At 39.9% G+C, this 71,827-nt stretch overlaps 1 protein-coding gene and 1 long non-coding RNA gene across 9 annotated transcripts; one reads left to right on the top strand and one right to left on the bottom strand.

Annotated features, from left to right (window-relative positions):
- Positions 1-2,956: 2,956 nt before the first annotated feature.
- On the top strand, positions 2,957-52,034 carry GPAM (glycerol-3-phosphate acyltransferase, mitochondrial). 6 transcript variants are annotated; one of them, XM_071563685.1, is made up of 22 exons: positions 2,957-3,012; positions 7,827-7,900; positions 21,898-22,028; positions 24,014-24,136; positions 26,858-26,931; positions 29,789-29,902; positions 31,109-31,258; positions 32,091-32,187; positions 33,163-33,299; positions 34,570-34,669; positions 35,355-35,567; positions 35,964-36,077; positions 38,066-38,151; positions 39,176-39,291; positions 40,088-40,158; positions 41,268-41,532; positions 42,027-42,169; positions 43,452-43,529; positions 46,218-46,358; positions 47,167-47,356; positions 47,466-47,524; positions 48,675-52,034. In XM_071563685.1, the coding sequence occupies exons 3-22, from the start codon at positions 21,927-21,929 to the stop codon at positions 48,789-48,791; spliced, it is 2,490 nt and encodes an 829-aa protein (XP_071419786.1). In that variant the 5' UTR covers positions 2,957-3,012; positions 7,827-7,900; positions 21,898-21,926; the 3' UTR covers positions 48,792-52,034. The 6 variants fall into 6 exon arrangements, with proteins under 6 accessions (XP_071419786.1, XP_071419784.1, XP_071419785.1 ...); XM_071563683.1 differs by lacking the exons at positions 2,957-3,012; positions 7,827-7,900 and adding exons at positions 19,197-19,293; positions 20,290-20,521; XM_071563684.1 differs by lacking the exons at positions 2,957-3,012; positions 7,827-7,900 and adding exons at positions 20,028-20,123; positions 20,287-20,521.
- LOC139675704 (uncharacterized) lies at positions 50,862-55,842 on the bottom strand. 3 transcript variants are annotated; one of them, XR_011698522.1, is made up of 3 exons: positions 55,732-55,842; positions 53,467-53,547; positions 50,862-52,426 (listed from the first exon to the last, which is right to left on the bottom strand). It is a non-coding gene; the product is annotated as an uncharacterized lncRNA (long non-coding RNA). The 3 variants fall into 3 exon arrangements; XR_011698521.1 differs by having other exon boundaries at positions 50,862-52,466; XR_011698523.1 differs by lacking the exon at positions 50,862-52,426 and adding an exon at positions 53,354-53,375.
- Positions 55,843-71,827: the final 15,985 nt, after the last annotated feature.

Raw genomic sequence — 71,827 nt, forward strand, 5'->3', positions numbered from 1 at the left:
GGTAATAGCTTTTTCTCCTTGGCCAGTATGCTCTTTTTTTTTTTTAACTTACCTGGCCATTCTATGCAAAACTTCCTTAAGTCAAAGTGGACTTGGCATCTAAATGCCCTTGAAAAAAATTGATCTAAATTATTTAGATGGTTAACTCATATTTTTCAAAAGAAGCTATTTAGGAATCTAAATCTAGTGATTTTCAGGATTGACAAACTGATGGGCTTCTTTCCACTGCTATCAGTACTGGAAGCTTCTTTGTCTATATTTGCTAAATAACTCTGTTGCAGTTTGAGTTTCATGCAGAACAGCTTTTTATAACATAACTCCTATCTTTCACTAAGTACCTTTTCCAATGAAGCTACTTTGCCTGCAGTGGGACTACAATGAGGTTGTTGAGGCCATCGTGTATTGTTTAGATTGGTCCTCATCCTGCAAGTACAGAGACCCTCCATCACTTCTGAGGGCAACAGAGTTATTGCCCTGAAAATATGGGCAGAAAGGAGATAATGCTCCATTCTGTCAGGAGAGCATACCTTTAGGATATATCCTTATTTCCATAAGGTTCATTATTTCAACTTTTCAACCAAAATCTGCAGAGAATGAATGTGGAAATATTGCAGTGCTTTTCAGAATTGGAAGTCTGAAAATTGATCAGTTGTGCTTACAAATCTGGAAACATTTCTTTTTTGGGAAAGTTTTCTGTCTCACAGAATTCTCTGAAGGAGAAGTCTTTTCTACCAAGAATTATATAGACTGAAATCTCTACTTAAGAAGGATGGAGAAAAACATCTACTTACTCATTATGTTTCCTTTTAAAGGCTGTTCCTTAAGAAATTGAATATGTCTGAGTGTGTGAGTGAAATTGTGTTTGAATAGAAAGGACAGTTAATACAGAATTGGAAATTTGTGTATGAGAAAGTGAGAATGCAAAAAATAGGGAATTGTGGTTTCAGTACACACATATATACAATCCTAAGGAAAACAGCCATAAAATTCGGGAAATATTTAATCAGTGCTTTGGCCATACCTTTGGCTCAAGCTTGGTAAATATGTGACTACTTAAGATAAGGATGCCAGAACAGAAACATTTTTAACAGGCTACTGACTTATTTTAAATGGGCCTTGTAGCTTCACGAGTCTCTTAGATACAATGTTAATAAATTTCTTGGGTATAATGGCATCACTTTTTGTTGAAATATTTCACTTTTTGTTGAAGACCAAACTGTCTTTTAGCTAAGAAATCTTTTGATTGCAATTTAATTTAATTTCTACTAGTCAGATACCCTTCAGGAGCTTGTTATACTCACTCTTGGTGGAATTTCTGTTGCTGTAGTGATGATGTTTTTCAAACATAGGTTTGGAAAAAAATAATCTAAGGTTATCATTAATATATAATTATTATAATGAATTATGATAACTCTAGTTTGCCTTCCTGTGATACTGTGTACATATCTACAATGAGATAAGAGTCTTTAAGTAGCATTTACAATAATTGTATTAATTAGAGAGGTGTTAGGGTAGTATTACTACCTTACAGCCCTTGTACTGACTATTTTAATAGTCCATGTGCAAGGACAATATTTCTTCTTACTGTGGTGAATAAAAGCTATCACAGTTTCCTGGGAAGGGGATGGCTTCAGAGTGTTCCTGTGGCTGTAGAGCAGAGGATTGCAAGTTCAGTCATCCAAAGAGACCAGTTTCAGGGCATGGCAGCCTTTATTTTCATGTGCAGACATGCTGAATGTGAAAGAGGTTTCTGAGAAACTGGAAGAAATTCAGTAGATAAAAAATAATTTGCATGTACTGGCCAGGTACTGAAGCTGTGTAAGTGCCCAGGTAAGACTGTACTTGTGCTTTGCAATTATAGTTTTCTCATTTTGCTTTCTACAGTGTGTTTATCTTTTAGTACTCATTCACCTTAATAGTGTTAACTGCATCCATTTAGACAGAAATTAAAATGAGGATTCCTCTTGTTTTTCTATTATTATTGGTAAGTTCTTTTTGTTACTGGAATGGAGGGTCTGGGTACATATCTACATAAAAATACATTATCATTTTGGAAGATGGAATGCACCCATTTTTTGTTCATTTCACTCTTACTGATGATGTGAAAAGACTGTAGAATTAGCATCAACATTACAGTTGGTTGAATGGTCATGATGAGACTTCAGTCACAGTTAAAACAGAATCTGTTGCATGAAAGGCCATGCATAGGAAATTACAGAGCCTTAGTGAAGGACTTGAGTGATACATATACACATAAAGAATTAGTGTGCCAAAGAAAGCTGGAGAATTCTGGAGTGGTCTGGTAAGCTCCAAGGCAGAATTGAATTCAACAGTTGTGTGCAGATCCTGATAACTCAGGAAATACTACTTTAAAAACTGTACAAAAGGATTATGGTTTCCTTTAATCATTGTAGAAGGCTTTGAGAGGCAGAGGTGAAGGAGAGAGAGGGCAGGCTGATCAGTCCAGGCACTAATTAGGGCCAAGGTCTCTTTAGGTTTCGGAAGTTAATGAGTTTCTAAATAGCTGATAGTAGCCGATAGGGAGCGGAAGAATACTCAGCGTCTGCATCCTGCCTTTATTCCTGCCCTAAAGTGAGAGATACCTTTAGGAGCAGGACGATGTTTTCTGGTCAAAAGTCTTCTACTAAGAAATAGCTGCTTCTTATGTGAAAACCTTTTTCTCACACAACGTGAGGGGAAATTTAAATATATTTTTAGCCTCCTGAGATTTGGGCTGATTTACATGAGTATTCCTTCAACCTTACTGCAGTGCTCAGGATAGGGCTTGACTGATTTTAGCTGTTTTGGTCTCTCTGCCCCCTACCTTTGGCCGTGCTTCTGTAAGTGTCTGGCATAACTGCTCTTGTTTGCACTTCTCCCCCATCTTTGTATGCCAGATAGCTTTTGCCATCCATCTTCCTGACCTTGGTGGGTAAACATTGCGCTAACACAGCTTGTGCACAGCATTCATTTGATTTGGGAAACATCGAAAGGCAAAAGAAGTTCAAGCAGGTAAGTGAATGAGAAAAAAAGATATAAGATGGGAGGCCTAATGAGCACAAAGCAGTGAGGGGATATGCTCTTAGGACAAAGCAGAAAGGGGTGTATTGGCACTTCTTCAGAGTGTGCATGATGCTGTATAGACATGTTATCCTGAACCAAGACAGAGGTGCCTGTGTGCGTTTGGTTGTGGGTGCAATACAGCCATTAGCTAAGCACAGTGAGGATTTGCTCGCTCAGGTTCTCAGCTTTGAAAGGGTCTGGTCTTCCTGAACTGCTTGCACAGTGGACCTGACTTCATCAATTTTTTTCCTCACAGGACTCTCTGCTACTCGTGTCTAATAAGTTTTAGTAACATGCATGGGCTAAATGAAATATTTTATCTGCTCTAAGAGTCCCTTTCATTTTTACCACCTTACCGCTTGGTGGATCTGCACCAGGAAAGAGCAGGGCATTTCTTTCCAGTTTGAAATACTTGTCATTCCTGTGGTAGCTCATTTCTGAGTCACACCTTTCCTAACCACTGTAAAAGTAACACTAATATAGCAACAAGTAATTAAAATACCCCCAGAGTCTATTTGGCTCACACTACAATTGAGTCTCATTCCACAGGTGTAATTAACTAGGCAGTGGTGGGAAGCCTCCCCTGTGCTAAATTTCTATTCCGTGTGTTGTTCTTACAAAGAGTAATAAAAAGCAAGGATCAGAACTGAGACATTTCTTGACTGAATATCAGGGAGGCCAGGAATTCTCCTGTGATGTGGTGGCAGGTATTGTGCTGTTCCTGTTGTAACAACCCATAGTGTATCTTAAGTCTTATGATCTTAACACTGAAGGCATTAAGTGTTTCCAAAAGAAATTGCCAGCCACCTACTTTTTGAAAAAAATTAATTATCTCCCACCTGTAAAACAGGTGGCTTTTTACATGATTCTAGTTGTTTTGTCTTAGATGTAATGGCCTAAAGATACTGCTTTACTTACGTCATGTTCATCATTCTCTAGTAACTGCTTTTGGTTAATAATCTTTGGCTCAGGGCTCTGGTTAGTGAACAATACACCTCCCGGCCAACACCTATACAAACTGATTATCTGAACAGGATATAGCTGACTGTACAGGCAAAATTTCATGAACTTCTATATTGTTCCCTTTAAACTGGCACATGAAAGGGAATTGGCAATGACTCATCTGCTATTTGCAGATTATTACTATCCCGAAGCTGGTGCCAAGGAAACTGATTTATTGTCTGTTATTACTTTGTTATTAATTGCATTATGCAATACATCAGTTGCACACATAAATACATTGTGTAGTCCATGGATAGGAATAAATCCTGTTATGTTCAAGTATGTACATGCTTGGTCCTAGCCCTGGCACTGGGAAGCAGAAGTATTGTGTTGGCTCTTTGGATTTTTCATATCCTGCCTTTATTTTTTTCCATTTTTCATGCCTTTTTGGTTTCGTTTTGTTTCATTTGGCTGCTTCATTTTTGATCCCATCTTTGAAAAAATTACTTTAATTACTTGAACAGAACATTTTGGACTTTATTCTGAAATTCACAGTGCTCCCTGAGGGTGTCTTACGTATTTTTGAGCTCTGGGTGTTTTTGGCATTGCATAAACTTTTGGGAGGACATAACTTCCCTTTAAGTTTCCCACCAGGATTCAGCAGCTAAGGTATGTTTGTTTGGTTGGGTTTTATATTGGGTGAGTTCTGTTAGGTGTAGAAGACAGAATGACTCTGTGGCATTATGTAGAACATATTCCTGTTTCTTGCATCTCCTTGTCTTCAGACTGAAAGCACTTGGGGAAATTTGGGGTTGAACAAAGTCTCTTTCCAGGTCTGTGTGTCCAGTTCAGTAAGGACTGCTGCACTGCCTTGGATCTCTCTTGAGGCTCATTCCTGATTTGTGCAATGGTTTCTGTAAAACAACTTTCTGATCCAGTTTGAGACCTCTTGTGATCAATTCCCACTGGTGGATTCATCAGTCCTCAGCCAGCGCTGGTAGGGTCAGTCATTTAGCAGCATATTCTGCCAGCTGTGGTCTTGCAATGATTGAGATCTTCGGCTTCTTGTTAACTTAAGGACAGTAAAAGACATCATTCCATGGAACTCTCTCCCCCCCCCCCCCCATCCCCCAATCTCTAGAGGCTTTTCTCATTTCTACTGTCACTGTCTGTCTGGGATGTATTTAAGCAGTGCTGTGGGGACAGCAAACAGGTCTTGGGCACAGGCCAGCTGTGTGATCATAGACACGGAATATCACCCTGTGCCTTTGGCTGCTCTTCAGCATCTGCCTTGTATTTTTAGCTTCCAGTCTCCTTACTGAGAGAATTGTCTCTTTTTAATATATTTGTAGCTCAGTGGATAGATTAGCCATTCTGCTCACTCCTCCTCTAGTCTCTAGTAGAAAGTAAATATTCAAAATTGATTCTTTGATTTTGATTAAGGAAGAATTGTGTTTCTTAACATTACCTGACAAAGCATCTCTGTTTAAGGGAATTTGCTTGAACTGGCATCCCAGCTTGGATGTCTTTGTCACACAACAAGGTGCTTCAGATCATTAATTTCCTGCAGTCCAAGCTTGTATTTATTCCTGTCCCATATCAATCCTTTTACTTGGCATAGCAGAGCATACCATGCAACCCACAAGTGCCGAGCATATTTAATCGTACATCAGCAGTTGACCTATAATTAGCTCCATCACAGCAAGATCCTTGGAGATCCTCAACAGGAGGATAATATCTAATCAAGGGCAGAAGCAACCCTGCAGGAAAGATGGGAGCCCAGCTGCAAAGTTCTGCTGGAGTAGATTTGAGCTTATTAAACCTTTTGATGATCAGTTGGAAGTTGTTTATAGTTTCATATTTCAAAGTCCTGGTTATGGCATCCTTAAACTGTAACAATGGGTAAATACAAATATCTCAGGCGTTCATATCAATCTTGTTAATCTAGATAAACTCTTAATTTATGTGCTTTAATATTGGACTGTCAAGGCTTGTCATCTGGGATAGGGTTTACCATCACTAGGAATCAGTGGTTCATCTGTATTTAGACTACTCATCTTAAACAAATTTTATATTCAGTGCAGAGAAACTGGGTCCTTCAGAGCCTGTTATGAGCCATGCATCAGGATGCTTGAGAAGCCTACTTTGGGATCAGAAGGACTGTGCCCAAGAAATTAATGTTCCTTTCCCGAGGAGAGACAGATATAGATATCTAAGCTTAGCTGGATGAAGCTCACCCAGTGTGCTGGTCCTTCAATCTAGTTCATCTTTTCCTTACTGTATCAGTAAATTCTCAGTATTAGCAGGACTTTGCAGAACTTGGGACAATTTTTCTAGGTTGTAGGAGACACAGAGAAGCAGACAGAAAATCAGGTTGTGGCAAATAATTTATATAACTTGTTCTGACATGTAAATCCACTCCAATTTTGTGTTATTAATGCTTTTTTTCCCAAAAAACCTCCAAATTATAATCCCTTTTGACTGTACTAGGGCACAACCTGCTACCTTGTAGAGCTTGTAGGTCTCGCAGATGCCCAGGGGAACAGAACCACAGCTCCTCTTGGGCTAGACCTGGAGTTACAATATTGTGGTCACAACACATGCAATATTGTCAGAGATGGTTAACTCCTCTAAATTAAGAACCCAAAATGGTTTTCTTTGTTGCTATTTCAGACCTTCCCACCTGATTAACACCAAATCTGTTTTCACTCATCTGAGTATCTACTAGATACATCTTAAATCAGCAACTGGATTTTCCCACGTATTAGTATATGATAATATTATTCTTAAAGGGATATATTTAAGAAGACTAAAAACTGAATCTCATGATTTGGATTGATCTGTACCTATGCCTCTATATACCCTCCCCACTCCACAAATGACAAAACTGCATCAGGATCACTTTTATTACTTGAAAACAAAAAAGAAATGTATTTAAGAAATAGACATATGTAGAGAAGAAAATAAAGGTCAAGAATATAGGAATTAAATCAAATCGACTAAACTGATACATATTTGGAAGAGTATAAAAAATCGAAAAGAAAATATTCTATATTGAAAATTTAAAGGAAAGACAAATTCCAGTTAGAAGTTTACTACTTAACACGAAATGAAATCAAATAGCAGATGGTAATAAAGTGAAAATATTCAGCTTTCACTCTTAAAGTTTAATGTGTTCAGAAGTTTAGCAAAATTAATTCTAACTGCGTGGTAGGACCTTAAGTCAGAAAACACAAAAAACAGGTTAAAGAATATTTTAAAGGCCAGGTTGGATGGTGTTCTGAACAACCTGGCCTAGTGAAGGATGTTCCTGCCCACAGCAGGGGGGTTGGAACTTGATGCTTCTTAAGATCCTTTCCAACCCAGGCCATTTTATATTTCTATGATAATTACCAAGCATAAGCAAAACCTGCTCTAGGGTATTTAAGGAATTAGCAAAAGCAGGCACTGAATTGTTATTTATCTGTGGCAAATGTTGCAGAAAATGAAAAGACACAACATGTTTCAGATTTCTCATCGTCATTCATCCCTAGATTTCCATCTCCACCAAACAGTGAACTTGCTTTTTCCTTCCCCTTGTTCATGCACAGGTTTCTTTCTTACTGTCTTTTATGGTCATTACATCTTGAATCTTACTCTTTCCAAAATGAATATCTGGGGGTTGAAATGGAAAGTTTGATGGTGTGTGGTGAACACTTACACATGCTGATGTAAAAATGTGTGAACTCCTTGGTTGTTTCCCGCTGTAAAGGCTGCACAGGTGAGGACATAAGTGTGTGTTAATTAAGTGTCAGTGGATCATATATTTCTCTCTCTTGCAGGACTTAGCGTTCATCAGTCTTAAGAGCATCTCCAAATAATAGATAATTATCCTTCCCAACATCCTACCACATTCGTAAGTATTTTTACATTTTACAGATAAAGATAATTATAAAAATATTAATAATTTCTGACTGTATGGTATCATATCGCAATCATAAAGGATTCCATAAAGAGCATTATTCCTCCACTTTTGGCAAAGCTCATGTGTAGAGTTTGTGGACTAAGGGGCATACAATGTGTTACTCAGCCAGCAATGGGTACCTCTACAGAAATTACCGGATGCCACCCAGCCATCAACTTCAGCTGACATCACTCATAGCAGATGTTAACATGCCTCTGTCCCATGCAGAATCTCACTGCTGGCATCAGTAAATTAATAAGATCCTATTAATATATTTATATTTTGGGGATTCTTCATGCATGTAAACAAGAATGCTTCCAAGGCAGTTTCAGGTATAATGCTGCCTTAAAGCATGGTCTGACAGTCAAACTTTGACAACCTAAAGGCAGGAGTAGGTTAACAACATCTTCGTCTAATAGAACTTAATTTTATGACCATATGGATAATGGGGGAAATATAGTCTTACTCAGCACTCTGTGATTAAAATGATTGACTGAAATAGACATTTAGAAGCCTTGTTATGAAATATATTTATCCTGACAATCACAGCTAAAGAGCATTAAATGTGCATTGAAAGAAACTGCTATAAGTCATTTTGGCCATTGGTTCATATCCAATAAAACCTCCAAGATAGAATTCCTTGACTATTTTAACAGAAATGGTTGAGAAACACCTGGATACTTTGGGAATGGGGTTAGGTGTTGATTTATATAGAAAGAATTGATAAACACCTACTCATTGAGAGCATGTGAGGCTTGTGCAATGATCTGTTCTGCTTCAAACTTCTGACCTGGGGTAACATGTGTAATGAGTCCACCCTATTTGAGTGCTGTAAGAATAGCCATATGTCATATATTCTGGCATCACAGTAATGGGAGCTGTGTAAATACCTCGGCAGGATAGATAGAATAGCAGGGGACAGAGATCACTTCTGGCACTTCTCCTGGGTGCTTCCCCTCTACATATGAATCATGCCCTATGCAGGCAGATTTTATTTAGGTCCCTGTTCATGACCATATATTTGGCAGAACTGCTTGGCTATGGTAAGACTGGTTATTTTGTTGCATTTTTTGCATTAAAAAAAAAAAAGAAAATAGAATTAGAGTTGTCCAAACAGTGCAGGGTGGGAAATAAATGGTTGTCAGGTATCCTAGAATATAGCAATATGTGGAGCAGAGCAGCTTGAATTCTTTCAGAATCACTGTCTATTTTACAGTTACCTTTTTATGTGTTATTTTATTGTTATTTTTTTAATTGAGGATGAGACATCCGTGATTAAAAACAAATCAGTGGAATGATGTACCTCTTAGTTATAGCAATACAATTAGGATGTTTTAGATGTCAGACAATTCTGGAATAACCAGTACAAGGAGATATTTAAAGAAATTAAGAGACAAAGGTCAGAAGACAGTAAATAAATGCTTCATCACATTTCCCAGACTTTTCTGTACTCACAGATCCTTAATTTGTATGCAGAGGTGTTAACTGTGTATATAGAGATAAAATGGCAGTTTGCCAATAGGAGGCAAGGAATGAAACTAGCTTATATGACAATACACTAATTGCCAAACTGTAGGTGGTAGAAACCACATTGGAAACCTGTTTCATTAGGGAAATAATGATGTTCCTGGCCAACACAACCATAAGCATTTTGAAGCGTGGCTGAATTGGATGTAACTTGTAGCAAAATGCTACAAGGTTGAGGAAAACACCTTGTTCAAGAAAAGAATGACTTGATGATTAATCCCATTGACACTACTGTGGTCTAAAGGGCTTTGACAAATGCAGTGTAGTTTTAATTGGGGAATTGATACAAATATATTCTGGTAAATTGAATACAAACAAACAGGATTATTATTTTTTTTACCTGGGAATTTAAATGAGAGAAAAAGTATGTTATCAGTATTTATTTTTCTTTTTTTCACTCCCAGAAAACAAAATTAAACCTTAATCTGAATAATCACATATAGGATGTACTTTTTAAAGCTGCAATTTGACCTCATTCTCCACAAAGTCAGTTTTCATTTTGGGGCTCTCTCTCCCCCATGTTTATGTTCTCCCTCAGCAGCAGTAAACAATGCAATTCCTCACAAGCAGTAGGATATGAGTCTCTGAGTACAGCTCCACATACGTTTCTTCTAATGGCTCTGCTATTTTGCACAGCTCCTGCCCCACCCTCAGTAATTCCCTCCCACCCTTCTGCTGCCCTATGTTTGTACCAGTGTCACGCTTTTGGTGATGACTTACTTTTCAGGTGGATCATTTCCCCCATCCAGCTCACTGCACACCTCCCTCATGAGGGGTGCATTTTGACACTAGGCTATTTTAACCAAAAAATCCCAAAGGAAGGGTGTGTTTTCTTTCCGTTGAGAGAGGAGGGAAAATAAATGGAAAAGGGGAATCAGGAGGGGTCAGGTCTTTGGGTCTTAAACTTGGTCTTTGGGCTTTGCTGGGTAGGCTTTTCAGTGGCTGAATGCATTTATTTCAGTATTTCCAGGTGATTGTGTTTGGAGAGATGGAAGCCTAAAATAGAATAGTCAACAAGGTCAATAAAATGCCTCCTTAGACTAGTGGGTTAGGAGTTGGATAGGTGAGTTCCTCAGCTGTGAAAAAGGTAAAAAACAGCATTTCTGTCGCCCTGAACGCAGCCCAACTCCATCTGCCTTAGTCATTCAGTATTACTATTTTATTGCTGTTTGAATATATTTGATTCAAATGCGTTACCTCTTAATCCATTGTGAACATCTCAGTCAAGGAAGCAAACAATGCCACAGATTGAAAAAAGAAGCCCTGTGTCTTTTTCCAGGCCTGATCTTGTTTAAAATATTTGAGTGTTGCCTAAAGGTGTCATTTAGTTAAACTGTGATAAACTACAAATATTTCAAAAAGTATTTCTTTATGTCTTGTGCATCTTGGCTGAGGAAAAAAATCTGGTTTGTTATACTAGTAAAAATTTGGAGTAATTACAATTTCTGCTTCCTATGGGATCAGAATCTGTCTCATATAATACTTTATATAGCACTTTAACTTCTGCAATATGAAGTGGGGTCTTGGAATGCTCCTTTTAAAAAAAAAAAGAAATTTATCAAGAAACTACATCAACTTTTGAAAATATTCTGAAGGTAGTACAAAGGTAATTGGATATAATTTCTTGAATTTAAAACAGATACATCTATAGGCATGACTGCCTGAATTTAGACATATCCTGTAACCTAATTTAACACCTCAGATAAAAATATTGCCTGAATTAACAGTTTTCATTAAAGGACACTAATAAAATTTGTGCACTGAGAAATGGAGTGTATTCTTCACCTGTACTAAATTTGAGAAAGCAGCAGTCTCCTGGTGTCATGAAGAGGCACTCAGACATCAAACTCTAAGCATCTGAACAGCAAGTGAAAAATGGGATGACAGGAGGAGGGAGGCCCAAGTAACCTCAGTGCACAAAATATCTGTTTGCTAATGACCTGTTTGTTTTAGACCTAAAGTTTATTATTGCAGTCAGTAAAGATATGAGTTGAATTGCACACACATTTTGTGGCAGTGTTGGTCAATTTTTGTGTTAAAAGTTTTGAAGGATAAAAAGTTTACAATGAAATCCACTTTGTGAGGTAAGGTTACCAGCAACTGAAATACAGAGCATCTCTTGAAATAGATTTAGCAGAAAAAAATGTTTTCTGCAGGTAGAATTTGCTTTCTGGCACTGCTTTGATGATTACTCAAGATCCTGTCTGTGCCATGGATTTTCATCTGCCAGTGGTGTTTGCATTAAGTTGTGTAACTACTTAATGCCTGTTACGTAAGGATGCATAGATTGCAGCTCCATGAGGTATCCTGCACAAGCCACAACTGATAATGTAAGCGTGGTTTCAAAGGTTACTCTCAGTTGAATTAATTTTACATTAATTAAATCCTCGTGTATAAGTCCAATCATTGATTAAGGCAGAAACATACATTATAAGTTCAAATAGGACTCAGAAAGTGGGTAGCTATGGATCTCCTGTAATACAGTGTGCAAGTTTTGTGATATTCACACCAGTGTGATGCAGCTTTCCTGGTCAGGGTGGAAGATTTGCCATTGGCTTTGCTATGGTATGATTTTACCCTGAGGATCTCAGGCTATATGACCTAAAATACAAATAACACATAGATAGAGAAGACATCACAGGATCATATATCAACATTCACAAGAGGGTTTTTAATTTATTTTATAATACATTTACTGTTTCAGACCTTTTTTAAATTTCAATTAGACTAAGTCAGGATCTGTACTGAGGAAAAAGAGTTCAAAGATGTCTTGCATGTTGCACTAAATAGAGTTTAGGCTGGAATGGATGAAATGAAAAAGACTGGAGTTGAGAAAGGAATCTCAGTTTAGCAAAAATGAAACAAGTTTTTAAATCTGAATCAGAAGGATTACAGACACAGGTGCAATTTGAAATGTTGTTAGCTGTAACAACACTTATCTCCTTTCCTTCTCTAACATTAATTAAAAACCTTTCAAAGTGATTAATTTAGATTCCCATAGCAAACCCCACAAGTTAGATTGAAGGCATTTCTTCACTGGAGGGCTCCACCAGCACATATTTTTTTTCTAGTGTGCTCCTTTGAGTATGCACACCTTGCTTTCTATGGAGCCTCTTTAAATTTCGAATATCAACTGACCACAGGAATATCATACACATCTATGGTCAGGAAACATCTTGCCTAGAGTTCCCAGAATAACAGGAAAAGCAGACAAGCAAAGAGAGTGGATCATGCTACTGACCACAAAATTGCAAAATGGCATAGGGACTTTTTGTGCATTGTTCTGCTTCCAAATTTTCCAAGTACAAATGTGGTTGATTTTTTCTCTAAATCTGCCTGACCAGGGTTTTACGAGATTTAATGAGGCCCAGATTAGAAAATAAATTCAAAATATATTGGCACTCACTTTGAGGACAGATCAGAAGCAGATAAGATAGTGTGCTAGTGCTTGAAATATGAGTTAAAATATAGTAACCAAGATATTTTTAGCAACAAGTATTGCTTGTGTAAACAATCTATGAAATTTTGCTCCGTGTTTCATCATACTAGGTGGGATTACTGATGGTACCTCCTGGCCCATTCATGCTAATGATCTACCAGAGGGGTTTAAACTGCATGAAGAATTGTCAAAAATGTCAGGATGATGCCATGATGTAGGTTGGCCTTGGGGCTGATATTTGTCCCATAACCCTCTTGGAAGGCTGTTCCAGAAATTAGTTCTTGAGTGCATAGGAGCTTTCTCCAGTTTCCAATCTGGCTGGTGCTTCCCAACTGTTTTTTATTCATTAATCTAATCAGCACATTTTAAACTTGTGTCATGTAAGGAATACTAAATACTAACTGTCCACAAAAACATACTTGAGAAATGTCACAGGTGAAAACGCACAGAAAGTTCTGTTCTGAAAAAAGCTGGTGGGGAAACACAACTCAGCTTGATGGCGGAGCTCAGTTTGATTTCAGAGATGCTGCAGGAGCACAGACAGAAAACGAGAAGAGAACTTTTTGCAAGGAACAGCCTGAGGCAGATGCATGCCTGGTATATTCTGACCACTAAAGCAGATTTCTGAATGGACATTCAAAGTGCATTGGCCTGCTCATTAGTTTTTACATTTCACAACATAAACATAATAGTTATAATTTGACATTCATAGTTTATATTATCATAAATACAATTATAATTTTTACAAACTGGGAAAGGGATGAATTTAGGCTAGATATCAGGAAACAGTTGTTTTCTGATGATCATGTAATTCTCCTGAAGCAATGACTGGTCATGTGTGAAACACCAAGTTAGTAAAATGCTCTGTTATTTTTTAAAGGGGAAAGGAGAGAGCTGCAAAAAATATCAGCTCTTAAAAATATCACTCTCAAGGCCTCTGCCATTTCAGGTGAATATCCTGGAATAACTACACAATTTCATAGTTTAGGGTATAAAAATAAAAAGATTTGTGCTCTCATGAAGGTATAAGATGCTTGGGAAAGTATTAGGTTATGCTTCAAGCAGTGAAAACAAAACCCCTATGTAAGATTTTATCATGTTATGGGTTGAATATCTGTTATTTAGTAATGGTAAAAGTGTGCTTTAGCTGGATCATTTGGTATCATTTTGCTCAAATGATCACCCATAATTTTTGATATCTAGCACTGCATTACAATTGTTGGCTGGGTCTTAGGATTCAAATAAGGACATTTTTGTGCAGTTCCAGATGCAAGAGACACTTAAGTGGGAGTGGGAAAAATGCTTTTGTTTGGGAAACACACTGTGGGAAAATTGCTCAATGTGATTTGAATGTCAGAATTGGAATGTAACAAGTGATGCAGCCAGATTAGTGGAAAGAGAAGGCCAAGAGCTAAAAACTGCCTTTTGTCAGGGTTCTCGGTTAGTTTGAAACAAAATTTACTTTTTGTTGATTGTGTTCACAGATAAAATTTTAATACATAAAGTTAATTTTCTCTACATATGGTAAAGTCTGGACAACTTGTACTTTTTAGTGAGACAGACTTACAAAAAGGAAATATATCTAGACATCTATGGGGAGTTTTAGTTTCTGTATACTTTTTGCAAAGCCCAAATCAGCAAATCCATTTGGGCTGCTTGAGTAAACAGTGGGGCAGGGAGTGCCTTTTGAAGATGCCTCTCTGTTCATCTACAGAAGGGATAATCATGTAAGGGATTGGAAAATACTGGGAATGTAAAGCCTTCATTGGAATATATGGCAGTCTGCATCAGGATGATTGCATCAGATCAGAAAAGATGCCCAGACACTTTCCTAACTCTCTAAAGGTGTTTGCAAAAGACATCTCCAAAATTCTGAGAACATTTCCCAACCAGCAGGTCTTGTGTCTTTCATGTTAAAGGCATTAAGACTCTTCCAGTGTCCCACACATCAGTTGCAAATACTTGAAAATGAGGTGAGGGGTGGGACACCATGTGATTCAACACCTGCATCATGCAATCTGATGTGAAGATTCTTGTGCACTGATTGAAAGATCTGTCCGTGGTGCCAACTTTCCGTATCTACAGTGCTTTCAATTACAAGATGTGACAAGTCCTTTTAAACCCAACAGCTGCAGAGTACAGCAAACCTGAGCAGTGAAAACTGCCTCCTTTTGAGATACTGATGAAACACTTGCCTAGCACCTCCTATAAATTAAGGGTTGTGTTATTCTGAAGGATGAGTCACAGCAAATTTGGTAAGATCATGATTTTGTGATGTTTTTATGGGATGCCATTTTTTTCAAAACTGTCCATAATGCCCTTAGCTCTCAGATTTCTTTATTTCTGTTCCTTGGTTTCTTGTTTGGAGGGGTAGAGAGCAGTTCTGGATTCCTGGAGAGGGAACTAGATGAGAAGAAAGTCTTTGTCTTCTGCAGGGAAGTTGCCAACAAGTAGAAGTTCATTGAGCATGACATGAAATAGTCATTAGTGAAACTGGAAATAGATGCAAATGTAAAACTAGATTTATCCTTCACACAACCAGAGTCTCCCACACATACCGATTTTTTAATGGTTTACAAATGGATAATACTGTTGTTAATCCAACAGTATTTAAAGCCTATATACAGTAAATTAGTTGTTTCATCTGTTGTTTTTCTGAAAAAAATCAACTCTCAGATAAAATGCCAGCTTTGAAATGCCCTCAATAAAGAAAAGTGGAGATCTGAAATAACCACCCTAACAACATGTACCACTTGCTCCCAGCAGGCAGGGGGAAGCTTGCATTGTTATGGCAGATAATTGCACAAGTACCGAGTACGGGAGAATCGTGTTCCAGCTTCTGTCATTCAGTATCCCTAAATTGAAAATGCTGGCAAATTCCTTTGCATAGTTAGGATTTTCTGATTTATACAAGTATGTGTGTAATTTCTTGATGGATACATGGTGCTAAGTTTGGAAGTGTAAAAGTTGATTATACTGGTTTTAACCCAGTTAGTTATACTAGTTCTTTTGGTTGGAACAAAAGCCTTTTTCGTACTAATGTGAGAAACGAGTTCAAGGGAAAAGCTAGGGCTGAAATGCCCTTATCTTTTCAAAATTACGGAAACATAATATGCTATATTACATAGGAGAGAGTCACTGTACTTTTAGTAGATTCTGCATTTGTTTTCAAGATAAGAGAGATGAAATAGAAGTGAAAAAATAATTTGTTTTGAAAGGAGATATAAAATATAAACCATTTCTACATATAAACTTATCAGTTTATTTCGTGGTCACTTGCCACTCTCAGATGCTCTTAATATATTGTATTCAAAAAGTAATACTGCTGACACTGAGTTCTGCCACTGCCAAATTGCATATTTGTTATTGTTCATAGTCATGTGAGGTCGAGTTCGGTCATTGCAAACAAAGGACCTTTGTCTGGATCTTTACTCCCTCTTCGCAAAGTTTTTGGTTTCCTAACTTTTGTAGCACTCCCTGGCCTGAAAGTTTCTTTTTAAAGAGGATGCTGTGTACTCTTTTGTAAACATGTCTCCATTACTAAAAGTGACATCATGGGAATCTCTGGAAATGAGCTCGGAGAACAGACCCAGGGTAGAAGGGATAAAAGCAGTCCCTTTGTCCCTTCTCCCTCCTCCTCCCCACAGCATTGTCTAGCACACAGGTACTTTGTTGAACTCCGCTGGAAGCTTCATGAGGAATTTAAACATGGGAAGGACTAATCATTATTTTAGGAAAAAAGAGCCCTGCCAGCTTTCTCATCTGCAGGCTGCTATGCACAAATGTGGTCAGCAGCTTATTCACACACAGCCAGGGTTCTGCTCATTTGCCATCAGATGCAAATTACCTCCCTGGACTCACTGGCACAGTAAACACTTTGGTTTAAGAAGTTTAAATGGACAGAATTCAAAACTCAGGCATGCTCCCACTCCTATGGAGATCAGTGGCAAGCCTCCCATTGACTTCAATGGAAGCAGGATAGAGTCTCCCTTTTCTGGATGTGAAACCCAGCGGTATTTGAGCTTTTTGGAGCACATGCAGCTCTGAAAGTCTGTTCCTTTGAGGCATTCCAAAATTTTTCCCATTTGCTTGATTCCATGGGAACACAACATCACCACCAAGCTTTCAATACTGAAATGAAATTTTACTACTAAGCCTGGGGATTTGTACAAGTGTAAAAAAAAATCTTGCTAAGCTGCAATTCCCATTGGACTAATTCAGGATCTTTTTCAAATGAGTGACAAAATTATCTCCGGATTTATTTTACAATGAGCCAAGAATTTTCTAAGGTTAGAAAAACAAGGAAACTTCTCTATAATCATACCAGAAACATTTTTTTATTATTATGTAGAATCACTATGAGTAAAACTGCATCTATTTGTTGTTCTTTTCAAAACAATCTGGAGAGTAGCCTAAGCAGTTTTCTCATAAATGACACTAAAATCAAACTTTAGAGACTGCATAAAATTATGACAAAACCATAGAGGCTTTTCTTCTGATTTTTCTATTACTTATATATCATGAAAATAACTGGTTTATGACCAGAAGAAATATACCAGTGTAAAAGTATGCAAGAAAAAAACTTGTCCAAAACTCTAGATTCGTTACCATCTCTTATAATCAGTTTTCATGTAATCCAGCTTTGTAATCATCTCCAGTGTGATTTCTGAGATGAGTCAAGCTCTGACTTCCTCCTGTTGCACACAGAGAGACCCGTGCTGGAAGCAATGATCAGGATGTGGGCTGCAGCATTATATTGGAACTTTGACTACTTCTGATCTGCTCCTTATACAAACAGCGTTACAGCAATACATGATATAACACTTCATCTCACTTTTCTGAGTGGAGTTCAGAGCTTCCCCTTCTGATGCTTCCACACCTAGGTCAAACACCATGCAACTCTGAGTGTGAGATGTGGCCCTGCTGTGGGTCACAGAATAGAGACAGGTGTTTCCTTCTCTGGTCTGCACCAAGGCAATGAGATGCTTGTTGTGCCAGCAAAGCTGAGGATGTAATAACTGAGATCACAGATCTGACAGTAGCGCTGTGACCGTTAGTGAAACCCTTATGTACTTCCTTTCCATACTGACAGACTCCTAGCTCGGCTCTGATTAGTGAAGCAGCTACAAATCCTCTTAGCTGAAGCAGACCCACTGGAACACAAAATCTCCCCCCTCTTTCTCACCTGACCTTCAACAAATCACTTCAAGAAAAAGTTGATATCAAGTCAAAAGCTTTGTTATAAAGCTGGACAGTTATGGGCTTGTATTTCAAAGTGGCCACAGATTCTGGCTATCTTGTTCCTTTTCAAGACCAAAACCTGTAAGTGGGTGTTTGGCACAATTCACCAACTTTCCTTCAGAACCGAAAGAACTTTTTTAATCAATTTGAAATTCTTGCTCCAGATTATGAGAAAACTGGACAAAAACTTTAGTATGTGAATGTGCTCTAAGAATTAGAGATTTTTCTTTATACAAAATGTGATGCCCTACAAAACAGTGCTTTGCTATACACCAACACTGCACTGTTTATTATGCACAAATACAAACTTCATATGATTTACACATTTCACTCACTCACATCTTATTGTATTTTTTTTATTTGAAAAGTAGGTGTCTTGTATTTCAAATTTCACCTTGCAAAAAGTATCTTTTCTTGCTAGAGGAGGAAAATTCAGATTCAAAATCCCTTCTGAACCATAAAATGCAGAATGCTGGTTGTAAACTAGGAGCTCTAATATACTCCAGTGGAGGCACTGAGCTGTAGAGAGTAGGGCAATTCATGTGTGCATGTAGCAGCTGGGTTTTTGACTATCACATGCACTTTCTGTAATGCGTGAAAGGCATTTTAAATTCCTACTTCATGATTCTCCTTTGTAATATATCCAAAATGACATGTAGAAAGAAGACCTTAAGGAGAATACCTCCTTGGGTGACTTAAATTTGTAAGCAGAGTATAATTATTAGCATAAAATGATGTCTTGTATTTTGCCCCTTTATTCCTGTGTTGCACCGGTGTGAATTAACTGCAACACTCGGACATTTTAAAAAGAAATGCAGGCACTGGCCTTGCCGCTCGGCTGTAATTCAAGCCACAGAGAAACGGTCTTTAAATAGCCCAAGAATGCCAAAGCCAAAAGATACTCTCGCCTGTATTTGGTTATGTGCAGCAATCTCAATCAACATTTACTTTGCGCTCAGTAAAAGGCAACCTGGCACAGCCGCAAGGCCGGAGGGGCAAATCGATACCTGTCCCGAAATTTCTGCAATTGTTCTCAGCGGCAACTCCGAGCCACCGCAAACCGACTTAAAAAACCATTTCGCATCGCTTTCCCAGCGCTCCCTTGCTGCGGCAGCTCGGATTTGGGGCAACACCCGCCGTGAGTCGCCGCTCTCGCGGGGCAGGGTGGCAGCGGCTGTGGAGCGATGCCCCAAGCGGGGCCGGGCACGGCGGGCGGTGCGGGAGTACCGCGGCGGAGGGTGCCGATGGCAGAGGCACGGCGGGCGGTGCAGGGACACCCGGCGGGTGCGGGGGCAGCGGCGGGGCCGTGTAGGGCGCAGGGGCACCGCGGCGGGCGGTGCGGGGGCGCAGGGGCACGGCGGGCGGTGCGGGAGGGCAGGGGCACGGCGGGCGGTGCGGCGGCGGGGCCGTGCAGGGGCGCAGGGGCACCGCGGCGGGCGGTGCGGGGGCGCAGGGGCACCGCGGCGGGCGGTGCGGGGGCGCAGGGGCACCGCGGCGGGCGGTGCGGGGGCGCAGGGGCACGGCGGTGACCGGTGCGGGGGCGCAGGGGCACGGCGGTGACCGGTGCGGGGGCGCAGGGGCACGGCGGTGACCGGTGCGGGGGTGCAGGGGCACGGCGGCGTCGGGTGCGGGAGGGCAGAGGCACGGCGGACGGTGCAGGGGCACCGCGGCGAGGCCGTGCGGCCGGCGGGGCTCGGCTCCGGCGGGGAAGGGCGCTCAGGAAGTCGCGTCAGGCCCGGGGGCGGAGGTAGCGGCGAAGCCCGCGGTGCTGGGCCGGGGGCGGTGCGGGGCGGTGCGGATGGTGCGAGCGGGGCCGGTGGTGAAGAGCAGGACCGGGGCGGTGCGGAGCGGGCGGAGAGAGGCGGTGCTGCCCCCGGCGGCGGGGCGGGGCAGCGCGGCGGCTGCCGCGTGGCGGGAGGGGCGGTGCGGCCGCGGGGAGCGCGGAGGGGCCGAGCGGCGGTGCGGGAGGTGCGGACGGTGCGGAGGACAGAGGGGGGCCGAGCGGAGGCCGCGGGGAGCCCCGGCCGGGGCTGCGGGGTGCTGTGCCGGCGGTGGCCGGGAAGGTGCGGGGCGGCCCCGGGGCAGGCGCTGCGCACCCGCACCGCGCTCAGCGCCGCGGTTTTATTTATAGCAGGGCTAGGGAGCGGCGGGGCTGGAGGCTGGAGCGCTGTGGAGTCCTGCGGAGTCCTGCCGAACTGAGAGCCCTGCTGGAACCCCGCTGAGCCCAGAGCCGTTCGGGAGCCCCGCCGATCCCTGCCGTCCCTGCCGTCCCGGAGCGCGGTGCATCGCGCGGGATGGCGGTGCCCCGCAGCTGAGTGGCGCCGGTCCGCAGCGGAGAGCGGCGCGGGGTGCGGGGTGGCTCACAGGTATGTCTGCGGAGGCTGCTGCTGCTCACACAGGCTTTTAATTGCGTATTGTTTTTGGAACTTCGTCTTTTATGTGTGCCGGTGCAGCCAAGGTCACCTTGAGCACGAGGACGGCGCATTCCGCTCCCACCGTTCACGCTTTTTTTGGGTGTTTTTTGCGAGGGTTAGATGCTAGTTTGCCTGAGCAATAATTACAAAAGAAAGTCACTTTGACTATAAGAGCCAGCAAAGACAAAGGGATGGCTTCAGTACTTAGACTGTGCTAGGGTAAGTGTGTGCATGGCTGTGCTGGCTCAAACTCCAGTCTGTATTGAGAACTCTCTTAGTGGAGGTGTCACTGGATGGGTTTGTGGCAGCTTGGAGGGGGTACTAAGAAGGACAAAAACCTTGGACGAAGGTATTAGGCCTGGCTGTTGCAGATGTGAACATACAGAGTGGGATCAGTTTTATTCCTGATGGCTCATTGCTTGGCCAGGACAGAAGTTTCTTTGCAGTGACAGATGGAAGAGGAGGTATTGCCACATTACAGTTTCTCTAGGTGAAAACGTTGGGATTCTTATTTCAGTTGTTCTCCTTAACAGCAGTTTAATTTGTAGTCGTTTGAACAGGTACTGTACAAACACTAAGTTCTTCTAATATGTTTGACTTTCCTTTTTTCTTTGGCAAAGGGAGAATTACTTGCTGTGCTCATTATATGAACTATAAAAGCTCCATTTCAGAATAATGATGCAAGCTTACACTTCTTTACTGCTTTTTAATCCCACAACCCTGTAATGTCACTTATGTCAGCTGCGTGTTCAGTTTTAGGGGTGTGCTTTTTTATAGAACACTCCTTCTCCAAGGAGTTTGCAAACTGGTTTGACTACAGCTAGACCAGACACATAAAATATACGGTGAGACAGCATTGGGAGAGAACATTAATGACATTTTTGTAGGTCATAGGTATCCTTGAGAAGCAAATCATGAAAGAGTGAGGTCATGGAGTGCAAGAGAATAGTAAACCTGTGAAAGTGGCTGAAATGTGTATCCTTGTGGCTGCATAGTTTAAACCATGCAGTGAAGAACAGTGGAAAGTTATAAAGGGTCTGTAGTGACCTGTAATGGGAAGAAGAGCAGGGAGAGAGAAGCATGCTGGAAGCTGATTGGTGTGCTGTGTTTATAAGTCAAATATGCTGGGTTTTTTTAGCATATCAAAGTTATGATGATTTTTAGCTGAAATGAAACTTCTTTAGAAGTGAACTCTGAAGGATGAAAAAAATACCAGTTCGCTTATTTATTACTAGACACCCATCACTGAAATTACATGTCAGTTTCTCTGTGTGTGTGTATATATATATCTATACACACACACACACAGGTATGTTACTATTTTGCAGTTTCTGATCTTCAGTTCAACTCCTGTGTCATGGATGAAACTGCTTTGTCCCTTGGAACAATAGATGTTTCCTATTTGTCTGCCTCAGCAGACTGCAGCATCAGTAGATGTAAGCATTCCAGTGAAGAATGGGTAAGTAAAAATTGTCATTGTTACTGTCCATATTTATCTTATTATTTCTTCAGGTTGAAGGTGGGCATTTTTATTCTTGTGAAGAACCTCTCATGCATGATACAGTTTGGTTTTAATGTAGCTTGATATGTAAGGAGGAACCAGCAGTTCTGTGCCAAAGACTAATGTTGCTAGAAAAGAAAAACCCTATCAAACCCTACTGATAGTCTTAAAACCTTCTGGTGTGATGTTGCTGATCATTATACATAGCAGTAAATGTACAGAATCCCATTCTGGTGTAGCCCAAAGTCACACAGTAAGTCAAATAATAAGCTTGTTGTTCCTACGTGATGTGGTTTAAAAGGTACAGGTGAAAAGGAGCATGAAGTGGAAGATGCAGTGTCATGTAGCCATTGAAGCTGGTGCTTTTCATGCAATACAGGAGGCAGAAAAAATTGGTGGATATAAATAAGGAACCTATTAAAAGTCTGTGTCCTCTGTTGAGTGAGTCTTGGGACTTGGAGGAGACCAAGGGGTCAGTGAGCAGAGCAGGCTGGGTGGAGCCAGAAGAGCCACAAGGGGACTGGGCTGGTGCCGGTTGTTTTAGCAGTATAGGTCAGGAGGAATTAGCCATGGATTTGGAGAGGAGGAGTTTGAACTTGATACAGCAGAAGAATTGGAGACATGGTCAGAGTTGAGGGAAAAGACGGATGTCCTGGCAGCTGGGTTTTCTATCTAGCTGGAACTAAGTGACATCAGACAGCCAGCTGCAGTAACTAAGAGATCTGTGAGAAAGTGGGATAAGGGCAGGCAAGACAAAAAGTATAGGGAACAGGTTTTCTAACAAAGTACTGGTGAGTTCAGTCAGGGGTTGGAGGCAAGCAGAAGGAGGACACTATTGTTACACGGTCAGTTTAATTTGGAGTTAGCATTACAGAGGGTGAGAGAGGAGGGATTATAGCAGGCTTAGCATCTTTATGCTTGTTTGTTTCAGGTTGAAGATTTAGCTTTGAAATATTTGCCAATTCATGACTCTTGCAAAATGTGATATTTGCACAATTTAGTTTTTAGGCATCTACAGCATTGCTTTTGACTTCTTGGTTGTTTCTCACTAGGCTGAGTATGTATTTGTGCTTTCTACCTCTGATGCTGGTTTAAGGTCTTGGTTGTACCCTGCTGCTCTTCCACTTAAATGTGCTATTTTAAACATTGTGGGTTTGATTTGGTTTATATCTGTAACTTTCCTTTTAATACTGGAAGAAACTGCTCTTTTAATAAAATGTATGGTTTAGAAATGGCAATCCAGTGCTCATTCTCAGGCAAGCAGTAATTCAGCAGACTTCAGTGGGAAGAATCAATGTCTTTGAAAATAGACTAAACTACAATTTTTACATTATGTGCTAACATAGAGAAAGGGTTCTGTGAATACATCTTCAGATTTTTTGGTTCTGTAATCTTCAGATAAGACAGTGTAACACTGGAGAAGGCACAGGTGTTCCTTACCACATGAAAAAAAAAGGTGCCTACAGCGTCCACAGAGTTCATGTTTTGGATGCATTGAGTCTTCTTGCACTTTTACAGATGTGATGTTCAATTGAAGCTTAAAATACATTGCTTAAATTACAAGCACATTCACTTTATTAAGAATATAGCTTACTATTAATTTCTTTCACTTTTCTCAACTGGCAGTTTCCTTGATGTTTCCTAATTAGAGTTACTATTTCTTTTAAAATTTTGTGTATCGGCACGTGCTGCAGTGCTTAGATGCATCAGTACAACTCTGAGATTTTGCTTTTCTTTTTTAAAGCCACATCATCTAGAGATAATATAGTTTATTTTAGAAAATCTTGGAAAAATTTGTGCTTTCTGTAATCGAAGGCTAATTATGTGTGTGTGTATGTGTGTGTGTGTGTGTGTGTTTGGCAACTCTTCTTACTCGAACTTTTCCCATACAGAGTAAAACTTAACACTTCTACATATTTATGCAGTAATGTTTTGTTGTGCAGGGAGAGTGTAACTCTCGTCCCACTCTCTTCCGATCTGCCACTTTAAAATGGAAGGAGGCTCTGCTGAGCAGGAAAAGGCCATTTGTGGGACGATGTTGCTATGTATGCACTCCCCAGAGCCGGGTAAGCAGATTATGAACTGGATTATGTTTGACAATAATGCATAGTTGCAGCATAATGAAGTTGCAGTACTTTCCTTACTTTCAGAATTTAGGTCACAATGTTTTTACTTCATAAAGTTTTTCACTGTTGTTTGTGGTTATATTCTCTTTGTCATGGAATTAATGGTTGACACAGACCTGTTGTGACACTTAATCTCCCACCTTTCAGTGTGAACATACTCCTTTCACAAAACTCTCCAGCTCCTCAGGATTATCATTATGAAATGATATGGAAAAACTACCAGTTTTCTACACCTGGCTGATTTCTTGCTTCTCTGCCCAGCCTGGAAACAAGGAGTGCCAGTTGCAATAGTGGGGATATTTGTCTGCTGGGAACAGTGTCAAGATGGTGGCTCTAGAGAGGTTGCACAAGCTGATTTAAAATGTAAACTGTATTGAACTGCATTGGGCATGCTTTCTGTAAGCTGAAGATGCAAAATGCTGATAAATGGCATACTATAGTTTGCAATCAGCTCCTAATGTAATTTGACTGTGTGTACACCCCAGGCTTTAAATTGCACTGTTACACCTGCATTGAGCTCCATTATTGGCTGCAGTAGAGTGGAAATTTGCTTATCCGTTTGACCAAGGGGAAGTTATTTCACTCAATTCCTCTGCCAGAACAGAAAATTCCAGCAATGATATACCAGTGTGACGTAGGAATCCAAATGTACTGTGAAGGCTACATAAGATACAGGCAACAAAACAAGCAACTAGATAAGCTGAGGCTACTTCTAACAGACAAGTCAAGTGTTTTGAGATCTGAAAAGGTGTGTATAAATCCTTCAACTTAGGGCTTTAGACATTTAGTAATTAGCCTGCTAGTGATTAGGATGTTCCTCTCAAGCTGGGAATCACACTTTAAAAATAAAATCTTGTTGTATATTTTGTCCGTTTAATAAGAGACTAATTAACTATCCTGAGATCCCACTTAAGAAAGGAGCATGACCTATTAAGCCCTTTATTGCCTTCTGCTGTAAGGAGAAAGTACCATCCTTGCACAGACAGTAACAGATCCTCAGTAGACTGCAGATATTTTTTTTTGAGCTGCCTTTTTCATTATTTCTTAAGGAAAAGGAACGAATGAGTGAGATTTCCTTAAGTGTGTTGGCCAAACTAACAGCTTGCCAGTGTCTCACTGAGAGTGGAGGTCTTGAGTCTCCCTCTCATTTTCCTTCCTGCTCCTCTGGGGACTGATCAGGTCCATGAACTTGACTTGTTAAGGGGTGTGATGAATGCTGGAGGTGCTGTAAGTTAAGAGGTGAGGGATAGTGTTCAGTAGGGAAGGGGAGGATGCGGTGGTGGGAGCTGGACTTCTTGCACTAGTAGAAAGATTCTGTATCAGTTGATCTCACAGAACCACATCCTCTGCCTGACAGAGGACTGGGGAAGAGTTAAATAAGGAAAAGCTAAAGTGTGACATTCTAGCTGGAGGATGAGTTTCACAGAGGAAGATTACAGCCTAATGATACTGGGATGGACTTGAGCCTTCAGTGGTACTTAACTTTGTTGCTGATTTTTTTGGGAGATGAAGAACAAGTAATTTCTCTTCTCTTTGCTGGAACATTTAATGAACTTTTAAGATCCATGAAAAATCACCAGTGAATGGTCAAAGAAATTGGCAATACCTTGAAGTTTCCTCTTAAGATCTTAAAGCAACAGCTGGTTGATCGTATGTACAGCACAATTCTGCTTTAGCAGGAGGCAGAAGACTCTGCTCCCACTGTAGCACATAATTTCTACCTGATTTGCAAATGATGTAGGACACTTGCATGTTTTAATTTGTGGAAAATGGTGTGTCCTAAACAAAATACAAACAAATCACACTTGTCTGACTCCCATTGCAGAATTGGCGGTGAGGCTGTTCTGCAGCTCTGCTGTTGCTGGTAACCATCTTTATCCTTCAGTGTCCTGTTTTTGTCTTCTTTGTCATGTGCAGTTCCAGTAGTTTTAGCTGTAGTTCACTGCTGGCATGGTACCAGTTTTCTTTCTACCCAGATAATACATAATTATAAATCAGCCTCTTGGTCAAGGTATTTCCTTGGAATATGAAAGATTAAAGGTTAGGCCTTCCTGCCAAAGAATATTTGTTTATCCAAAGGAGAACTTCTCCTAAACTCACCCCAGTTAATAGCTTGGTATGTGGAATTTGCAACAAGGATCTGGAAGACTGGATTGAGTTTGTTGTTCAGGCAGAGCAGGAATGTGGAGTTTTGCCACCTAACCATGGATGGATATCCTGGCCCTTGGGCTGTTGTTACACGATGCCTGATCTGCTGGCAAACTGGATGTCACAGGCTGAGTGTCAAATGCTTGTGGTTACACTAATGCTGAATGTGGCTTAATAAAGTTCTGTCTCAAAGATGAATCATGACCAGTCACGGTGTATATTGTATCAGAATACAGTAAGATATTGTGGCTTGAAGAATACAGCCAATAGGACCATACAGTAAAACCTAGAAAATACTTTGAAAGTATTGGAGTTTGGAATAGTGACTTAAATTTCATTTTCATTTTGGAACTGTTTGTGTGTACTGTATGAGCTGGTTCAGCACTTCTCTGGTTTGTTTTTTTAATAGTTCAAATGAAAACCATTGCATTATGAATGTTACGATGAATGTTACGAAGACACAGCTATTCTTATGTAATGAAATAATTCACCAATCTTTTCTTGGTTTTACAGGATAACTTCTTCAATTCTAGTATTCCTTCTTTGGGTCTACGTAATGTCATATATATCAATGAAACACATACAAGGTAATTTACCAAGTCTTTCTTTTGCTTTTAAAATTCAGTGTGCTCTGATTTTATGACAGAGAAATTTCTAGAATAGTCCGGACTGAGTGAATATTTATTGTGGTCCTAAAATGCAGAAATTGGTGCTGACTTTAGGAATGTAATGTACTTGTTAAATCTGGTTGTGTGTATTTGGGAGCGGGGCAAAGTCCTTTGGGGCTATAGGTAAGAAGTTTAAGGGTCAAACCTCTTTCACAAAAAACAGAGCACCTCTAGATCCTCTCTCCTTTTGTGCAAACAGCAGCATCTGTGTCTTAATGCTGAGAGGAGCCAATTTATAGAAAGACTTCAGGCTGCATTTGAATTTACTGAGCAGACCTGGCTCACAATTTGTGTTGACTATTACCACTAATGGCAATTAAATCTGAATATGTCTTGTGAGACTTTCTCTGCCTCAGTGGCAAAGCACATCTCCTGAAAAATGGCATATATAACCTAAAAAAGGTGATGTATCTTTACCCGATTGGAAGTGTGTCTTCTGTTCTGGGATGGAGATACTGGAATTACACACAAATATTCTGTTCTTTGGAAAGTTAATAATGCTTGCTAAGTTTTTTACAGTAATCATTTGCATAAGCAGGTCCTGCAGTGTTTGTCATGGAGTCAGAGCAAACAAAAAGAGGGTCCTGCAGCCTGAAAGAAACGAGCCAAAGTGTCTGAGTGGAAGAAAGGCAGTATTGTGCTGTGCTTGAGAGGGAGGAAGCTAATGTTAGAGGCTGTTCTTTATTAAATTTGACTTAATTACGTTTTTTAGGAGTTGAGCTTATAGTTTAGAATACAGAAAAATAACAGAAACAGTGTTTCATTTTAACTGTTTTTTAATTAGTTTCAGAAGTCTAATGCTTGAATCGTTTTGAATGGTTAAAATTACATAAATTGGAAGTCTAAGTGGAACAAATAGGAGTTAATGAATTATTCAGAATTAAATATCTTTAGCTCAGAATGTCATTCTAGTATGAAAATTGACAGTTTTAATGAAGTTCTGAGGTCTCATGGGTTACATAGTGAGTTTCCTGGCCTTTGAAAGCAAGAGGGATTCTCTTTAACTGCTGGAGAACTGTAACTGTGTTGAGTTGTTACCTCAGCCTCTGACTGAGGTGTGACTGTCAATTTTATAATGTATCTTGACTGGATCCGTTCTGTGTGTTTTTTGTCTTCTCTTATTGCTACATGATCAGGAGCCAGATTTTTCTAGTTAAACTGCATCATGTCTGAGCTGTACCATGAACGTAGGAGCCTCTATACTTTGAGAGATCCCTGCAATAGCTGGATGCTGGTGTGATGATGTGTTCATAGTTACCAAAATCATTGTCAGAGAGAAGCATATCCTTATCTCTACTTTCTAGAGAAATGAGTAAGGCTCTCAAACTCCAAAGAAAAGGGGAAAAGGAAAAAAGCAGTTAAAGCAGAGTTACCAGTCTACTTCTCTGACAGCATGAATGGCAAAATTCTTTGTCCTTTGAGATAGTGTGAATATTTATGCAAACATGATGTGTCAGACTGTGCCGGTGGCTTGTGCATGTGCACTCCTCTTCAAGTGGCCTGTGAGCTCAGGTGGTTTGGCCTTTGCAGTGTAGAAGTTCCTTCTCATCTTTCCTAGCTGTTTTTAACACATGTATAAATTTACTGAAATGTGGTAGGGAGGTTTAACAGCCCAGATCAGTAACTGAAGTGATGACAAGGAGTGAGACCTTGGTAGCATTCCAGCATGGAAACCACCCACAGTGCAGTTTGGGCCACTCGCTGGAGCGCCAGCCATGCATTGCAACAGCAGACCTCAGCACAGGGGGTTTACACAATATCCAGTGCTCTGGTCTTAGCACTGGCCAGAATTTAATTTTTCACCCACCATTAGTTCTGCCCCATCACATCAGCTCTGCTGTTCGGGGTTCCCAGCTGTTTGTTTAGTGGGGAGACCAGATAAGTGTGGTTTGTCCAGTCCTGGCCTGGTGAGTGAGGGAGGTGTGATTAGAAAAGTACTAATGAATATTTGCTGCTGGGGACTGAATTTTTAGCCCTTTTGTGATGTTTGATGTTCAAAATAGAGTTTTCTCGGGTAGATTGCTACTTATGTGATCTAGAGAGTAGAGGGCAGGGTTAATTTCAAAAGAAGAGACTCTCTGCATAAGATAAGTTGCTTTAAACATTTTAATTTTTACAGATTTACTGATTATTCAGTGGTCCTACTCCTTCTAAAACTTTGCAAGGAGAAGGTATGTAGGAGGCATATACGACTGGATGTTTAAAAACACTGAGAAGGAAGAAAAGATTGCTAAAATCTGTTTTTGGTTTTGGTGGCTAATAGAAACGTATTACCAAAAGTGTCTGTGAGAGTTTGCTCTGTGCTTACGTGAGCCCCTTTCCCAAGAGGACCTGGAGTTCCTTGAAGAAGCTGACAAACCTCTTAGCTGGGCATTTACTTTCCTCAGTGGAAAGTCACCAAACTGGAAATCACCACTACCTGTTCTCTGGACCTCGCTGAGCTGGGCAGTCGGTTTCAGCGGACAGACAGAATGTATAGGCTGGTTTGCTTGGTGCTTTCCTCTGATATCATGGATGTTTTAAGGCCAGTATCACCCTGAATTGAAGTGATGCAGACCCCAGTTGTCTTGGGTATTTTGTGCTATGCGTCAGTTACTTCATCTATAACATGAATATATTGGCAGTTTACTAGAAGATAAAGAGGCTTTTAGGCAGCTGTTCATAAAACTTTACTTACTTTTGCTATCTAATTGCATTTTTAGGTGTTTTTAGTGCTACTTTTTTTGTCAGTGAAATATTTGAGGATCACACTGAAATACCCTTTTCGTTTTTGTAGGTACAGAGGGTGGCTTGCAAGACGGTTTTGCTATGTCCTTTTTGTGCAAGAGAGGGATGTTCATAAGGGTATGTTTGCCAAGAACCTGACAGAAAATGTGCTGAATAACAGCAGGTAAGAAAATGCAAGATAAACTATTTTTTGAATTGCTAGTACATAGGATTTAAGATTTTGGAAACTGCAAGTTTTGAAAATCAGACTATTTAAAATACAGTAAAATACAGTGCCTTTAGCACAGCCTTTCGGGATTGTAGCTTGCAATTTCTGTTTGCATAGTAGAAGAGGCAAGTTTAAGAAATACAAGTCTCCAAATGAATGATGCCTAGTGGGGGAACACCAGACAATACACAGAAAAATAGTGAAGCTCTTCAAACTTCAGTTTATCTAATTCATGTAAATCATTACCACCAAAGTCATACTACAATCATCAGAAATTGTCAGTGTTTCAGAAATAATAGGAAAGTAGCATTTTGGAGTACCCTGAGTGTAAATGAGGAGCGCGAGCCAAAAATAGGAAAAGGCTGTATAATGAAATACCCTCCCCTTACTTTGAGGAGCTTGTTTTCTGTTTTATAAACTGCATTTTAAATGGCATATTGAGCCCCTGGTTAGCTGTTAAGGTATCAGTTTTCCCCTGGACGCAAAGAAATTCAACCATATGCTCCCTCCTTGAGTCTGCTTTTGCCAGAGGGCATGCACTGCCTACATTAACATTCCTAATTCTCCTGAAATTTTAATGTTTTAGTCCCATCTGAAGATTATGGTGTTGCTTTTAAAAAGTAAAGCACACGGCATTGTGCCATAGTTATGGTGTATTAAAACACTTAATCTCATTTAGGTGTGTTTCAAATGGGAAAAATAACCTTTATAAAATTTTGTCACACTTTTAAAACTGATAATTCAATTTAAAATGATAATTTCAAGGGGAAAATTACAGTAGAAGTTGAAAATAGTAACTGCATAAATCTGCCTAATGAGGTAATGGAACTGCTATGGCAGAAGAAAGAAAATATTAACGAAGATGAGATTTCATGTGATTTTTCCCTGGATTTTTAACCTTATTAGCCATTTATGAAAATTGACAGTCACTTAGTACCTGTGATCTGCGTACATACTGTTTTATATGGTCAACTTTTAGTGTATTCAACCATCAACTGCCTTTTAAATCAGACTTTATAAAACCATTGAATTAGATTTAGTGCATTTGGAGTATTTTATTATATTTGCAAGTTACTCCTGTAGGAATGCATAGCTGCTGATTCCCAGCAGTTGTTATGTGTTGGACTCTTCTATCTCATACATTTTACTTTTTAATGTTAGAGTCCAGAAGGCCATTGTAGATGAAGCTTCTGAACCAAGTGCTCCAGGTAGTTTTGCTCAAACAGATCCTAAAGCTATCAACAAAGTGAAGAAGAAAGCGAGGAAAATTCTCCAAGAAATGGTAGCAAATGTGTCACCTGCTTTAATCAGGTAAGAAAAATGTCTCATTCTGAGTGGGTGGAAGGATGGAAAAGCTCTTTATAATACCAACAGAGCTTGTAACATATGATGCATAAATAGTAATTGTTCTAAAAATAATACATTATTCATAAACTCCCTTTTTAATATTAGCTAACAAAATAGGAGTTATTAGATTTTCCAGATGCAGCAGAAACCCCTCTGCCTTTCCAAGGGGTAAATGTTACAAGATTAAATACAAACTTTTTTTTCCTCCCCAAATTAGGTTTGGTGCTAATCCTTAGAGCAATATTGGCATCATTTCACTCTCATATAGGCAAGAGCATCTTTTTGCAGCATCATAGACTGTGAGAGATGTTTTATCCAGTAGCCTGTTCAATATTCTAATCTGTAGTTATAAATATCTCAGAGAGTGCCTTATTTTAGGTAAAATCTTCTACTATGGTGCCTACCTTTACAACTAAGCATGAATTTGTCTCTGTCATTTTCCTAGTTTATCAACATTTATTGCAAATTCTTTAACTATTTTAAGTTCTCTCAGGAGGCCAGATAAAGGCTGTCACCTAAGATGCCACCTAAGTAGCTTAGTTACTACAGCTGATCACAGGAACCTCTGTGAACTTTCCTCATTGGCAGAGGTCCTACTCTTTGAACAGGTTTCACTGAGGCTGACGCAACATTTGTGTCATAACTGGAGGAGGCTAAAATGTGGTTACTGACCATAGGCAAAAACTTGGATTTTACAGTAATTTTGTTTGAATATGAAGTGATCAGATTTTATGGCAATATAACAGAGAGGCAGAAAGGAATGACGCTTTTTGGGTTGTGTTTGTTCTTCCTTTAGGCTGACTGGCTGGGTGTTATTGAAGTTGTTTAACAGCTTTTTCTGGAATATCCAGATCCACAGAGGTCAAATAGAAATGGTCAAAGCAGCAACAGAGGTAAGGGAGGGCTGGAAAAAAATCTGATAGAGGGGATTTCTGATGTAGAGTCTGTGAATGTTTACAGCACTTTCTCTTTTTTATGAGAGTTTTGCTAAGTCTGTATGAAATGAGATTGTAGAAGGAACTCTTACATCTGTGAAATAGTGTTCTTAATTAAATACAATGCTCTTTGAGTTGTGTAACCTAAAAGATTATGTGAACTCTGGTTTTACCTTTGCCTCAGGATCAAATTTCAACTATCAGGCTGAATAATTATCTCAGATAACCTGCATCCAGCATTATTTCTCTTTTTATTTTGAGCTGATGCAACCAATACTCATTTAGTAGATCTATTTTGGATTTTTCACTTGTACCTTGATTTGGAATAAAAAACTTTTAGAAATAAACTTTTCCTATTTCTTACTGGAAGTGTGTTTACAAGTCTCTGATAGTCATTGAAATTGGTTAAACGAGCTCCTAAATTCTACCATTTTCTTTACACTCAAATGAATTGATTCTTTTTGCAGGATTTAACTTGGAAATACTGATTAGATAAATGATCAAACAAAACAGTTCCTATTATTTTCTATTGTTTTTTGATTGCAGCGTTTGGGACCCCCACTATTCATAGATCCTTGCTGATATATAACAGAAATATCAATACTTTTGGTGACACTGAAGATTTGTCCACAGCCCTTTAATTGTTTGCTTAATGTCTCAATACTGGTTCTGAAGAAACTGGAAGTATTGTTAATGTGATGCATGCAACTGAAAACTGCAGTCCATAAAAATTAAGTACAGTTTTCTAAAAAGGTCTCGTCGCAGATGAAGGAAAACCGGAAGTAAACAAACTCTGTGATGGTAACTGGAAAACACCATCAGTTCTGATAAGATGATGCTAGGAATCTCAACGAAGGATTTTAGGAAAGGAGTAATGTTCTATGTTTCTTACCAACTACCTTCTCTCTTTTTTTCCTTCTCTCCCCATCATAGATGAATTTGCCTCTCATCTTTTTGCCTGTTCACAAATCCCACATCGACTACCTGCTTCTTACATTCATTCTCTTCTGCCATAACATCAAAGCACCCTACATTGCTGCAGGGAACAATCTCAACATCCCTATCTTCAGGTAATAATAACCTCTTCTTATTTGAAAAAGATTGAGGTGGCCGGATCTGACCATACTGTCTTATGTCCATGTGTAAAAATACACGAGTATTACTCTCAGAGAGAGAGCATCCTTCTGGAAGCTCTGGCATAACCTAAATAGGGTAAGGAAGGATAGTCCTTCCTTCTAGAAGACTCAAAGTGGGTAGATGACTAGGAAAAGAGGAGTATGTGAAAAAGTGTTGTGAATGAACAGCACTTCTTCATGAAATTTAGTGAGCTTTCTAATGGGCAGTAACGGTACTGGGTGAATAATACTTTATGGGAAAGTACTCCAGTGTAGTCTGTGTTTAAAATATGTTCCTGGTGGCTGAAGAACCAAAGGTCTTTTGGGTAATGTTTTGCCATTGAGAAAGAATTTGGGCATAACTGACTTCTAAAAAGCCACTGGTTATTCAAGGAAATCATACCTTGACTTCAAGGATACTTTGCACCAGTAGGTGCTGGTCTGTGATAATCCTGGTGAGAAAGGCATTCAGGCTCTATAAATTATCAATTAAAATGTCACTTATTAGGGTCAGTAGTATAAGGAAAGAGAGATTAGCACAGATAATCTAATACCCCATTAAGCACTGAGAGCTCTTGAGTTCTGCAGCATTCAGCTGTGCTCTGATCCACACAGCTGTGCAGATTCTTTCTGTGGAAAGGGTTATCCCATTGTGGTCCTTTGAGCTGGTATAGGATTTTCTTGCAAGAAAACAGCCCTATTCATCGTTTCTTCTGCCAAGAAGAAAGGATGTTCTCATGAGAGCTTCTTGCTGTACTGTGAGATAAAGGCAAGACCATGCAGGTGCTGTCATTGCTGGTGCCAGTGGGAGCTGCGTGCAGATTGCTCTGTTAAAATCAGCTGGCTGAGCTGATCCTGCAGCCCAGGGATATGTGCAGCACAACATGGGCATGAAGGTGCTGTTGGTGCAGCACAGCACAGATTCAGGCCAGCTCAGGTTGACTGTTACGTGGATCACCAGCATCTCAGTGTACAAGAGTTTCCAGAAAGTGGTCTGTCAAGGGAGTGAAATGGAGCAAGATGGTATAGAGAAGCCTGTTTCATAAGCTAAAAAGAGAAGTACTTGTGTGGTCCCATCATGTGCAAGTAGTGTAGTACAGTTTTAGTCTGTGAGAATTTTCAGCCATTTAGTCTGTGAGAATTTCAGTTGCTGTGTTGTGCTAGGATTTTGTGTAGTAGCTTCCTGCAAGTAACATCAATAGTATAATCCTTCTGTATTATGCAGCACACTGATCCGCAAGCTGGGAGGGTTTTTCATTCGTCGGAAGTTGGATCAGAGTCCTGATGGTCGTAAGGACTTCCTCTACAGAGCTTTGCTCTATGTGGTATGTATTTCTTCTTGTCTTCTCTGTAGGCAGCAGTTCAATTGGGTGCAAGCAGGAAAGCAAGTTCTGTTTGGGGATGTCTTTTGAATTTGTCTTCAGTTTCATGTTGCAAAAAGGGGATTAATTTTTGTATGACCTCCTGAATTTATGAAATTAAAAGGAAATTGAATGCTCAGCCCCTTTGAGGATGAGATTTCTACCTTGCATAGTCCTTACTAAAGTATGGAACTGATGCTCCCTGAATTAATGTTAAGCTTTGTTTCTCTGGTGTGTTTTGTTCTGAGACATAACTACACTGATTCTGTTAACATAATGGAAGTCTCTGTTTATGATGGGTTGATGTAATTCTTTGTGCTGTTCACAATAATAGCTGCATTTGCATCTTGGAAGATGGGATATACTGAAGAACCAGAAGGAGATGAATGGGAATTGACTAGATCAGCTGTTGCTAGAGATACTCTTTTAACAAAAGTCATTCTGCTGCATGTATATTCATGCAAATTTAGTTGCAGATTGGTCTGGGTTTATGTCAAGCATTAATTATTTCAGGGTTTTTTCAGAAGTATTCATGCCAGCTCATGATTTTCTGATGTTTTTAAAAGGAAATGGTTGCTGACAGTGTATTTGAAATGGGAATTTACCAATATAATTAATTTTTTCTCTTTTCCAATATTTTTGTATTCAGCACATAGAAGAATTGTTGAGACAGCAGCAGTTTTTAGAAATATTCTTGGAAGGCACACGATCTCGAAGTGGAAAGACATCTACCCCTAGAGCAGGTCTTTTATCTGTGGTGGTGGATGCTCTCTTCTCAAATGCGACTCCTGATGTCCTAATTATACCTGTGGGAATCTCCTATGATCGCATAATTGAAGGTCACTATAACAGTGAACAGCTGGTAAGAGCAATTGAACAACTTGTTTTGCCCAGGGGATTTTCTGCTGATGTGCAGGGAAATCTTACACAGTTAAATGATGTCCTGTCACAGCTACTCGGGGTTAGTGTTGAAGAGTGTAGAGCCATTAATTGCAAATCCTCTCTCATAGTGAGGGCTGAGGTATGGGTGGCCGGCTTCTATGTGTGACATAACAAATAAGAGGATCATGATATCACAAATAATATGTTCAAGTGGATCTCTATGGAGAAAAATAATTACCTAAATTTACTTTAAAGTTATGTGGTGTGTCAAAAGCTTTGGCCTTGTTCTATCTGCTGTTACATGCATTTTAATTTTCAACATGACCTTTTAATTGCAAAGTGGAAAAAAACTAAAACCACTCCCTCTGTTTTCTAGGGCAAGCCTAAGAAAAATGAAAGTCTTTGGAGTATAGCTAGAGGAGTCTTCCGAATGCTGCGGAAGAATTACGGATGTGTCAGAGTAGATTTTGCACAACCATTTTCCTTAAAAGTAAGTTTGGTATCTTGAAGAGCCTTTTGAAAGTTTGACATTTTTGATACTTCAATAGTGGGATACATTCATTTTGATTTTCTTTTTGTGGGTTGTCACCACTAGCATTACCTGCAGAAGTCCATTCTGGTAGGACAAAGTATCCCTGTTTTGAGGAATGTGTGAGTCTCTGGACACATTTGTGTTAAGCTGAAATAGTCTCAAAGCTGATATGAAGGGTTATGTTAGTTTTGAAATGGTGTAAGTATTCTAACTGGGGTTCTTTGTTTGTTTAGCAAACAATCTTTGAAATCATCCTTGAACCATGTAGTAATTCTTTATATTGTATAAGCATTGGGAATTGAAGGAAACTGAATAGTGTTTTCCAGTTTAAGTAATTTAATGGCATGTGGTCTTTTTGAGGAAGGGCATTTATCTCGCTGGATTTTTGAATTTGCCAAGCAAATTAGTAGCTGTAAAAGTGTCAATGTATAGTATATCATAAAAAGCTGTATATTCTTTGAAAGTCATTCTTTGTTATTAGTTCCCATAAGTATTCACAGTATTTACCTACAGTACTTCACCGAATACTGTTGTCCAGCTTCTCACAGAGTAAAGTGGTGTGGTAATATCTGCCTTCACTCTTTAAGTCTTCCCTGATCTCTTTGCAGAATCTGCTGGTACTATACTTATCTGCATTTCACTAATCTGTATTCTGCCACAGGATACTTTATTTTTAGTGTGACTTTAATAAGATTAACTACTGCAGCAGCAACCTACTAGGACATTATTCAAATTAATTAGGTGTTCCTTTTTCTGCTCTACTTCTCGCAGAAAAGCAGTAGGTTGGAGAGCTTTGGAGGGTTCAGTTACCACAGCATGAAATTATTGTCTCCGTCTGCACTGCATTATAATTAGTGTAGTAGGGAAAGATACTAATTCACTTCCAAAGGAGGAGGCTTGGGCTATTCTTGGTAGGGAGTTAACAATTCGTCTTGGATCATTGTAAGGAAAAGAAGGTTATCTGCCCTCTTAATCTAGAGAGATGTTAATCAGTCTGTACCTTCCCAGCAACCTCTGTCAGGTCTCATTTGTATGTGTATACCTTATTATACTCCAGAAAGGTGATAAATGACATAAATCATTTAAGTAAGCCTTAACTAGAATTTGCAGAAGTGTAACTGTAGTTATGTCCCTGCCGTTTTTTCTACAGCGGGTGAGCTTTAGGGTTAGTTTTGGGCATCTGCAGTTGTGTGAGCGCAGGCTTGAAAGAGGAGAGTGAGCTGGCTGTGAAAAGTCTTTTAAGCAGCTTTCCTGGGAGGGAACTGTTTTCCTGACCAGCAGGTTAAGTGGTTCTTTAGTTTTCCACTCTTTATAGAAACTGAAGGAACACAGAGTCCTCAAAACAGAGTAATGTAAATGCTAACCCATAAGGAGAGGCTTTTGAGAAATCTGGGATTCAAGAATTTCAAGCATGCAGTGCCCTGCCTGCTTCCTGAGTGTTTTAGTTTGTGTCACTGCGAGGAGTCTTGGAAATGGAGTTTGTACACTAGTGTTTACCTATGGTGAAGTTCTCTGTCCTGGCATTTGAGGAAAGCAGCAGCAAGCAATAATCACTCCGCGTTGGTTCTGAATGGGTGTTAGGCTTTGCTCTTGCTCATGTTAATGAGACAGTTCTCATTAATTTAATCGTGGAGAAGCTTGTCTCAAAGGAGTTGTTCTCAGCAGGGTGCTGAGAAGGGTTATGTGTTGTTTTCATTGCAGCGTGTTTCATGAAGTAGAGATTCCTTGATGTGGGAAGTTTGCTTTTGCATAAAATAAAGTCAGGACTGAATAAACTGTTGAAAACTTTTGTTATCTCTGACCTTATTACTGCTTTTTTAGTGTGAGATATTTTTAATCACAGTTGCATTTTTGAATAATTGCCTTTTTTTTCCTATGGTAATATCAGTTGAATGCAAGAATAAGATGGAAAAAGTACAAAAAAATAACAAGTCTTCTTTTAACAGGAATATGTAAACAGCCAAAGCCAAAAACCTGTGCCTGCCCCTCTTTCTTTGGAACAAGCTTTGTTACCAGCTATACTTCCATCAAGGTAGAGATTTTTTTGGGTGTTGTTTAGAGGGAGGACAGGTTGGAATTTGTTTACTTAATTGTCTTTTTAGTGCTCTGCATTATATTCCAAGCTGTGCTTGAACTCCCCAAGGGTAATATAATTGTTTAGAGAAAAATGAAAAGCTTAGACAATTATAACTGCACAGTTTATTATAAGTTGCATTCTTTCTGATGAGCTCTGTTTAAATAAATTTGAGGGGACTTTTTAAATGTTTTTTTGTTTTTAGTTTTAGTGACTTCTCTTGGTTTAATTATAAATTTTACAGAATAACTTAATGAAAAAATGACATGCTTAATGAAAAGTGAAGAATTTGGGTTTTTTAAACCTCACAAACATTTCGCAAGGTTTTTGAAATAATTCCAAAGCAAATAGGACCTTGGAAATGAGTACCCCTTGCTCTCAAGGAGGTGACTTACTCAGAACTGTGAAACTGTTCTCAAGAGCTAGATCTGCATTTGTTACATAAATAAATGTTTTAGTTGAGGTCTTTGTTGGAGTTGTACAGACTTGTGTGCTCCTGATAGAGACAAAGTTGGTCATTTACCTTTGGAAAGTTGTGGGTCCATACAAAGGAATATTTCTAGTTTGTAGAGAGACTGGGCTCTATCTGCCTTTTAGGCAGATTTCATTATTCTACTATTGTCCATACTTACTGAAAGGAAAAGAGCTGTGGGGTGCAATTGGTTTACAGCAAAGTCATGAACAAAGTTCAAACAAACAAACAAAGTTGCAATTTTTCTTTTGGTAGTCTTATCTTAGACTGTTGTTTAGTGGGAAGAAATAATCTTTAAAAGTTGGTAGAGCTTTTTACAGGTAACATTTTTCTGCCTTGCCAAGCTGCAGTGGTGTTTTGCACTGTCTTTCAGTTAGTGTATATAAAAAATACCAGTCTAGGTTATTCTAGATCAAAATCTAAATGTCATAAATCAAAATCTAAATGTCTTAAATCAATATTTTGATCAAAATCCAAATGTCATAATGTTAATTTTTATTCTGTGTTCAGACCTAATGATGCTGTGGATGAAGGTGCAGAGGCCTCGCTGTCCAACTCCAGGGATATCACCAGCGAACCCTTCAGAAGAGAGCTGATAGCCAACTTGGCTGAGCATATTTTGTTCAGTAAGTGTTACGAGTTATCGCTGCCACAGAATCATAGAATGGTTTGGGTAAAAAAGGACCCGAAAGGTTATCCAGTTCCAGCCCCCACTACCATGGGCAGGGACACCTTTCACTAGATCAGGTTGTTACCAGCTACCTGTTTTATGTTGCTCACTGAACAAATTTGCCATACTCCTATTTCTCTCCATTCAGATGGATGCTTCATGATTTTATAGGCTTTCTTGAATTTCCTCCACCCTTTGCCTCCCTCTCTCCTTTTCAAAGTTTATTAACTCTTTTTCTAATTCAGAACAAGCTTTTTGTTCTGTTTGTTTTAACTTTTGTATTGCTTAGACTAGTATACTAAACTTGCTGTACTCTGAAGTATTTGGTTGTCATATTACTACATTGATTTCTTGCCTTTCACGTAAGAAGTTACTGGAGTGTCTGAATGTCATTTTTTCGAGATCTTACTTGCATGAACTCATCTAGCTGCATAGGCCAGTGTTGCCAGGTTTTATAGGTTATGTGGTGTATGCTTCAGTCAGTAGATCTGTGATTTGTGGTATAAGAAATTCATACAAAATGGTACTTAGTTTAGTAAACATTTAAGCTTTATTTGGCCGTCTTAGTTCAAGTTACTTTGATTGCTTAAATATTGTTACTATATAGACATAATAAACTTTGCATTTCATTCAGTAGGTACAGTTCTGTGCCAGTATAACTGTTAATATCACTATTTTTAAATAATAGGCACTCTTGTAGTGATGTTCTGAGTGTTTCAGGTGCTTAACAAGTTTATCTTGTTTACCTCTAGCTGCTAACAAGTCCTGTGCTGTGATGTCTACCCACATTGTTGCCTGTTTACTGCTGTACAGACACAGGCAGGTAAGGCATCTGTGCTGCTTAAATAGTCAGACATTATTTTGGCCCTGTTAACTTAAAAAGCCCCAAAAGAGTGCATTTTACTTTTGCATGATACTGAAAAGAAGAAAGATGCATTTAAATTAAGTGGATTTGAGGTAGTCTGAGTGCAAATATTTTATTCAGCAGTGGGTGCTTGAGAACAAGCCATTATTGATGGGATGATAATAAATGCTCATATGGAAATAGTTCTTTGTAATTAAAAAAAACAATATACTTTTTTTAAGAATACATGGGTCTGATTTATTGCTTTAAGATTGTTTTTTAGATCTCAAAACATATTCACTGTTGAATACACTACAGACTCTTACATTAATTTTGAATTAGCTTTGCTCTTCCTCGGTACTAAAATATTGTATCACAAAGGCAGAAGGATATGACTCTTTAACTGAAATCTGTGCATGGGGCTTGGAAGAATTTTTTTGTCTCCTGTAAGTGTGTTTTGCATTTTTTCCAAAAATCTTTCTTCCTCTAGTCTGAAGCATGCATTGCACATAAATTGAGAACAAATTGAAAAATATCAATCTGATATGTAGTCTTGCTTGTTCAGGAAGTATCACCATTCCTATCAGTGCAGTCTTTCCAATTTCCTGAAATAATGGAATCAAAGAAGCATTTTACAATGTGATCTGAAGCCATCGTGACAGAAACAAGAAAATGAAGTGCTTGAGTAAAGGCTTTTCTTCATGTTCCAAATCAATGGAACAATTCTGTTGATTGCAATACTCCCAGATAATTCATCATTTACTTTATAGCATAGGTAATGGAAATACAATTTCTCTGACATGTTCTTGAAAAGAACTCAGGTCTCTGCAGACTGTGAAATAAAGCCAGAAGCGAACAAAAATCTTGCATTGCCCAAGGGTTGCATAGCTTTAAAATATAAGGGCATGTAATTCAAAACAGGTGGACTACTTCAGTAAAATCTCAGTGAAAATCAGTTTTTCTGTTATGTCTGCTATGCTTTGGGTTATTAAAAGTTAGTGTATAGTTTATGTGTTTGCTGTGTGGTTCACAGAAAGACTCCTGTGCAGAGCAGTAGTTTCACTGTGTGATTCTGTTTTTATTTCTAGGGAACTGATCTCTCCAGGTTGGTAGAAGATTTCTTCTCCATGAAGGAGGAGGTCTTGGCCCGTGACTTTGACTTGGGATTTTCAGGGAACTCAGATGATGTTGTCATGCATGCCATCCACTTGTTGGGGAACTGTGTAAATATCACAAACACTAGCAGAAACAATGAGTTCTTCGTCACTCCCAGCATAACGATACCTGCTGTCTTTGAACTCAACTTCTACAGCAATGGAATACTTCATGTGTTCATTAAAGAGGCTGTTATTGGTATGTTTTGGGGTTTACCAAGGAAAGACTTTGTTGTAACCCGTGAATTCAAAGTATCTGCACAAAAAACCTCATCAGATTTTCATGTTCTTTACTTTTTTTTCTTCTCCTTGCTTCAGCCCATGTTTGCCCTAACAAGCCATTTTAAAGTAAAAACTTCCATTTTGTTTTGTGAAAAGTTTCCACTTTTTTCCCCTCATCCTTCATTTTTCTTGGAAGTATTTGTGTATTGGTCACTGCCATAGGCAGGACACTGTCAGAGTTCTGAGCCAACGTGGCAAAACCTGTGCATTGATGAGCAGCGTTTTAATGAGGTTCTGGGTTGATCTGATACTACTGGACACAAAATAGTCGAGAATTCTGTCTTTATTCTTGACTTGAATGTGTCATATTTGGCTGCTTTTAGGCCTAGAAATAGACAAAACAAAAGTTTGATGTTTCCTTTGCTTATAAAACTCTTGGGAAATTGAATTTTACTTCTGTTTCTGCTCTAGCCTGCAGCCTTCATGCGGTTCAGAGTAGGAGATGCAGAAATGGTACCAATAGTGCTTCTCCCAGTTTGATTAGTCAAGAACACCTGGTCCGGAAAGCTGCCAGCCTGTGTTACTTGCTTTCTAATGAATTTACAGTATCCTTGGTAAGTAACTGCATTAATTCTCCAGGTGTCAAATTTGTGTTCTGCTTTTTACTTTTAAATTAGCTGATGCTTTTTCCAAGTGTCACAGTTCTGATCTGTTCATGGTCGTGGTATTGAGGGTTACACGCTGAGTGCCAGCTCCTTGTCGTGCCAGTGCTGCAGTGGGTGGTGCTGGGCTGAGCCTGCAGCTTGGCCTTTCCTGAGAAAGAAAAGCTGCTCTCTCAGCTTCCCACAACTCGAGGTGGCCTTCTTAGTGCCCCCTAGCAGATTTGTCACTGACATCATTAGACCATCACAGCTGTTTTTGCATCTGCCTAAACTTGTTTTTTAACCTAAACAAAGACAAGGCTTTGAGAGTACCTAGCTCCTGTGAGTTTGCATAGATGATTGAAATTATGTTGGGGACTAAGGCTCCTTATTCTAAAGATATTCCTTATTTGCATAGGAGTGCAACAGTCACAGTGTGCCACACCTAGTACTTAGTGGCAATTTTAAACATGGCCTAAATTCAGTTTTTGTTGTGTTACAAAACACTGAAGAGAGCTGATGTTATCTCAGTTTTTCAGAGGCTGTGTACTTTGAACTTTTAAGTTCTAGGGTTTTTTCCTCATGTGTAGAAGTTACTTAAAGTTCTAGAGATTTTGAATTAGTTCTTAAATTTGTACTCATTTTATTTGACTTGTGCCTTTTTTACTGAAGCAGAAGCCAAATCTGCTGGTTTTGTCTGGGCAGTAATGTTAGGTCAAATGGGGTTCTTTAGTAATATTATACTTTTGCTTTCAGAGTTAATAATTGTTTGTTATCACGAAGAAAATATTTCCTGCATGATTATAAACAGTGTAAAAGAGGTTGGCTTTTTTTTATTCAGTTTCAAAACACAAGGGAATTTCTTAAAAGTGTACTTTTCTTTAAATTCCAAATAAATCACTGTTTGAGTCTCAATAACTTTAGTTTTATGATGGTCTTATTCCAGAATTGTTTACAAACAAAAATTCGGGTAGAGGTGATTAAAAGGGGAGAATATTTATTGTGGCTTTCTACCAGTGGTAATGCATTTCTTAAAAAGTCTTGGACATGTTTTAAAGATCTTATTTCACTGTGATTATTTTAATGTCTGCCAGGATAAACATAGGAGGAGTGCTTTGGGATTATGCTGATAAAAGTTTAACAACTTGTGTGAAAGGAATAATACTGCTGTATCTAAAACTGAACAGGAAATGGTGTTGCTATAATGGGGATAATGGCTGTGGTTTTTACATTGCATTTCTTTCATGTTGTGCAGCCCTGCCAGGTGATCTATCAAGTCTGCCATGAGTCTGTGGAAAGGCTGATACAATATGGCATTCTTCTGGTGGCCGAGGTAAAGTGGTAGAGATACTGTACAAGCAGTACACTATATGATTGGTAGTTTATGCTTCTTAGTTGTGAGACTTGTTCTAAATGCAGGTTGTTAATGAAAGCTTGTAACAACACGTCCAGGAGTGAGACTACTTTGTTCCTCTGTCTGTAAGCGTCAGACATTTGGGCTTGACGACTCTGTAATTTTGTTGTACCAATAAGCCTGCTAAGGTAGACACACATTTTTGTACTGTCCTGTGAAATTGGAATTTAATTTAATATTGGAGCTCTTTCAGTTGTAGTGTAGCTGCATGGATGTTTATGTTCTGATCTACAGGAATCAGGAGTCCAGATCTTTTGTCATTCTTCTATTCCTTTGCTTTGATCTTGGACGTACTGTAAAACCTCCTCAGCTGGCACAGGTTGCAGTTTCAGGGCTGTAGGGGAGTCACTGTGTGGTGCCATCTGCCAGAGGTATATACTGTAAAGAAAACCTCAGGAGCAGAGGTAGCTGATTCAGCATATCTTTGCTTCTCAGACATTTTGTGCACTGTAAACAAACCTTGGCACCCAGCAGGAATCAAGAAAATGCAAAGAGCATCAGGAAAAGGAGTTACATATTTTGTTGCTTTCTACTTGCAGCTCTTCAGTCTCAAAGAGCTGCTTTTGGTGTATTTGTTAATGGCCACTGCTTCACTGTAATCACACTGCGTAACTTTCATAGAATCATAGAATCGATTGGGTTGGAAAAGACCTCCGAGATCAACAAGTCCAACCCTTGGTCCAACTCCAGTCCCTTTACCAGATCATGGCACTCAGTGCCACGTCCAATCTCAGTTTAAAAGCCTCCAGGGATGGGGAATCCACCCCCTCTCTGGACAGGCCATTCCAGTGCCTGAGCACTCTCTCTGGAAAGAATTTTTTTCTGATACATACTTCCATTTTTAATATTTGTTACCATAGGTATCATTTACTTGATATACTTGAATATTAAACATTCTCCTTCTTTGGAATTACTGCTGCTTTCTTTTTACCTAACTACTCATGTGTCGTCATGCATTAGATTAATCAGAAAACCAATGCTAATCAGAATATTAGGAAGAAACCTGTGTTCCATACCTGGGGACAGATGAGGAAAATATGTGTGGACAGCAGTAGATATGCCCAAGCTGCATATCTCAAGCATGAAATTGGCCCTGAGGGTTCTTCTATAAGTTTTGGTTGTTGAGTCTGATACTTTGCTCTTTATAGCTGTGTTACCTATTAGGCAGTATAGAAATAGTAGTATAGAAATACTTGTCTGTGATGTCTGAAACAAACCACCAGTGCAACGTTTGATTGCTGAAAAATGAGATATATTCCATCATTAAAATTTCTAAACTTGGAAAACCTTTGCACCTGCTTTTAAAATGTTAAAAAATTGCATAATCAGTGCTAACAGTGTAAGTATGGTTGTTCCAGGACTTCAGAGAGGTTGGCAATGCTTGTAGGGTTTTCACAGCCTGTTCTTTAAGAAAGGTGGATAGCTTCTGTCCCTTGTAATGATTTCAGTTTACTGCTGACATTAACAATCAATTTCCCATTAAATTGAGCCTGATTGATCCCTTTTTTTAAAAAAAAAGTCTTTTCCTATCATTCTAGTGTTTACTTCAAAAACTAGAAAATAATCCTAACACATAGTGATCTCTTTGGTACATCCTTAAAGTTGTTTTATGACCTTTGCATTATTTAAAATAGAATATTTTATCAGACATTGGAAGGATGTCATTCTTCTTTTGCTACAGAGGCCTTTTTCTTTCTCATGAATATTACGACAGTAATCACATGAACAAGGTGTCTGTTTATCTATTTAGTTCTAATCCTTCCTGATTTCCATTTCTACATGGAATAAAGATATAGGGTATTTTCTTATTGACTTAGCAATGCTGATCTTTGAAAAAAAATCTTCCTATTCTGCTGCTTTAAGCAAAACAGATAATGTTGAGTGATTGACACTAAGGCTTCCCTCATTCTTCTGAGTGTGTGTTTAATATCTCTAAAACTCATTTCTAAAGATGCATTGTTGAAATTGAATGTTGCATCAGACTTTTCCTTGGTCAGGTGGAGTATTTCTGTTGAACCTCATTTACTGTAGACCTGAACCTCTGACACATGTGCATCAATGTAATCAAGTTTTAAATAATTTGTGCCCTTCTTGATTAAAACTGGCTCATTCTGTTCCAACCCATATTTCACTTGAGGAGAAATGCAAGAAAAGCATCATGAGAGGCAATAAGTTACTACTTCCAAACAGCAACTTGTAGCATTCTGTGTTGAATTTTAAACTATTGCAATACAATTACACAGCATTTACTACTCTGTCTTTAAGGCAACTGCAGTACAGAGGTTGGCAACACCACAGCCAACCTCAACTGCCTATCCTAACACAGTTGAAAACACTTTCTTGGCAGGTGCTACTGAATGGCCTCTGGTAGGAAGAATCAGCAATGTTAGCAAAGATTTTAACTTTTATTTGACAGTGAAACTAAAGAAAAATCAGGTTTTTTCACCAAATGTCTTTTCTCAGTGCTGTCTATAATTGAGTCTCACTTGCTTCCATTAAATATTGGTTAACAAAAGACTGATTAAGTCAGATGTTATAAAATAAACCTTCTTGCTTGCCTGGATTTGGACTTTTTGCCTAATTACCACCTTGCCTTTCAAATTTAAGCAGGATGATCAGGAGGATGTTAGCCCCAGTCTTACAGAACAACAATGGAATAAAAAACTCCCTGAGCCATTGTCTTGGAGAAGTGACGAGGAAGATGAAGACAGTGATTTTGGAGAAGAGCAGAGGGATTGCTACCTGAAGGTAATATTTCTCTAAGGCTAATGACGTTGAGTTCTTGTGAGAGATGCAAACTACTTTGCTTGTTCATAATGGGTAATCGTAGGGATTTTTTGGTTGGTTATTTGGTTGGTTTTGTTTGTTCAGTTTTTTGTTTATTTGGGGGTTTTATTACTATTATTTTGTTGTTGGCTTGCAGTGTTAGTCTGTAGTACAGTCTAACTGTACAGTCAGTAAAATACCATTCTCTCCTCTCCACGAGATAAACAACTGAAGAAACATCAAATAATCTTTTAGGGAGGTAGAAGAGCAATGAGTAAAGTCATGAAAACTGATAAATACTCAAGTAGCTTAGTTTTATTCTTTACTGACCACATGCACTCTCTAAGTGGCACATTGAGCTCGTATTTATATTCAGCCTATGTTTCACTTCATAGATTGCTCATGTTCATTTTAGGTACATTACCAGTTTTGTCACAGAGCTGACACACTCTTTAGGATATCTACTTAACAATTGAAAACAGCTCTCCATCCCTATGAATGTATGTCAAGCCTTCTGTTGGCTGCAGAACAGTATGATGCCTTTAATTTTATCTTGGAAAAATAGTAAAACCCTGGTGGAGAAAAAATAGCACTGATCTGTTATGTGCAGTGCCTGTTTTGTCCCTTGTGGTAAACTGTTTTTTTGCTGTGCTTCCACAATGTGCTGTGCCCTCATGCTCCTTTTTGTACAGAGAATTGTTTTGGCTGCCATTTTGCCATGTTCTGTCTTGCAGGTCATTTCTTGTTTCTACTGGTCTCTGTCACTGAACTTTTTGTTGCCTTTCCTTAGGTGAGCCAATCTCAAGAGCACCAGCAGTACATCACTTTCCTGCAGAGGTTATTGGGACCTTTACTGGAAGCATATAGCTCTGCTGTCATCTTTGTGCACAATTTTAGTGGTCCCGTTTTAGAATCTGAATACATTCAAAAGCTGCACAGACACTTAATAAGCAGGACGGAGAGGAATGTTGCTGTATATGGTATGTTAAACTGGGTTTGGAACTGGATTTGATGAATTCTGTTTTTCTTACCACAAGGTAGCCCAAATTGAATTGCAGTTTGTTTAGCCCTGCGTTTTCTTTCTTGCAGCTGAGAGTGCTACCTACAGTCATGTGAAAAATGCAGTGAAAGTCTTCAAGGAAATTGGGGTAAGTGTTCAGAGCTCAAATCTGGTGACTCTTAAGTTTCATTTTAATAATGAGCACAATTTCGACATTTTAAAATATCTTTTTCGTGTCAGTTTAGAATCTGAGAATGTATGTGTGGAAATGTGTGGATTTTGAGCATTTTGGTTTCCTTTAAGCTCAGGGCTGTAAAAGAAAGAGCACAAGCTGCAGAAAAGGGCACTGCTTGGCCCTGGAAGACCTGTCTCGGTGTCTAAGTGACCAGAAATTTTTACTCACAGCAAATGAAGTTTCTTTGCCCTACTCTCTGTCCCTTTTGGACAATATTAAAAGGCTGAGATCATGTTCTGTGCTTAGTAACAGCTAAATCTAATTTTGAAGATGACTTAAAAGAAGTATTAGTTACTGAATTTTGGCTTAGCAGTGATTGATGCTCCAGCAGGATCATCCTTATAGACCTCCAGTATCCACCATGAGAATACAGGTGTTCTTTAAAATTCCATTTTGCACATTACCAGTAGCAATTTGAATTTTAAATTGCCTATCTAGATTTTGAAAGTGAAGCATTTTTCTTTCATCAGAACAACATGGCTTCCTGAATTCCAGATAGGATTTAGCATTATAGTTTTGAAAGCATCATCATTTAGGCAAAATTTTGCTAGATATGTGATTTGAAGCCTTTGTGCTAAAATTCTGATATATTAAATAATCCAACAATAGTTGGGCCATAGTAAAGGTGTCTTCCTATAGATAGATATAAGAGCTGAGAAGAAAGCGTGTACCAAATCCATCATTTCCCAACAGCAGGATAAACTAGAAAAAGTGGAACTAGATAGCATCTGGTGAGCATCTACTTAGGTCATAGCAGCTGAACTCTTTTTTTTTTTTTTCAAAGTGCTCATACTTTGAATTCAGATGCCTTTTTGTTTGAGTGTTTTCCTCTCACTGTTAAGGGTTTATCATGCACTGTACTTAGTTGTCAGATTCTCTTTCTATACCATTGAACACTTAGTGAATTTTAACACCTAAAGGCATTGCCATAAGCCTTCAAGAAAGGAAAAAAAAATCTTGTAAATGAAGGAAAACTTGGTATAGACTGTTGAATTTTTAATCACAGAAGAAAGGAGATGCCTTTGACACAGTGATAGTTACATATGTTCATGCTGTGCTTTAGGTTTTCAAGCAGACAAAGCAAAGAAAAGACACCATTTTGGAACTGGGCACGACATTCCTACCTCAGCGCAACAGGCAAAAACTGCTGGAATTCGTCATGAGCTTCATGGTATTATAGACCACACACAGCACCGCTGTCCAGGGACACCAAGACAGGTTTTGAGACTGTGGCAAAGCCTGGGGACACTTGCTAATCCTTCAAAGTGTAAGGTGCCACTGTCTGGGTAAGGCCTTCTCTGACTTGAACTACTGGAAGACAAGTGCCTTCTTACATATGCATTTATGGGTTTCTTACAGTCCCAGTCCTGTTGTAATACAGCGATACTCAGATGACACTTTGGATACAAGTAATTAAAGAAGTTGCAAAAAATAAGATAAATTATTAGAATTAGATGTAAAATGAAGAGTGAAGTTTTATCAGTGTTATATTTTAAATATACTTCTAAAGACTGTAACGGATGCACAAGTACCCATATTGGTGATCTGTAGCTAACCCTGAGATCTTGAGTTTAGTGGCAACACAGCTTATGGCATAAACAAGTAACTTTCATTCCAATTCAGTTTTATTGTTTTAAATAAATGGTTTAAAATTTTTGCTTAGGCAGGCTATGTATATTTCATGGATAAAGCCATAGGTTTTCATAAATGTTAACATAAATGCCAAAATTCTAATGAGAATTACAGTTACAGACATCTGAGAGTAACGATCATGTAGCAGAAGATTGTGAGAAACGTCAGCAGGCACATCTTGCACTATTAGAGCTGTGTAGTGCAGTGATAAATTGCACTAATCACTGCTGTCAGGAAGAATGTGAGAGTAGTGTTCTTGTTTTTTTTTTATGGCATCTGTCACTCAGCCAGATGAAAGTCAGGAGACAGTTGCCTGAATGTGAATGTCTTATCTTAGATTATTATTTAATTGAAAAAAACTGTTAAGTTTGGGCGCTTTTTTGTTTGTTTTTTTAATTAATAGGATGTCAGAGTTTTTTTTAAGTGAAGTAAAGACTTGATTTGGTGAAATTAATTGTGACCCTGAAAATTTCAGCAATAACTTTGGCAATTCTTTGGAAATGAGTGTTCATATTGTATTCTGTTGCTGAGCACATCTAAATTGGCATGAAGTAGTACCTGTAGAAACACAGAAATAGAAACAGTGTACTTTTAACTGTGATCTAACTGACTTACAAAAAAAATTAATTCATAAACAAAACTGAAATTAATAAATTCTGTCCTCTGAAACAGGACTCTGTTCTTGCAATTTGATCCTTTTGCATGGAGGACTTGCACTGTAGATTTAATCTGCTCTTCATGTGAGTGGAGATTAGATTGCAACTTTTAGTCCTGTATTTTAGTACAACTGATCCAGCTGAAGCAATACCTTGGTGGCATGTGAAGCTGGTTTGCTTGTGAAATGTGTTTTCCCTCCTATAGGATTGCCTTCCAGATGAGGTGATACTTCTAGATGAGGGAAACCAAACATTTCAATTGCTGCATTGCTTTGCTTGATTCTCTTGTCCTGGCCTTGTGAGCAGAAAATCCCCCAAACTTCATCATGTAATCTCTGTTGCTTAACATAGATTTGGAAAAGCATACTTGAATCCCAGCACTTGCACTGTTATGCCAGCACAAAATTGATGCACACAATTAGACTTTGTGGCCAAGGACCTTGCATTTGTACTGCACATTTGTCAACAAGAATATTTCTGTAAATTTTTTTATTAAATGCTATTAATATCTGAAACCTGCAGTTTATAATTTGTTAGCATTTTACTGTTAGCACTGTGAGACGCACATGTTTTGTCACTAAACCAGGTGCTCTACAACACTTAAAGAATTTCTGAACCAAAGCTACATTAATATGGATAAACACTGACCCTGGAGTCACTTGTGTTCTTATGTCTTTCTGCTGTCTCAGCAGGACAGTGACAATGACATCACACATAATTTGTTTTGTGATGTCTACTAACTGCTTGGGAAACAGTTTCATCTCATACTCACTGATGTGCACTGTTCATTCATGTGATGAAATTTCCACACAATGTTTGTTGCTGATGGCTTCCATTTAATGTCAAAAAAAGACTAGGTGCTTCTGAATAACAAGCTCTCATATTTACTGCATTTCAGTAAATCTGGAGTGTACTAACAGCGAAGATTGTACATAAAAAAGATTTTTAAAAATGAAGCAATATGAAGCAAACAAAACTTGGGGCATTTTATTATGTTTTGCCAATGGAGGTATTAGTTACCATAAAACCCAGGAGTGCTGTGGTCATTGGAGTGTTCTGGCTAGGTGTTGCAGCTAAGATAATTTATGGCTTACATTTAAAAAAAAAATAAAAAATCTGGTTGATAAAAGTCAATGAGTGGGTAGGGAAATAATGCATGTGAACACACATTAATGAATACTTATATGTGCAGAGGGAGGGGGCACCTCTAAAACTGGTTTCTTTTGTATGAAAAAAGCCTGCATGTGAGCGATGGGTACTATGAATCATATGCCACTGGAAGCCTTTGCATTCTGCAGCAAGTGTGTATGTGTACATGTCTATGTGCAAGCGTGTATGTTATGACACACAACATCTATGCTTTTCCCTGAAATTAAAGCACAGAATATAAAATTATCAGGCTGTTAACAGTCAAAAACTGAAATCAACACTTGCACTGTATTTACACCTTCAGTGTCTTATGATTTTATTAACTTCTCATATTTTCTTTGCTGATATAAATCCAGGTTGAGTTGGTTTCAGTAAAGTTAACCAATAAAGAAGACAGAACTGGCCCTGAATTACCAGAAATGCATTTTAAGGCTCTTAAAATGACTTAAGTGAATCTCGTTATTCATATGAGCATAATACTCAGGTATGCAAGTCTTTTTGGGCCAAGATCTTTTATGATATGAGAAAATTAATCTTTCCACACACATCCTGTAGATCTCACATTTTTAAGAGAGACGTAAAATTCCACTTCCTGTGCCCCCACAGCAATCCAGGGCCCCACTGATCATAGTCTTGTTAGCGTATTTACTTTCTACTGACACTGAGGTCGCAGGCACAGCTGCCTTCCCTTTGCCAGCACAGGGCTTTACTCACTCAGCTGATTAGGAAGCATATACACACACTTGCATTCGACTGCCTGCTCCACAGAAAGTACCCCAGTCACCAGGAGAAGGAGGTTGAGGAGGTTGAGCTGGGAGGTGTTGGACGATACTGTTGCTTTTGTGTTTCTGTGTTTAATGGCCGGGAACTGCTGACTGGAGAATGTTACCATGTTTTACCTGTTACGTGTAATGCCGTGTCTGTTTTAGAAGCACAGAGGTGTACTGGAGTTATTTTAATAAATTAAACTGTTTGCTAATATGACATTTGACAAGTTCTTGTAGTATTCTTTTCCCCATTTGTTTTATTGTGCGTTTTAAAAAAACGTACTAAGATAATTCATTCATTTATCCCACTACAGGTAGTTTCTGATATTAAACCACAAAAAGCTTTCATTGTAGATGCATCTCTACCAATCTATGTACTGGAGCAGAGCCATTTCAAAGGCAGATTGAGGTGACATCCTGACTCCTGAGCTGCTCCCTGTTGTGAAATGGAGGTGCCATTTTGCTTCTCAGTTTCCCTGTGCCTGCAAGGCTCTTATATATGGAGTTCTGCTGGAGTTCCTCTTGCCTCATGGGGTGGGATGTGTCATTCCGGAGCCTGGGAGAGCTCTGATGCTGCAAACTGTCTCTTCTTGTGGTGATTTCAAGTTGACCTGGAGTTCAATAAGCACTTGTCAGCAATTGTGACAGCATCTGGAAATGTGAAGTAATTGGAGTGGGACTTTAATATAATAACACCTGCATAGATGATCATTACCTAAATTGAGAAGGAGGGATGCTGCTTCACTCTTCAGGAAAAAAAAAAGTTACAATCAGTTGATTCTTTAAGAGGCCTCTAGCAATGTTCACATGCAAGCAAAGCTCAATTAATTGACAACTCTGGGCTGAAGCAGGAAACTTAAAATCTAATTATTGCCAATGGCTTGAATAAAACCCAATTCTTGCTGGTGATGACCTTACATTTTATTCTTTCTGTAAATGTCTTCCTATTTCTCAGTCTTTTGAAATCCCGACTGTCAGACAAAGCACTTATCTCTAGTTTTTGCTTAATTCAGTTTTTCTATAATAAAAGCTTGTCAGGCTTATTTAGAAGCATCATTGCTTTGAGCTCTCTGCTTTGTTCTTTTACCGTACATCGTGTTTTCAGCAGCCCTGTATTTTCAAGGTAAGGTCCATGTTGATCTGAATTGCACTTGAAACATTTTCTTCAGTCTTTATTTATAGATGGTTTTTGTGCTTTGCAGTGGGCAAGAATTATTGTCCTTATTTATTCTTCTGTGAGTTGGCCAACCTCTTAATGTAATTGTGCAAAAAGTGTCATAGTTGATGCTGTCCTTAGAGTAAGGGACTTTCTTTTTTGAAGAAACATGTATGAAATATTTGTTGCTGTGTATTACACCAGAGTTCAGACCTGAGAGACTGTAAAACCCAAAGAGACTTTCAAATTTCATCTGTCATAAAGCATTGACAGGTACAGAAACAAAAGCTACTTAATTAATTATTGTATAACTACTAGTTATTAAGGTTTTTCTGTAAAACTGTTTGCTTAGTGTCTCTGCTGATCAAAAAACTGATGGAGCGTCAGCAGGAAGCAGGAAAGAACTAAGGAGGAAAACAGATAACATCACTGTGGGTCTGCACTGTCTTGAGTGTTGTGTGAGCATTTTCACAGAGACGTGATGGAGCCTCTTACCTCTGGCAGCAGTAAAATCCCCGGTGAATGGAAGAGGGGTGAGGAATCCTGCCCCCGGCATTTTCACCTTCTAGACTGTTCCTGACAGATTGCAACAATAAATTACAAATTAACCCTGTAATCTGTTAACAGTTTACAGTTTAACTCTGGCACTGCTTTGGAAATACTGAAACCCAAGTGGTATTTCCTGAGTTTTGAGTTTACTGCTACTTTGAGTATCGCATTATCTCAGGAGTTCTGGTTCCAGTGATTGTGTCTACCCAAAGAAAATAACATTTATAAATGCCACTATTGATAGTGTCACCATTTTAATGTAATGCATGTTCTTTGGAAGACTTTTCAGGATTCCACTCTCCAAACATTTAAGCAGCCTCTTTCGGAGAGTTCTGTGCTGTGCGAGGGCTGCTGTGTAGTTGGTACCCGAGATGGCTTGTTAACCCCTTGCTGGAGCACGTCTATAAAACCAATGTCACATTCCGCAGCCAGGCGGAAAGGGACCTTGGGGTACTAATTGACAGGAAGCTCAACATGAGCCAACAGTGTGCCCAGGTGGCCAAGAAGGCCAATGGGATCCTGTCCTGTATCAAAAATAGCGTGGCCAGCAGGACCAGGGAAGTGATCCTTCCCCTGTACTCTGCATTGGTGAGGCCACACCTTGAGTACTGTGTTCAGTTCTGGGCCCCTCAGTTCAGAAAGGATATTGAGGTGCTGGAGCGAGTCCAGAGAAGAGCAACAAGGCTGGTGAAGGGACTGGAGCACAAGCCCTACAGGGAGAGGCTGAGGGAGCTGGGGTTGTTTAGCCTGGAGAAGAGGAGGCTCAGAGGTGACCTCATCACTGTCTTATAACTACCTGAAGGGAAGTTCTAGCCAGGTGGGGGCTGGTCTCTTCTCCCAGGCACTCAGCAATAGGACAAGGGGGCACGGGCTTAAGCTCTGCCAGGGGAAATTTAAGTTGGATATCAGAAAAAATTCTTTACAGAGAGAGTAATCAGGCATTGGAATGGGCTGCCCAGAGAGGTGGTGGATTCACCATCCCTAGAGATTTTTAAACGCAGATTGGACGTGGTGCTGGGTGCCATGATCTAGTAAATGGACTAGAGTTGGACCAAGGGTTGGACTTGATGATCTTGGAGGTCTTTTCCAACCCAATCAATTCTATGATTCTATGATCTTTGATTTGTTGTTCTTCAGATGAGGCTAAGGAAGGGCTGATGGATTGGCTTTGTTCCCCACTGAAGCATTTTGTGTATCTGTGGAAGATTTCACAGGCTCACTTTATGGCCATGTTAATATATGTGTTTTTTAAATGCAGCTGAGGCCTAATTTTCTCCATGGTGCTCAGCTATTTTGGAATCAGACTTCCTCTTGTTTCTGCAGGATGGAGACAACCAATTAAACTACTACTTGTCGGAAAGCTGCAAAAGCCTTTTTCTGTGTTGATATTTCCCCTCCATTAAACTTAATTATCATAATTCAGCACCTTTGCCTCAGATTGTTCCCTTTGGCTTGCTGTCTGGCTGGCCATTTATAGCCTCCAGTTTTCCCATTTTCTTCTTCCAGTGCGCTGCAAGTTTAGACATTTCTCATCCTCATGATTGTTCCTGTTCCCAGGTTCTTATCTTTCTTAACAGCAATTATTCAGTTGGATGACTCAGCTTTTTCATTCAAACAGAGCCCCCAGAATATGAAAATAAGGTACTTGAAAATCCAGACATGGTAATTAAAATTAATGAGTAATTTTTTAATCTTTTTTTTTCCTATCAGAAAATCCTTAAAAAATTATTTGTTTAAAAGGAGGTATATTTGTCCCTGTGCTTTCTTATTCTGACAGGGTGTTTGTGAAACAGTTAAATCTGAAGAAAAACCGCATTGAAGTCGTGACTTTGTTCAGTTTGAGGGAGGGTTGAAAAGGTAGAACAAACTTTTTGCAAAAGTTTTCTATAAAATCTTTCAAAAAAAACTTTTGGATTTGAAATATTTGTGCCATTTCATTCACCTGTCATTGAAATATAATTAATCTACTCTTCCTTTTGGAGACCAGCTTGAGTAGTTCAGTAATATTTGTTTTCCTGAATAAATGTTATTTGTTACTTTTGAAAATGATAAGCTTGACCCAATGTGATGAACTTTAACTCTGCAGAATAGTATGTGAAGAAATTATATTTTGAGGAAACCATACCACAGGGCACATTCCTTGAAAAATATTTTTAACTCCAAAAGAAATGATTACACATAATGAAATGAATGAGGGAAGTTTAGACATACCTTGTATTTACCTTTTTGCAGTACTTAGATCTAATGTGAATTAATTCTGGTGCTCGGTTTTAAAACTCCTCCATTCTTCCCTCAAAACTGCGGATTTTGTCCCTTTTACTCCCAAATGTTTTTTTTTGTTCAAGAGTCTAGAAAAACTGGTTTAGATATTAAGAGATTTCCATCCCCTTACCAGCTGTAATCATTAACCCAAGTTGAAGTTTAAGGAAGTCTGAAGCAAAGAAATGTAGAAATATTAGAAGCTGGTATTTCTGGGTATACTCCAGAGAGTTAGGAGAGCAAACCAGGGCAGGAGATTGTGAGTGTATGTTTCTGGCTTTTAATTGGCTTATATGAAGTTATTCCTTTGTCGATGCAGAAGGCAATAAAAATGAAAAATGTTGGAATCAGTGACACATGTAGTTAATTTTCTGGACTAAGTAAATTAAGTACAAATTGGTTATTAATAATTCAAAGCAAAATGCTAGATAAGAAATTGGAGCAGCTTGTCTATCATTTTCAACCATTAAAAGATTAGTCTGAGCAAGGCAGTCCAAGGCTCCCTTATCTCTTATTAAAGCCTCACTTCTTCATTTATTAAAGAATCAGATCTAAATGATGCAGCAGGCCTGAGATGTTCCTTTGCAATAGTCTGGTGTGTCATGCCCTGCTGCAGACTCAGCATACTCTGGAACTTGGGTTTTGTGCAGGAAATTCTGGATATGCAGGACCTCCTGGAGATAATCATCCCCAGGGAAGTGACCAGACTGTTGTAAATCACGTGAAGAAGTGAAGAGCGAGAGGGGAGTGTTGGGAGAGCCGTGCACTGAAGGAGGATTGGAGGGATGTCAGTCTGATACATGGAGATATGGAACTCAGCACCTGGCTCTGAGTCTCCAGACATTGCCCTAGGAAGACCACTTAATGCTCACTGTTTACTAGAAATTCCTTTGGTACCCAGGAGGTAATGCTGTGGTGCTCCCAGGCCCTGGGAGCAGGGATGGAGGATGGGCCAGTGCCCCTGTGGTTGCATTGGTATTGATGTGCACAGAGCCATGTCCTGCTGTGGTGGCAATGCCGAGGTGCATCCTGTGCTGGGCACCTCTGCCCCATCCCTGCCCCTGAAGGGGGACAAGCAGCACCTGCTCAGCCATGGCATGGCGGGGATGGAGCGTGGCAAGCACAGAGTGCTGCCAGCCCAGGCAGCTCCTGGCTGCCCAGCATCACCAGAGCAGGCAGCAATAAATGAGAGAACGGGAGCTGCAGTGAGACTCCTGGTCCCGCTAGCTCAGCGTGATTCTCTTCCTTGATACAAAACATTCACTTCTCCCCGTTACTGATGTGTGACTGTCTCTTTTGGTACAGTAATTTCTCTCTCCCAACTCATTCTCATACAAGGGATTAACCTTGAGTCTGACTGCTCACTACTATGTAAACAACACAACGGGTTTTTGTTTAAATTGCCTAAGAAAACACTCTTCCCTCGCTCTTTACCTGCTTTTGCATCAGACTGTATTTGAAAGAAATACGTCTCATCTATCAGGACCATAACAAAATGAAATAAATTCCAACTTTCCAAAAGAGATATGGAGTTGTCACTTATGTCGATGAGTAGAAAAAAATCCAAATGACTGGAAAACGGGATTAAGGACTTAGATCTCAGCGTTTTAAACTTTTTTTCTTTAGCGGGATTTTGTCATTTTGCTCATAGCCACACACAGATCAGCCCAGCTCCATCTCCAGTGTGTCCAGCAGATGGCGGTGGAGTTTCGTCTACAGCTGCTATTCCTGCTATTCCCCCTGAGTGCCCGGACACCACCATTCCCAAAACTCAGCCCCCAGACTGTCCCTTAGAAACAAAGCATCATTTCCTTGGCAGCCAGATGCAATATTTGCTAGACATGGAAAGCACTTCATTTGGAGTTGATTTTATCCGTTGCTGTGATTAATTTTTATACTTGTAGGAGTCAGGCTGTGTTTGGCACCTGACACAAACACCACCACCTTGAAAGACCACTTTTAATGCCTGTGGCCATTGTGTGGTATTTACCCAGCTTCAAGAGAAAATGTACATTAGGAGAGAAGCTCCTCATCTGTCTTCTTCCTGCACTCTCTGGTCCAGACAGACTTTTTAAAGAAACAAAGCAGCACTCCAAGTCCAGAACGAAGCATGCCTCAAGTTTGGAAGTGTCCCAGATACAAGGCCAGACTTCTGGGTTGAAGATTTATATCACATACACACTCCCATGCAAAGCAATGCCCCTCTATAGCTGTGGAAGGCAGAGAACTGGATCTTCTTCAAGGTAGGTGGAAAGGAGAGTGGTTGGCAGGGCTGCCAGCTCAGTTTATCCCCTTATAGATGTAAACCTCCCTCTGATGCTGCAGGGCAACTTCAAGACTGATTGAATATGGATACAAGGTGTGTTCTCACAGTACCACTACATCTCCTAAATATCCTGCAAAGCATTGCAAGCCTTAATTTAATGCTGAAATATTCTGCAGGCTTTTTCTTATGAAGATAACTTTCTTGATCTCAAGCGTATCACAAAGAAGAATGATTAAAACACCAGTGAGCATCCTAATTCATCAGCACACAGTTTTTTAACTAAAAAGCCTTCTGGTGCCCCCACTAGTGCAAATCAGATTTCAAGCTGCCCTCAAGAAAAACAGAGGAGTTCCCTGAATTTAGGAAATCCTTCAGGGTAAGAGAGAGACAGAAAATTCACTGCTGGACAGCTCATTGATGTGGGGTTGAACAAGGAGATGGCCACGGGCTTGTTGGGCACAGCTTGCTGGACTTTGTGGAGCCCAGGAACTGTTCATACTGATTCTTGACAAATCCTGCTCTTTTCCCTACCCTCTGCCTGCTCAGTTCCTTCCCAGTGCCCACATTCCCTGCTCCTAGGCAGCTGGTTTGAGGCTTTGCTGGGAGCACAGCTGAATGAAATTCTGCATCTTTGCTCCCTCCATCCCCTTTTCTTACAGATTATTTTTCAGGCGCATTGAAGTCCCAGCCAAGCTCCCTGCAAAGCTCCACCAGCACAGGGCAGAAGAGCCAAGCTGAATACAGGAACAACTGATGCAGAGAGATTGACAGGAGGGCAGGAATACGTTACACCAGTATTTTTAAGGCCTCTTAACCTTATGGCTTTAAGTTTCTGTAGCAATTACAGCAATTTTCCAATAGCCCAAAAAGCAAGATGTGGCAAATAAAGCAATGACAGGATCCTTTGGTCCCTTTGCTCCTTCCAGACATTTTATAGGGCAGAGCTCACACCTGGGCCTGGACCGAGAAAAGAGCAATTGCCTTAGAGATGGTTTAATAGTGAGAAGAAGCATGATTCTGGCTGCCAACCCAGAAATCATAAATCCAAAGGTGTGCTCTGAGTTGCAAACATCTGTGTTTAACTCCCTGGGCCTGTCCTCTGCAGCCTGGGCTGCTGACAGTTTTAGGAACAATACTACTGTTATTATTCTGCATCTAAACTTTGGGATCAGAATTTGGCTCCTTTAATCAAAAAAGGCAACGAATCAATTCCTCTGTCTTAACCTGCTTGTGACAGAAGTGGTCACTTTGGCACAAGTCAAACTCTAGAAGGGTTTCTTCCATCTGAAATAATAGTTAAACCAGCCTGGAGGAGATTTAGCAATCTGTGCAGCCACTAGAGGGCAGCTGTAAAACTCACAGCTGCTCTTATATGAGCTAATCTGTCCCCAGATTATTCACTTCAGGCCTATCTTGTTGCAGCACAGATTTTCCTTTCGCTGCCTTGCATTCCTTTTCCCCTCACTCCATTTTCTGTGGATCCAGCAGCTTTTTGAGCATCCTAGATGATAGCTCCCTCTGCTCATCTGCCCAGCTGGTTGCAGTGCAGGTGGTGCTACTGGTAACTCCAGTTTGGAAAAACAACTGCTCATCTCCTGTCTTCAAACATCTGCTTACTTGGTCTGTGCACCAGGTCTTCCCCGCTGCTCCTGCTGCAGGTGCTTGTTCTGTAACCCAACAGGGCATTGAGCACCCTGGGTAATTTGGATATTGAGGATGAAAAGCCTATTAAAGCAACAAAATTTCTTCTGCAGTGTGTGTCAGGGTGCGTATGCATGTGGCCAACAGTGAGAAGAGGGACACAAAAATTTCACATGCTGTGGTGTAGATCAGCTGTGGCACGTTCCAGCCTGGCAGGAGATGCTGATCAGTGGCAGAGCAACCAGGAGCAGAGAGGGATGGCTGGTGGACCAAAACCATGCTGGATCTGGCACAAGGGAGGAAAGGGGAGGCAACATGGGGCCATGAGTGCCCTGCTTCAGTCAGAGGGTGGTGCTGAGGGGCTGTAGGTCAGGAGCTTGGTCCCAGTGATCCTTCAACTCGATGCAGAGCAGGGACGCCATCATTTGAATGTCTGCAGGCAGAAGCTGCGGGCATTGCATGTTAAGAAATGAAACATCTTCCAACTTTCTCCCTTAGAAACAGCTGCATTCCAGCCCTCAACCCCCTACAAGGGTTGGGAGCTGTGCTTGGATCAAGCAACAGGAGCTGGCCGCTGGGGAGAGGTGGTCACATCTGGGGAGCCCCAGGGAGTGTTGCCTGTGGGCTGGAGGGTGTCAGCACTGCGCTGCTGGGCTGCTGTGGGGGCAGATTTCCTCAAGTTACTTGCTGAATTAGGCCATATGCTGTTAAATCATTCCGCATTAGACAAATCCATGTGCTTGATGATTTCCCTTTTTGGGCATGGCTGAGTGGAGAGGCAAACATGCACAAACTTTCTTTGTAATTTTCCTCTGTGTGGTAGATGCGACCCGAAAAATAAACACGTATGTTTCCCAGTGGGCTGTGATGCTTCTCCAACTGGTGCTTATGTTTGCCAGCTGTAACACATCCCTTCCAGTCTGGTGCCTTTGCTCTTGGCACTGTGATGCCCATTGCATTTCTTTGGTACTGCCCTGCAGCAGGGCAGGACTGTTTCCTCTCTGCTCCTGCCTCAGTCAAACAGCGTTTTATTTCTTTGCTGTCACCAAGAGCTGTTTGCAAGTGAGGCATAGGTAGAAGCCAGATATCACTGAGAGGCCTCAAGAGCCTCAGTCCAGCCCAATCTGTTTGTGTCAATTCTAAGAAATGAGGTTCTTCAGACAGCTGGGATGTCTGTCTTCTTTTCCAGACAATTTCAACCAACTTGCACAAGCCAGAGTAATTGCAGCTGTGCTAACAAGCATCATATCATCACAACACATTTCAACTACGTTGCTTTTCCAAGGTGCTGCAGATGGGCAGTTGAACTGCACTCACCAGCTGACCAACCCTTCAGTGGGCTTGGATCCACCACTGCTTGTACTGCCCTGCGCCCATGGGAGGTGTAAGGGCTGTGGGAAAATGTACAATGAGGTGGTTGTTAGAGGAGAGAGGATTCACAGATTCACAGGAAATAACATTTTGTTGGTTTTGGTGTTTGTGGGCTGCCATCCTTTACAAGTACAAATAGGTTATTGTCTTTTTTAAATTCACTCTGTTACTGGCTTCTGGGCATTGACTGTTTCCACACAACCCATAGGGGACACAATTGCTGTTGGAAAATGAACGGTGAAAATGAGTCTTTAATTTGACCTGCGACATCAGAGAATTTGAAAAATTGTGAGTGTTTTTATAGAGCCTTTGTATCATCATCCTTTTCAACTTAGCATCCTGAATGCTTTATAAATATTAATTAAGTCTCATGTGGCTCCTCTGAATTACGTAAAGACAGAATTGCCTCATCCATCAGCACACAGGATTCAGAATCTGCTTAACAATTTGAGACAGCATTAAATGGCAGCAGCTCAGTGAATATGAACATAACACCCACTCGAAAATTCTGGGCAGGACTAAAAATTAAGCAACTGGACTACATCTTTCCATCTTTGCAAAAGAGTAGTGTTGAACCATGAAGGGCTACATGAAGGCCTCTTTTCCTCCGCTTCTCTTCTTCTGCTTCTCCTTTTGCTTTGCAGGAAAACCTTGCCTCCTTAGGCAAACTTAATCTAAGATTAGAGTTTCAGAAAGGAAACAACCCAAAGGAAAAATACCCATAAAACCCTCACTCTCTCTCCCACGCTTAGGACCTTATTGGTGGCTGACAGATGCTGAACTGCTGGAAGAGAGGGCTAATCCAGGAAGATGGAGATGCATGGGTAGTGCGGGAGCTGAGGGAACTCCATGCAGAAGTGCAGACCCATGAGCAGGGGGGTGAAGACAGGCATGATGTGTAAACCTGCTCAGACAGCAGAACAGTGATTGAAAGGACTGTTGGTGTAGTGTCAGTCCACAGGGGGTGCTGCTTGTTTGTGCAGGAATTTCAAGTTTATTCCCAGTCATCAGAATCACAGAGGCTCACCCAAAGAGATAAGCTCAGAGCAAACTGCAGGCCAATTACATACCAGGTGTTAGATAAATTACTTATCACACCCAGCTGAAGAATTTGGGTTTCAACTCCAGGTCATTTAAAAACACATAGTAGAGACTGGCACTTAATTCTCTAAGAGAGGCATCAGATAATTACTCAAATTTCTCCTCTACTGCAATTATTCTGAGAAAGGCATTGGATTAATTGTTTCTTGAGCTGGACTTCTCCAAATATGCCTTCTAAAGCCATGCTGGATCAATGGTTTCTAAGAAGATAACAACAGACCAGGGTAAAGTTAAAGTAAAAATCCCTCTTTTGTGTTTTGTCTTGTCTTTTTTGTAGTATATGGGATATAGAAAGGCAATCTTGGAATTGTCCAAAATTTCAGGGAGTACAGATGTTAGACATGCTAGAGGTGTTAGTTATTTCTCAGTGGCACTAACTGACCTTTTATATAGAAATTAGTTATGGAAAAGGACTGGCACAGCCTGGCTGGGCATCAAGCTTCTCATGCACCAGGCAATGCCCAGGCCATGAAGGCAAACTGCCCTGAGAGCTCCAGCCGAGGTGCTTCTTCACCTCAACGGAACACTTAAGGGGTCACATCTTGAATAATGTACCAAATATTCCCTCTTTAATCCCCAAAGCAAAGTCTTGCTCTACCCTGCCCTCCCTCAAGAGGCAGCAGACAAAAGCTGCAGAAGGGAAATTCCTCTCATTTGTCAGGGAAAAAATATCCACAGTAAGGGCAGTGAAATCCTGCAGCGAGAGCACGTCGAGGCTGATGAATCTCTCTGTGGAGATGTCACACTCCAGACTGGATAAGGTGCTGAGCAGCCTGACCTAAGCTGGCCCTGTGTCGAGGCAGGGTGGGTGGTGTTGGACCACTTGACTTCCAGAGGTCCCTCCCAACCTACATTATTCAATTACTTTGTTCCTGTTGAGAATGGGAGCAGATATGTAGGATCTCTATTATTTTTAGTTTTCCAGGCTATACAAATTAACAGACATGGACAGCCTTTGAAACTCTTAACTTTGTGTTGCAATGAGAATTATCATCATTGTAGGGTCACAATTGTTCTGCTTTTTGAAAAAATGTGGAAGTGGAACCAGTTTTCTTATTTTAATTCCTTTCTTTACCACATATGAATTCACCCCCGCCGAGTTTTAATTTACTGTGAATTTTCTGGCTTTTTCCTGCAGAACTTCTTTTGAAGAGCCCTTATAAAGAATTGCATGGACTTTGAATGGAAATGAGAAGTAATTCAAAGAATAGATCTCTTAATCCTGAGAGTCTCAGAGCTGCTTCTTCATATACATCAGTCAAATATGCAAAGTTACAGCAATCAGTTACAGCATGGCTGCAATGAATCTTTTATCAGCTCATGCGAGGCACAGTACATGAAGACTGATGAAGGTGGAAGGAGGTGAAATTGTATTTTTTATTTAAATGGTGCCATTTCAATGAATTCTCTGTGTTCTTGGTGTGATAAACCAATCATGAATGCCTCTGTGAAACAAGAGAATCAACACTACGTTAATGTATTCCATTTTACAGCAGTTGTTTTCCTAAACATAATATTTGTAAAGGAAAACTAATAATACTTGAATAAGTAAGTGAAAATTACATTAATTATTAGGTAGATTTCTTTGTCTTCCTCCTCTATATGATCTGTTTGCCTTGGAAATATTTTTTAGTTAGTTTTTTTAAATTATATTATTATTTTTGCCTTTTTTAATAGCAGTACCACATATTTAGCATCAAATGCACCAAACCCTTGTCTTTCCAGTCAGGAAATAAAAAGGGCTACATCAGTACATTGCAAGGAAACAAATGGTAAAAAGAGAGTGCTGGGAGCAGCTCAGTCAGGTTATAACTTCATCCTCATTCAAAGGGGTTTTTAAAGAGCACTATTAATTTCAAGTGACATGAAGGAGGATTTCAGCAGTGATTTACCATTTGTCTTTGTTTCAATTAATGGTTTTGCTTCCAGATAAAACAACAGAAAACATATAAACACTCAGAGTACTCAGGAAATTCTTTTCATTTTTTGCCCTCTTTGTTTTTAGCATTTCCAGCTTCACTTATAGTTAACCATGTGTCAACACTGTCATTAAAAACCTGTGGTTTTGTTTTTATATATGAACTGTAAAAAATTTGCTTCAGGCTTCAAATTTGGTTTCCAGGATCTTGTTGATGAGATCCTGTAAACTATTTTATGAATTCATAAAAATATGTTAAACTCTGCTCCAGCTCTTGGATTCAGTTTGTTGAATCTCTACCAAAAACTTCACTAAATATGTGTTTAATACTCTTTTATTAGTGAATTTCTTACAGACCCTATTATAAAACTAATATCCAAGTTTCTTTATAGCTTTGTTTCTGCTTATCACAAATTAAAAAGGAAGTTTGCTGTTTCTGCTGCTTTAGAAGTCGATTCTTGACTCAGCTAATCAATATATTTTTCGGACTCTCAGAAAGGTTATCAAATACTTGCACACTTGCACAATTCTCACATTTCTCTTATTTCAAACTCTCCAGTCTGTTTGTTTTAAATAGTTCTGGAAGGATTTTGTATGGCATGAGCTGACTGGCAGGGATCTCAAAACAGCGTTACTGCACCTACAAAATCTCCCTGGGGAGGATTTTAATTCTGCAGAGTACCCTTCCAAAGTCATTGAGGGAATCAGATTTCCAGAGGGACAAGAACCCGGGATTTTCATTTACTCAGGAGAGCTAAAACAAAGTGAGTTATCTGTGATAATGCAGATATAATAAACACAACTTTTAACATGACTCTTTAGTTTCTGTGAAGTATCAAAATGCACAATTTATCCAGCTGGAAGAAAACTGGGTCTGTGTCATCCTGCCCCTGACAGCAGCCAAAGGCCTGTGCTAAGACGCAACAGTTAAATGGATCACCTATAAAGTTAATTTTATTCCCAGATCTCCAAGTTCTTGGCTGAGAACACAGGCTGAAATGCAGGATAGCTTTTGTTGTGTGATCTCAGTTATCCCTCAGTGCTGTGGCTTTAAAGAGTTTCAAAGGCTCGTAAGTCTTTTTGTGAATTGGTCCTGCAAAATGACATCCATTTCCTCCTACCAGCTTGCAGTGGATTTCCAATTCACACTAACCAGATCATATCTTTCCTTTCATAAGGATATATGCAGGACAGCTCTATTTCCATATCCTACTTGATATTTTACAACTGTGTCTCCCCCTCTTGTCTTCTAACTGCTATTCCTTCTCTGCAGCTGATCCTTTGGAGTAGCTGCTGGGCTGTCCATCAGTGTATGTGAAAGAGGTATTTAGCATAGAATAGGCCTTTTGGTGGTTTATATAAATAGGAAGTTTATTGCTTATTGTTTGTGATATTGAAATAAGTTGTGAGGTTTACTGTTTCTGACAGTCAAGTTTTCTCACAGCCTGCCTCTGGCTTGATGGCCACAGGGTAACACACTCTTCCAGGATAATTTTTCCTGCTGCAGGATAATTTATACTTCTGCAGGATAATTTTTAAAGCAAATGCCATTATTATCCTTTACTTCTGCTACAGGGAAGGTTTGAAGCAGTGACAGTCAGTGACAGGCAGTAAAAGAAAGCATAACAGGAATCAATTCTTGGTCAGCGATGAGATTTGGGCAGCGTGGATGTGCCCTGCATGTGATAGCTGTGTGTGCAGGAGCAGAGTCCCTCCTCCTTTGTCAGGGTGTATTGTGACCCCTTAAACTTGGGCAATGTTACCCATTCGCTCTTATAGAGCACTATTATTACCTGCTGCCAGATTTGTGAAGGAATTAGGACTTTTCTTCCAAAAATCAGTTTGAATTCAGACACATGCTGTGGTTTCATCCTTTCATTTCCCTATGTCCTACCCCCCAAAACATATGATGAGTGTTTCATGGGTCCAACAGGATGCAGAAGTGCCCATGACCCTTTCCAAGGGCAAACTGTGAGTGTGGGTTGCCGGGTCCAATCTCTGCCTGGTGCCAGGGCACAGACCTGTGAGTGCATCCCTCCTGCTCACCTTAATACTGTCCTAAGTACTTAAAAGAGTTTTTCCTCCCTACTCGTTCAGCAATTAAGCACTTGGGTTACCTTCCTGGCTTGGCCACTGAACTGAAGTGCTCAATGACTGTAATTGTCTATGCAGAGAACTCTGAATACTACATGGACATTGGGGGTACTTTGAACCCGTTTCCTGAGAAAGAGCTTGTGTGGCAGGATGGAGTTTTCCTGTTACTTTCTTCAGAAATAAATCCCCATTTAGACATCTTGTAAATAAAGGAGTTGGTTATTTTTTTCCTTTAAATATTGTTCCTGTATGGAATGGCGTGAAAGCACCAAGGGAAATAACCCTGAGAGGAGCTATTTCTTGTCATCTGAGTAAGGAAGAAGGCTACTTACTGAAGAATGTGAGGTCATTGCTACTGAGACTTTCCAATACCGGCTACTGAGGTTAACAAATTCTTCAAACACATCCCAAGTCTGCTCTTCTGTGGAATATTCAAAATACCCTAAGAGAATCCTGTGGAAGCTGTGTCCTCTCGAGAGGCTCTTGACTAGCACCAATAAGGTGCTCTGTCCCTGCATGCAGAGGGAAGATAACCCTGGAGAAGGACCACAGGATTGGAGGGAAGCACAGCACTGCTGAGCAGAGCCTTCTACTTATTTGTGCAGAGCTGTAATGCAGGAGCCCTCCAGTGAGTCTCTGTAGTGTGCCAGATTTGACGGAAATTCAGAAAGACCTGAGTTGTGTAGGAGTAATCTCATCTGCATCTGCAATGGGACTGACAAAAGTACCACTGTCTGAGTAAATTCCTGTCAAATCTCTTATGACTGACCTGGCAGTTCAATGGAAAATGATGGTAACCTAGCTAATCTCCATCTTTAGAAAAAGCAGAAATAAAATCTGAGACTTAAATACTTGTGCTCCTTGAATCATCAGGATAAACAATTGAAGGTTGTGGTACCATCTTGGGTTCACCAGTAATAGAGTGTGTGAGCTTGTGCTGTCATTTGTTTCATTTCTAGTAGCACTTCACCTGGTAGAAGCAAGCAGAGAGAGAATGGCCAAAAGTGATAAACTGCTGTGTCAGAGAGTCAGTAAACCTTAGCCACAGAGTCCTTCTGCTTGTCATAGGCAAGTGATTTAAAACTTTCATGCCTTAGCTTCTGCCAGCACATTGTGCGCAGATAGTCTTTCTTCAACCCACCTTGCAGTTGTCATCTGCAACAGGGAGCTTAGAAGTGATACAAAAATCACCTCTACAAACAGGACACAGGACTAACAAGAAACCACAAGGAACACTCACATACTCATTGCTTGTAGTAATCAGCTCTCTTCAGCAATAGCTGCAAATTAGTGCCTTCACCCATGGCATCTCTTACCAAAGCCTTCCTTGAAAGGAAATCTTAGACTTGAAAATGAGGGCAAAGTACTTGATGGTCCCTAAGGTTTTGGAGCATTCAGTTCTTCCTACAATTAATGGAATTTGGGCCTATAAATCCCTTATGCCACTTTGAACATCCTGCTTGACTAATATTTAAACTGCTGAAGCTCATTGCAAACCCCTGGGAGGGAGCTTTGGCAGGACCTCCTGGGAGCTGAAAATACCAGGAGCCATCAAGAAGGAAGATATGCTCCTTCATATGGATATGAAATGCTTCACTTTCATAGCTGCAAAGCCACAACAATTGTAGATCTTCAATGGCACTTTCAAGTCTTCAATTTCATGTCTTCACATGTTCCAGAAGTCTACAATTAATTAGACAACTATCTATTGAGTGCTTTTCTGCTGCTCTGGTCTACAGATATCCCTTTAGTTTTCTGCTATGTGACTTTATTTGAGGACCAAATGTTCTATTTTTAACTTTGGTAAGGCTCAGAAATTTTCTTCACCCCAAGACCACCTTGTCTGCATTGCTGACAGTCTCTACACAGAACAAAAAGTGGTGTTCATGGTAGTAACTGTGATCTGCAAGATTCCCAGCTGAGGGAATTAGTGGGCATTACTACCATAACAAGCAGTGGGACAATTATTAGTGCCACATTTCATGTGAACTTTGGAATGAGGTTGGGGATATTTGGGTACCAATTGGAAATTTTCCTTTGTGAAATGTACTTAAATGCCACAATGATGGTTAATAATTAGTGCTCCAGCTGGTTCCATATGCAGTGGCAATGCTGCATGTTTGTTGTGATGTTTGCTTTGAAGATGTGACTGAACAGATCGTGTTTTGTCTGGTTCCTACCGCTGGAGGCTGCTGCAAAGAGAAATGTGATGTTTAGAATCACTCATTGTAGCATGATGGAAACTGCAAAATAAATCCTGGCAAAACTTGGCAAAAATCATGGACTTTCATCTCCAAGCTGAAATGTGTTTGTTTTAATAGCTCGTCTGAGAGGTGCACTTTGAACTCATTCTTGAAAAAGGCTTGTATTACAACTATGAAAGATTGTATTCCTGCAGATTTCATATTGATCTTCTGTCATTTGAGGTTTTTAAAATAAAGTTGTTTCTTTTTGCTACTTACAGAAAATACAGCTTTGCTACTTCCAGAAAATTCAGGAGCAGAAAAACGCAACAGCCCTGGGAAGGATCATGCTACCAACGGCAGATTCTACATAGGACTTTTGAAACAGTGAGTTGTTTGATGTGTGCAAATGTGTCTCCTCATACCAGAGAGACTATTCTTTGATGCAACTCTCTTTTAGGAAATCTTACAGTATGTATCCCACAATGCTAGACAAAATTTTTCTCCATCAAAACACTGATGAACAATTTGAAAGAAGCAAACACACAGTGCTATGCTGTAGAAAAGCAACCCAATAGCTGACAACTTTGTGTTCTACAGAAGAATAGGAGAATTAAAATTGAATAATAATACTTTCCCTTTCTTCTGTATGTTTAATGTTTGTTTTGAAAAATATTCCATAAGATTGCTATGTCCTTGCAAAATTTTGCTAAACAATTTTTTTCCCTGGGTGATGGGCAGTGGTAAATGAGGTCAGTGAATTCAGATACATGGGAGAGGTCTGAAGATACTTGGAAAGGGAGAGGCAAAGAACGGAAACCAGCTATTGTAGCTTCTAACCCCTGGCTCACACTGGTCTTCCAGCTCTCAGGAAATCCCTGTATTTACCTGATCCTGGCCAGAAACCAGAGTGCATATTACCCTGTTCACAAAGCTGACATCTGGAAAATGCAGGTTCGATTATTGGCATGTTAATTCTCTAAAGGCTTTGCATTCTCAAGCATAGATCATGTCACACAAATCAAATGGAATTTCTCCCAGCTATGTAAATCTTAAAGAGAGAAGGTTTCAGCTAAAAATCCTGATGTGGGAAAGGGGAAAAGAAAATGGGTATGGTTTGGGTTGGCTTTCCAGTTCTGAGAGAAAACTTCAGAGTTTTCAGAGATCTAATTGTGCCTTAATCACCTGTATACTGGACACGGTCACTTTGGAATACGCATTTCACTCTAGCTGGGAGTCAGAAGTGGCCATGTAAATGATGCAAACTGTATAAAATATGATAGGGTCCAATTCTCTGATGATTTACCATTTAAGATTGAGAAATCAGTGTGCAAGGATTCAAACAGCTCAAAACACCCCACAAGAGATAATCAATCCAAAAGTACTTGCAAGCAATAATTCAGTCAGCTGATGAACTAACCGAGCACTAATGATGAGGAAGGAAGACTTCCAGCATTTTTGAGCTATTAATTGGGTCACCTAATCCGGTACTGAAGATAATTTGTCTAGCAATATTTATGAAAAAACAAACTGAAAAAAAGTTTAATCCCTGCAGGTGTTCAAGTAGTTGAAGGGGAGCTCAGAAAGCTGCTGGGATCATAAAATTGAAGATTATTTGTTGTTGGCTTTTATACTGGCATTAATATTTGCAAATGTAATCTTTCAGATGAAGGGATGCATCCCACTCTCAACCCCTGAAGGCACTAATGGCCATTTGTGTCCTTGCCCAGGTGCCCCCACCCCTGCCATGGCTTGGGAGACAAAGGTCAGCTCAGCCAGGGCTGTCAGTCCCTGTCTGCAGATGTGCCTGATAGAGATCTTACCTCCTGGATGGGTCTGAACCTACCCTGTGAGGAGCTTGTCTCCTGGATTCATCTCTAGCTAGTATCTTGTAGCTTTGTCACCAGTTCTGTCTTTCTGAAATGCCCATTGCTGCCATATCTTAGATGTACAAGTTATCCACTCACAGTATCTCCAGTGCTTTTTTGGATCATTGACTGCTTCTGTCAGGTTTTGGGGGGCTAAAGTACTGTGGAGCAGATGCTCCTAAGTACTGTGGAAGGAAAGGCCACAGCCAACATTCAGTACTCACTGTGGGTTTGTTATGGATCACTTTGAATAGAAAATATTGGCTCAGGTGCAGATCAGGCTTAAGCAGGAGGTAGAAAGAAATATTCTCAAGGTTTCCAGGCTCTGGAGAAATCAATCAGTTGCTGAACAGTTCCAGACAAAAATCATCCACCTGGGCACCTTCTGCCTCCTCGAGGCTGATCCTGACAGCCTGTAAGGAACTGACCAGAACAAGTAATGTGTGTTCTCCCTTTGAGGTGAAAGTTAGGTGCTTTGAGGAAGCCACTTCTGGATGGGATTTTACCAGATGTTTGGTAGCATTTGAATTTTCAGCTGGGCTCGGGGAAGTTAATTTGTGTCAATGGAGCTCTCCTCAATTACAGTGACTGGAAGGTCAAGTATGTGCTTCCTTCCTGAAGACAACTATAGTACCCAGGAAGAACAGGAAATTTTTAAAATGTCTTAAAGAAAGATAAGGAAATAGCCAAATAAGCATTTTACTCATGAACTTCAGAAGAGCAGCAAGTTAATTAAAAAGTCACACACACACACAGACACACATGCATAAAAAGGTGATATTTCTAGAAATTGGGGCAAAACAAAAAGAAATAACTTTAATAAGACTGAGAGGAATGGAAATGTGTTTGGGACTTTTGCTTGTTTGATTTTTGTTTTCACACTAAAACTCAATTCAATTGTTAGTGAAACATTGCACATCAAAAATGCAGCTTTGTCTTCCATGGCATAATTAATGCCAACACACATCTAACAACATGTCTCCTTGCCCAGCACCAGATAGTTGCTTGCATGGCTTTCCTGGGGGGGGTTGGAGAACTTCACTTTGGTCCAATCCCACCTGATGGTGCCTGTATTAGCAGGGTTGAGAAATACAAGTTTACCTGTTTTTTGCCTGCAGCTGTTGGAAGCATCTCTGAGCTTCCTCTTATTTTCCAAGAAGGGGAAAATTACAGGTACAGGAGATTTAGACTGTGTATCTTTGTCACCACAGGCTATTTATTATCATTGCAAAGCAAAGAAAGATACTGTTTACTTTTAATTTAATTGCAGTATATTCCCACATATGACTTAATACTTTAATGGAAGCTTACACTAAACCTCTCTGGTAATTTTCTCTGCCTCTTTGGGCTCAAGATCTTATGAAGATTTAGGCAATTTGTTTCAAAATCCATTCTCTTCTGGGCTGCTAAGGGTTTTGTGATGTCAATTGCTATACTAATTCTTATCACACAATGTGTAAATTAGTTTTGAAAACAATTTCACACTTTACTGGGAAAATAAAAAAGCAATAGTTTTAGCTACCATTTAGAAAACAGAGTGGACAGGAATGGTGACTGAAGATCTGTCCATGACACTTAAAGCTTCAAATTGATCCTACTGTTGTTT

Source organism: Pithys albifrons, chromosome 9 (assembly GCF_047495875.1).
Source record: "Pithys albifrons albifrons isolate INPA30051 chromosome 9, PitAlb_v1, whole genome shotgun sequence".
In the NCBI taxonomy this organism is placed as follows: Eukaryota; Metazoa; Chordata; class Aves; order Passeriformes; family Thamnophilidae; genus Pithys; species Pithys albifrons.

Coding starts and splice junctions, on each gene's coding strand:
- GPAM (XM_071563685.1), top strand. CDS start 21,927: ATGGATGAAACTGCTTTGTCCCTTGGAACAATAGATGTTTCCTATTTG. Junction 24,137..26,857: donor TATGCACTCCCCAGAGCCGG/GTAAGCAGATTA, acceptor TTGGTTTTACAG/GATAACTTCTTCAATTCTAG. Junction 38,152..39,175: donor CCAGCTATACTTCCATCAAG/GTAGAGATTTTT, acceptor TTCTGTGTTCAG/ACCTAATGATGCTGTGGATG.